Source organism: Eretmochelys imbricata, chromosome 14 (assembly GCF_965152235.1).
Source record: "Eretmochelys imbricata isolate rEreImb1 chromosome 14, rEreImb1.hap1, whole genome shotgun sequence".
Classification (NCBI taxonomy): Eukaryota; Metazoa; Chordata; order Testudines; family Cheloniidae; genus Eretmochelys; species Eretmochelys imbricata.
In genome coordinates, this window is record NC_135585.1 from 35,725,349 (window position 1) to 35,797,437 (window position 72,089).

The window sequence follows — 72,089 nt, forward strand, 5'->3', positions numbered from 1 at the left end:
ATCTAACAGGGTGGCTTGGCCTATGGCTGCCTAGGCTGGCGCTAGGCCAAATTGATGACCAAGTGAGCCCCACCTGAGAGGAAACAAGGGAAAACAGCATCAAAAGTCCAGAAGCAGAGCGAGCTGTTCAGTAGATGGCCTTGGGCCAAACCCTGGAGTCCAGGGTAGGACTGGCTTCTCTCACCGTCCCTAAGGAAGGGGACACAGAAGACCATAGAAACCCAAGAAGGGCAGGCCGAGCCGAAATCAGGCGGAGGAAGAACTCCCCACGAGGGTGGAAGGCCTTGTTTCTGTTCAAGACATTTTTGGACTTTGTTTGGAAGGAGAACGACCCAGGAAGGAGTGGAGTAAAGGCCAGTCACCTGGTTGGAGGGCTGAGTTCTCAGCCAACAAACTGCAAGAGTGAGTATCAGTGGGGTTGCTAGCCCAGCTAGAAAGCGGTGACACGAGGCCTGGCCAGCATCTAGCAGTGAGTGAACTCTGGTACGCACCTGCTTCCATTCTGGAAACAGCCTGGTATTGGAGAATGGGTGGGGAGAGCAGGGAGGTGGGAGCGGTTCCTGAGGCTGGGGTGGGGAGGAAGCTGTGGGGTGGGAGGGGAAGGACATGGCTCAGCTTGTGGGAGGGATCCTGCTGGCTGTGTTAGGAGCCCTGTGTAGCCTCTTCTGTGGGAAGTTCCCATGGATCAGTGGGGCCTGAATCTCTCCTGCTCGTTTGGTCTCTTTGGGCTTCACAGGAGATGTCTGGTGAACTGCCCTTGGACTCTGAGCCCAGCACCACTCAGAAATTATTCGCTACCTTTAGAGAGACAGGGCACAGCTCAGCCTGTTGGGTAAGCTGGAGACTCACACTTCACTCGAACACACAACGCTGAGGTGCTTTGGGAAGCACAGTAACAAAGAAGAGATTTAAGTGAAACTAAGCAAGAGAAAGAGACAAATTTCAAACAGACAAAGAAAACAAAACACACTTTGTAGTGACGTAAACTGAACCTTAACAAGTCACAATCTTTGCCTTAGCAGTTTCCAGACTAACATCTCAGCTTTCCGAACAGACCTTCTTTGATGTCCCTGTAGGGTGCAAAACCTCTCTGTCGAATCCGCGGATTTGATTGCTTCGTCTTGTGGTTTCAGACCCTCTGTTCTCCTTCTGGGCTGCCTGGACCCTGACTGTAACATCTCTCTGGCCCAGCCTCTTACACAGACGTGTGCTGCAGCTAGCCCAGCACAGGGAGCAGTGGGGACAGATGATCTCATCCTGTCAGACCAAGAAACAGGGGTCCCAGTGAGACTTACATGGAAGATCCCAGGCATGTCCTGGAGGTAAGAACCATCCACTCTTCTGGGCACTTGGGGCTGTTGCAACAAAGAGGGGGCTCCTGTTCCATAGCCTATTTGTCTTCATGACTGTGTTTTTTTATTCTCAGAGGATGCGTCCGGGACCCTGGAGACTGTTTCATGCAGGAGGTTTGAGCGGGGAGAGATCAGTCACTGTCATGACCCATGGGTCATTAACCCGGGTGTGCAGGGTTCCTGGGAGCAGCCACCCTCCAGGACGCCACCTGGAAGTCTACGAAAACCCACTTACCTGCTTACCTAGGACTGACGAAGTCCAGACCCAGTTTGAGGCTCCTATTGGCAGAGTCCCAGAGCAGCTAATCGGCCCCCAGCACCTCCTTAAACCAGGAGCAGGAACAAGAAGCTGTCTGAACACCCGAGCTCCTCCCCGCCCCCTCTGGACCATGTGTTGGCTGTTCCTGCTCCCACTCCTCAGGCTTGATTTCCTGGCATCCTGACTCGGGGTGACTCATCTGACTTGAGGTGCTGAACACAATTTGGTCTTTTGCTTCTGCTCTTCCAGTGTCCTGACCCAGCTGACTCTCGACTCCTCTCTCGTGAGTGTGGACTCTGCCTCTGACCACTAGATCTGGCTGCCCATGACTCGGCCATGACACTGACTTTTCTACAATTCCTCCAGTGCCCTTTTCTGCTCTCCAGCTCTGCTCTCCCAGCAAGACACACCGATCCCTGGCTCCCAGAGTCCTGCTTGCCTGCTAGTCAAGGGCTCAGGGGGAGAGCTTGTCTTGCCCCCTCCCCCACCACAGCTGCTTTTCCTCTGGGACTCTCTCTAGCGCAGAGGAGAATCCGTCCTGGCAGGAATTCAGGAAGTCACGGAAGGGATGGTCTGCTCAGCTCCCTCTGCAATGCCACTGCCCGAGACCATTACGAGTGGGTGCCCAGTGACTGCGCCGGCAGCTCCTTGAGAGACTCCTGGGGCAAGGTAGTCATGTTTCAAGGTGACCGCAGGAAGCCATGCAAAGAGTGCGGCATTGAGGAGACTCTCCTGCTGTCCCAAAGGGTTTCTGTTCTCCGGCACGGTCAGACCGTGGGGCTGGGTGGCAGAATGGGGAAGAGCTGGTTGGTGATGAGTCGGAGGAATCACCATAGAGGTGGCAGCAGCTTCAGATCCTGGAGTCCCTGTGGTCGGGTTACCATGTGTCCAGATTTTCACGGACATGTCTGGCTTTTTGGGTTTTCAATTGCCCACTCTGGGGGCTGGGGGGGAGCTGCACGCTCTGCGGGGAGCACGGCACTGTGTCTTGCTCCGCACCCCAGACACACTGCTCTGAGCAGCAGGGTAAGAGGGCCGGGGGGCTGGAGAAGGGGCATGGGGTCCCAAGGGACAGTCAGGGGACAGGGAGCACGAGGGATTGGATGGGTCAGGGGTTCTGGGGGGAGCCTGTTAGGGGGTGGGCATATGGAGAGGTGTCAGGGGAGTCAAGGGACAGGGAGCAGAGGGGGTTGGATGGGGCGGAGGTTCAGGGGGGGAAGTCAGGGGCAGGGATCAGTGGGGGTTAGATGGGTTGGGGGTTCTCTGGGGGCAGTCAGGGGACAGGGAGTGGTTGGATAGGTGTGGGAGACCCAGGGGTCTGTCAGGGGGCGGGGGTGCGGATAGGGGGCAGGGCAGTCAGGGGACAGGTGGGGGGGGAGTTCTAGGGGGGCAGTTAGGGTGGGGGGGTCTAAGGAGGGGGTAGTTGGAGACAGGGAGAAGGAAGGCTTAGATAGAGGGCAGGGTCCTGGGAGGGGGTGATCACGGGACAAGGAGCAGAGGGGGTTGGATGGGTTGGCTGTTCTGGGGGGGGCAGTCAGGGGGCAGGAAGTGGGAGGGAGTAGATAGGGGGCAGGGCTACAATTCCCCCCCCCCCCAGAGTGTCCTCTTTTTTGAAAGTTCAAATATGGTAACCCTGCCCTATGGCCAAGCCTCCACTCCTGAGAGTTCAGGCGAACCTTCCCCTGTTCTCAGGGAGTCTTTGGCTTTCGCGGCTGGGCCTGGCTGCCGAGACAGAGGACTCAGTGTTTCCATCAGGCTGCTCAGCTGCAAATGCAGCCACCCAAAGGCGTGAAGAATGGAAGCGAAAGAGCAAAGCTGGACCCTCCGCTGAGCTCCTGCCATCAAGTGAGCACAGCCTGGGAGACGAGGGAAAGCTCCAAGGTGGCTGGTGGCTGCAGGAATCCAGGGGAGGAGAAATAAATAGTTCATGATGAATCCTACGGGCTTTGTCTTGTGTGGTGAAGGGTTTAAAATGGGTCTAGTTACTATCACATTAAACTTTACAATGGCTGTGTCTGATTGAAGGGCAGGTCTGGAAAGGTCAGAGGTCACTCTAGGAGCTTCATGTCTCCGATTCTGTCCCTATTGCCTGCTTTGACCAGCTGAGCTCACCCCAACACATCCCTCAGTTGGTCGCAGTGGTGAGCTCTTTCCCTCTTTTTCTGGATTAGCCGCCAGCATGGGGACGGGATACATGTGGCCAAGGAAATGGAGAGGCATGGGGGTCACTTGCAGAGGCATGCAGAGAACTTGCAGAGTTGCCTGTTAATGCAGCTCCTACAGGGGAGCACGGTAGGGTACCGTGCACTCAGGGGCACCATTTCCAATTTTGGTGGTGGCTGGGAGAATAATTTCACCATGATTCAAAGGGCTACTTAGGCTCCTGAAAACTAGTGTTTTGGCAGATAACTTAGCAAAGAGCTGACAGGACCACTTGCCAGACTGCTTTCCGGGGAAGACAGCTATCAGAATGGATCCAGGGAATGGTTCTGTATCTCTGAGCTGTTTGGACACTTTCAGGGAACATTCCAGGTGCAAGACAGAGATCCCCAAAATTATCCTGGGTAACCCTGAGAGACTTATGGAAAACGAGCAGATACCTCATCTCTGCTGTCACTTTGCACTGACAAACTTGGACTGTCCGAACCTGTTCATGTATTTTACCTGCTTTAACCTCTCAAGAACTTTCACATATAAAAGAAAGAAAATTAAATAAATGACGTAGTTACACCGATATAGGGCCGTAGCGTAAACCCGACCTCAGAGTTGTCCCACTGAAATGGAATTATCACAGCAGTCATTAAAGTGAAACATGCATGTAAGGGTTTCCAGGGCCGAGATTAAGGCCACAGCATAGGAGAGGAGCCGATGCAAGAAGAGAAGAGCTGTGCAAAAACTGAAATATCACTTGGAACCTGGCCCAAACAATGCATCATGACAAATAAACTCCTCTTGTTATACAGTAATAGAGCTGGTTCAAAATGGTTTTACACTCACAATGCAACCTTTTAATTAGAAATGCCACTTTGGATTACATTGATCATTTGAAAAAAGTTCCCTTTTAAAAAAAAGCATTTTGGATTTCTCTGCCCACTTGAGAGAGAACGTGGAGTTTTTCCCACCAAAACTAAACAGAAATTTGATCATTAAAAACATTTGCAAATAAGTTAGAAGAATATTGGGGTGGGGGGGGGGGAGTGGTTTCTTCTTCAATTTTCATGACCGTCTCCACCCCCGCTATTTTTGACCAGTTCTAATTATGAATAAATGTCTGTCTGTCCATGAAAGATAAATATGTCTGCTTCTGAAACATTTACAAACAATGGCTCTCATCAGGAGCCCTGAGGTCACATTACGCAGAGAAACACCCAGGCCTGCGGGGTTCACATTCACAAAGATGTAAACCGCCCCAGGATGGGAATGTCTCACACAACACAGCGTGAGTGGCCCGGGTTGGTGAGGTGCATGTTTTGCTGTTGCTGGCAAATTGTGCTTTTTTGAGGTGGGGGGCGGGGGGGAGTTATATTTGCAAGGAGTTCTTCATCCTCTCCCACTCTCAGCCAGGGGTGCTGGAACAGGGGAGACCAGGGCCCACCACTTTTTACCGGCCATAAGTGTGAGCAACTGGATGAGGGGGGACAGACGGGAGCCGGGGGGGGCGGTGTTTTGGGGTCAAGGTGGGGGCATGAAGTGGCAGCTCAGAGAGAAAGGCGGCATGAGGGGTGGCCTCGGAAAGGGGGCGGTTTGAGGGGGCCGGACCTCAAGGAGAAGGGGTGGCACAGGGGCTGGGCCACAGTTTGGGTGACAGCAGCCCCCCTCCCCCTTTTAGGAAGCTTTTGCCCATCTTGCCCTCATCTCAAATCAATTTGTTACAGTAAGAAAACTTTGAGCAACAAGGAGACTCAAAGACCCACAATATAACCGCTAAAATCCTCACCCACCCCTAGAGCTGGGCAAATAGAATTTTTTGGTCTCTGACAATTCCAAAAAAAAGAGATGGAAAAAAACTGGTTTCAGGTTGAACAAAAGTAACGTTTTTCCAAATTTTTGATGAACGAAAAAGCTTTAAAAAACAAAAACAAAAAGACCCAGGAACATTTCCAGGATGGTAACTTTTTGAAATTTTAAAAAAAACTAAAGGACATTTTTAAACAAAAAGTTGTTTCAAACTGAAAAATCAAAATGGTTTGTTTGGAAAGTGTCTAAACGAAATGCTTTGACTTTTTAACAACTGAGGGGAGGGGCTGGACGTGAACAATTTAGCAGAATGCATACGAATTCGCAAACTGCTGAACCTAAAATAGGTTTAGATGAAAGTTTTGCCCAGTTTAGTCCCCACCATTGAGGGGCATCGTAGGAGGGATCAGCTCTTCTAGGTGGTTTCCCAGTCCAAGTCTGTCTCCATTTAATGGGTCCCTCCCCCCGACTCCGGTTTAGGGTTGCCAATTTTAATTGGACCTATTCCTGAAGATTTTATCACGACATAATCTTTAATTAAAAATTAATCTTTAATTCCTGCAGACTCCCGGTCATCCTGGAGGATTGGCAATGCTACTCCAGTTTCCTGGGCCACACCCGTGTCCCCACCTAATGGATCCCTTCCTTTGGGTTCCTGGGTGAAGCGTCTGTCCACCATTAGCAGGTCTCCTTCCCCATTCTCCAGGGCTGGGTCTCGATTCCTGTTTCTAATTCCCTGGGCCTAGTCCCCGTCCCTGTCACACACTGCGGTGAGCTCAGATTCCTGTGAATCCTGCAGACTTCCAGGCTGCTGGGAGGGATGAGTCAGCAGCTTCCTGAAGACGAGTCGCGGGTAGGCAAACACTTTCCCTCTACCTTTCCAAAACCCACATAGGTACAGTGAGACCAGCACCCCCACCACCCCCACCACTCCACGCACCATGAGATGATTCCAGGACGCTGGCTCTGAAAAAAAAGAGAGAGAAAGGCCCCATGACTAAGGGAGTCCGTTAAATCATCCCACTGCTGCCATGAGGATCCCAGAAGATGAAGACATTCCTGGGATACAGTAAGAGCTGAGTTGGGTCATGTGCACATGGTCACCACTCAGAGCAGCGGGAATGAGATCTCCAGGCACATTATCCCCATCGGCCACCCTGACGGAGGGAGAAAGGTGAGCCCGGCAAAGCAGCCCCTGTTCCAGAGTCTGGGAACCGTGATTTTTAAGATGCTCCGGGATGGGGTCCCTCAGGTCTTAAGGTTAGAGGGGACGGTTAGGATCATCTACTCCAGCGTCTCCTGAAGCGTGGGGAAGGGCTAGCCATGGTGGGAAGAGTGGGGTTTGAAGACGAGTACATGAAAATGGCGGGGTGGGGTCGCTAACACATTGCTGGCGGGTGAGGGGCATGATCGGTTTCTTTGCCTTGAGGAGCGGGCTCAGCTTTTAAAAGTTTTGGGAAGAATAATTTAGTCTGAGCCCTGGCATAACCCAGGCCAGAGAACGTTGCCTACTGATTCCTGCACCCAGTCCAGTGATTTATGGCACTGACTTGGCATTGAGAGGGATTTTATCATACGCTGAAATCCAGCTGCAGAAGGGAAAGGGCATTAGAAGCTGAAAGACCCCAGAAGTGGCTCTGGTTTTCTACTCAAAATAACCACCCAGGGCTGATTTTCCCCGGCCCAGCGCCTTGCAGTCATGCACCCAGCGACTAGTGACTTCGGTGTGCAGGCAGGCTCCCAAATCCAGACAGTGGCACTTCACATCCACTTTGCTCTGGCGTCAGGGACTGCCCTGAGTGCCCATCCTGCAAACACGTATGCACCTGAGCCCTCCCACTGCGATCCAAGGCTACTCCTATGGATGGAGTTAAACATGTGGCTAAAGCGTTTGCAGAGGTTCCAAAGAGCTGAGGCTCTGTGCAAAAGGAACATTACTCCATTTATTCCAATTTTGGGTTGATGAGATGCTCCTGCCCGCCCCCCCACTTCACAGCTGAGTCTCCCACCCAGTGGAATTCTCCAAGGAACTTCCCACTCCAAGAGACAGAGGTGCCTGAAGTGGCCATTAGCCTCTTAAGTCCCTATGTGAATCCAGCCCTAACCGTTCATCGGGACAAGTCCTCAGCTCCCTGCAGCTGTCCCGTTACCCAGGTCGCACGGTGCAGGTTTCCTCTCACCCATGAGACTTCGTTTTTAAAGGAAAGCTGAGATGCAGGAGATCAAGGTGGTGCTTCCAATGAACAAGTACCAGGTCACCCACCCCATGGGATTCAGCCTCGTATGGTCCTTGCTCCAGACCCCCTAAGTCTGTGGTTCTCAAGCAGGGGTACAGGTATCCCTGGGGTACACAGAGCTCTTCCGAGGAGTAGGTCAACTCATCTAGATATTGGCCTCGTTTTACAACGGGCTACATAAAAAGCACTAGCGAAGTCAGTGCAAACTAAAATTTCAGACAGACACTGACTTGTTCATACTGTTCTATACGCCACACACGGACATGTAAGTACAATACTTATTTCCAAAGGGTTTATTTTATAATTGTATGGTACAAATGAGAGTCAGCAATTTTTCAGCAATAGTGGCTGTGGCAACATTTGTATTTTTAGGTCTGATTTTCGAAGCAAGTTGTTTTTAAGTCAGGAGAAACTTGGGGTACGCAAGAGAAATCAGACTCCTGAAAGGGGTGCAGTGGTCTGGAAAGGTTGAGAGCCACTGCCCTAAGTCATCTCACAGCCTGGGACGTCTTCTCGACTGACGCTCCGCAGGGAAGTTAGAGATGAAGGAGAACACCAGAGCCCAGCTTCCCATTACGGGGAGGGGGAGGAAAGACTCACCCCTGGGCCTTTCCTTGTTACAGGGACCCACAGTGACACGGACTCTCTCTCACTCTGCAGCTTCTCAGGCTCTGCTGCTGGGAACAGCTGCGGGTGGATAAAAGGCAGCCAGGTTCTGTCTGAGACGTGTGCCGCGGAGCTCAAATGGATCTGCCAGAAAGAAGCGGCCATGATATAAACAGTGCAACTGAGGATCCACATTTGTGTAGCTGTAATGTGAAGTACCCCCCTGTTCAGTCTCCCGGGTAGGGCCCTACCAAATTCACCCATCCAGTTTGGTAAATTTCATGGTCAGGAGATTTTTAAAAGTCTTTCCCGGGCTGGAGGGGAGGGGCCTTCTGTCCCCCCTCTCCCTTCCCCCCCTTTCCCGGGCTGGGGGGGCCCTCTGTCCCCCCTCTCCCTTCCCCCCCTTTCCCAGGCTGGGGGGGCCCTCTGTCAACCCTCTCCCTTCCCCCGCTTTCCCGGGCTGGGGAGGGGCCCTGTGTCCTCCCTCTCCCTTCCCCCTCTTTCCCATGCTGGGGGAGGCTCTGTGTCCCCCCTCTCCCTTCCCCCCCTTTTCAGGGCTGGGGGGGACCCTCTGTCCCCCCTCTGGTTTCTCCCTCTTTCCCATGCTGGGGGAGGCCCTGTGTCCCCCTTCTCCCTTTCCCCCCTTTTCGAGGCTGGGGAGGCCCTGTGTCCCCCTTCCCCCCCTTTCCCAGGCTGGGGGGCCCTGTGTCCCCGTTCACCCCCTTTCTCGGGCTTGGGGGGGCCCTGTTTCCCCCTTCCCCCCTTTTCCTGGCGGGGGGGGGCTGTGTCCCCCTTTCCCGGGATGTGGGGGCCCTGTCTCCTGTTGTTTCCACTCCTGTTTTTCAAACAAACATTTTTCCTGTTTAGTTGAAGCCCTTTTGCACAAACACTTCTAAATCATGCTTCCTCTTAGTCATTCCCCAAAGTAACACATCAAATCAAATTCTGCTCCCCATTATATGGGAGTGAATCCAAAATAACTCATTGATCGCTATCCAAATTTACACCAGTGTAAGTGAGAGCAGAATTTGGGCCTATATAGTACAAATTGAAAAATACTGCTGTATTGTCTTGGGAGACAGCGGCTGTTTCTCTTAGAAGAACTATGGTATTGTCTTATGAAAACCTTCACGTGCAGAAGTGGTGAGAAAAGATGAATGTGTGAAGCAATGTTTGAACCAAACATGCCAAACCCATGGAAAAATACACAGAAATTGGGCTTGTTTTTGGCTTAATTGGCTTGTGAGTTGCTTGTTGGCTAGGTTTTGGCTTGTAGCTTGTTGCCTGTTACTTCTTTTTTTTTTATCAGCTCCTGGCAATCAGCGGCAAGGAGGGGAAGAGAGTCGTGGACAGCGGGCCCACCACAGTCTCAGACTGCATGCTCGGGGGATCTAATCACATAGAGAGTTGGGGTTCTTAAAAAATGGCTTGTTTTGACCTTGTTTTAAAATGGGATTAGCTTGATTTTTGGCTTATTGTGACAGTTGGGGTGCTTATTTACTACATGAAAGTTGGCAACTGTGGTTTGAACTGATCCAAACAGCGATGACATTTACTCCACTCCCCTCTTCATTAGAAGCTCCAACTTTTCCTCAGTGTTTCCCCCTCCCCCATTTTCTTCCCTGTCATCAGCCATGAGAATGGAGAGTATGGCATGCCCACTTACGTACCTATTCTGCCACATGCCATAAGGCTTTGTATGAAGCAGCATCTCCCAAAAAAAACATATTAAACATGCACGGCCAAAATGCAGCAGAACCAGCCAATCTGTTGAAATACTTTATGCCTCTGACATCGCTCATGTCTTGTAGGTAAATGATAATGTTCCCTGCAAATCTGTTCATTCAGTGCTTTGGGACTTAAGCACAGGTAAAGTCGCCATTCTTTTATTATTATTATTTTGTCTTTACAGTCATAAGCAACAAGATTCACTTGGCAGGTTCTTCCACTTTCTGGATCATTTCTGTTTTCACCTGTCTAGTTCCAGTTATTTTTCTGGCAGCATGGCACCACTGCCTGGGCATTACAGTCCAGCTTTATTTTTGGTCCCTGGAGAACATCCCATTTCCTTAAAAGCCTCATGGAATTCTGCCACCAAATTCTCTGTGTTATCTGTTTGTATCATGAGGCTACCTGATGAACATTAGCAATCCACATGCACAAGTGGGTGACTATCTAGTACTATAGCAAAGAGCAGTTTACTCACTTTTAGAGCCCTGGGCGGGTATGCAAATGTGTATCCGCCTCCGAGCCGCGATCTGCAAAAATTATCTGCGGATATCCGGGGATTTTCAGGGCTGTACACCGGGGGCCGGACTCAGGCGCCGGGGCACACGCTCCCCTCTGGAGCCCGGTTAAGGAGAGACGCCCTGGCAGTTGTGGGGAGCCGCAGTGGATCCTGAGCAGCCCCCTGCCCAGTGTCCCAGCCCCCGACCCAGGGCAGGTGGAGGGACCCAGGCTCCCCTCAGCTGCCAGCGCTGCTCTCCCTGACCCAGTTCCGGCCCGGCCATGGTAAGAGCCAGGCGGACAGCTGTGTGGAGCTGCGGCAGACCCTCTACCTGCCCTGGGTGTGGGGCCCGAACAGTCGCTGGCCCCTGTCCCGGCTCCCCAGGCACCGCCCAGGGCAGCTCACAGCTGCCCGTCTGCTCTTACCGTCAAAGCCCTGCACGGATACAAAATTTGTATCCGCATCCATGCTCGTATCCGCAGAAATGGTCCATGGATAAAAAGCGGATACCCGCGGATTTGCAGGGCTCTACTCACTTTTTCTCCACTGCACTTTGATCAAGTCCATTCATGTTAAATCAGGCTTCCCTTTAGGGTATTATAACAGACGTCCCTGTCACCTTGGACAAGCCTGAACCTGACCCCATGTAAACACCATTGGATGGACATTTAGTAATGCGGGCAGTTGTAGCAACCATGCTACAAGCCTGAAGACCCTTGCTGTAGGTATTCCAATGGTTAGAGCCATGTGTCAGTCATGTCCATCTAACACTCAATGGACTGACCCAAAAATGACGCTCACAATCAGGGATCACAAATTTTAAGGCACCTTTATTCCCAATCTGGCTGAGACACAGCAAAAGATACAGGTTAGTTAGGATGCAGGGTACTTCAATTAAAGGGGTTACACTAAACAATATCAAACAGTGAATAACATGAGGGTATAACACAAGTCGTTCTAAGCCCTGTAGCCCCACATGTTCCGACTGATGACAGATATCTCTGGGTAACACCCAATATAATCCCCAGGAGGGTCAGAAATTAAGTTAATAAAAAGATCTATCTAGAATTTATTTAACCATCCTGTAGCATTTCATAGCTATTAAATTTCTATTAAATTATATTCAATTTCATAGGATGATTCAAACAAACCTGGAGAGAGGTAAAAATTTTCTATTCGATTTTATAGGAGTTCATAATGGGGAAGATGTTGACAAAGAAAAATTAAGGCAGAATATCAGGAAAAACTTGCTGATGGTGGGATACCAGCCTAAAGGATGAGGTGAAAGTCTTGGAACATTTAAAAATAAACCAGCCAAAATGTAAGCAAATGTACAATAGGGAACAATCCTGAAACAACAGTGAGATGGAGTAAATGAGAACTGCTGCATTAAGTCTTTTCCTTCTCGATCTTATCAGTTTATTTAAAGCTTTAGAATACACCCCATTCACAAGTTTGTTTGGGGAGTACATGGACTGCCCTGTATGTATGTCCTCAAGCAACTAAGGAGTACAAGTGTGATGCCTGGCAACTTGGCCAACACACTAGGAATTGAATCAGGAGCCTCTAGAGGTGGTTCTCGGGCTGCCAGCTGCTTGCAGCCCAATCAACACATGGCTGCAGCCCATGTGATATCCTCAGGGCCATACAGGTAATATATAGTGTGGATGCAGCCCACCTAACACAGAGAGAGTTGCATATGTGGCCCACAATGGTAAATACTTTGAGAACTACTGTGAGCTAAAAGCATGAGCAACTACAGCTTGAGCTAAAGAGCCAGATTTCTGTTACAGACTTCTATCTTCTGATTGGGCACACAAGGGCGACTGTGATACAGTACACAGTCACCAGTGGGTTACACGAGTTACATGAGTAAAACAAAACAAGCTCAAATTACAATCTGATCATTCATCCTTTTATTACTCTAATACATTTCTCTTAGACCCAGCAAGACAAGAACTGATATGGAACTATGTCCCCATTAATTCACATTAGGGTGAAGTAAACAAGTATGATAATGTGCATCACAGCAAAGGATGCACGTTATGATAAAGCAAGTTCTAAAATTAACAAAGCAGGACAGAGAAACATGGAACACTTTTCCATGGATACACAAAACCTCTCTTTTTTATCAAGAGATTAGCTTACAAAATGTCTGCTTATCAGCAACAGAGAATGAAACAGCTTCTTTATCTGTGGACTAGGTGATACTGGAAAACAAAACAACAATGGAATTCTTTTTTTAGCACTTTAACTGTCCAATTCATGCCTAACCTAAAACTTGATGACTAGGAGAGTGATTTATCATATTGATTTATTCAATGCTTTTAGGAAAACCGCCAGTCTGAACACCAACCTCACCTCATCTGAGCTTCCCTTAAATTTACAACACATTGTAAGAAAAAGGAAGGTCATGGACTAATGGACAACTTCCTGTCCAAATAAAAGACTATGCTGTGGATCTAGTGCAGGAGGACCTGTGAACTGTTACATCCAGACAGTATTAAAATGTACTAGAAATATATCTTTTAAAAAAGCATAGAAAAACAGTAGCTTGATTTTCAAATAGTCTCATTCCCAGTCCAATCAAACAGTTTCATGGAGGTACAGATGCTTTCATACTCTGATGCCATAACTTGGATCCCTCAAATGGATTTTGCTGTCAGCCTGAACAAAATTATGGAATAACTACTTTGTAATGAGCTGGCCATTCATGCATTTAGTGAAAGAAATTCTCCCTCTATGAATTGGCAATGGGGAAATAAGCTAGATGTTCACACTATTGCTATGGGAGAAAATTGGCTGCTTCCCAAACTACTTTGCTTTCAAACTAGACCACTTTAGCAGTCACAATGCACCAGAGAAATGTGCTTGAATACAGTGTGAGAGACTGTCATGTCACTAACCATACATTACTATTAAAAATGTAATACTTCTCTATGAATTATTTAAAATGTTAAAAAGCAAAACAGACTGTGGGCAGGGTGTACCAGGCCTTTGTGGCTCCCTTCTGGAGGCTCCTCTGCTCTGCTCCACCCAGCCTCCGGAGCAGTTCTCTGAGAGGAAAAGAGCAGCAAGTGTTAAACCTCCAGCCTTGCCTAAAGAGACATCCAGAGAGCAGCCATTTTAGGAACCATTGAGAGCTGGTCCTCCAGCAGCTAGAAAGGCTGGGGACCAGTTACAAACAATCAAGGCTCAGCAGGCCAAAATAAAAGGAGCTGCCTGGGTTTAGCAATATGGTTCCTGGCTGGAGCCAATGGAGCAAGGTGGGATGTTCCCTATGCCACAGCTAAAGGAACTGGGCCGGGCTGGGCCGGGCCGGGCCGGGCTGGGCCAAGCCAAGCCAAGCCAAGCCTGGATCTGTTTCTGGTCACCAATGAGAGTAGGAGTGTGGAAGGAACCCTGCTGAGTTAATTCCACAAAGGGAGTTAAGTCGCAGGTGGGTAAGAAGCCATTTTTGTTATAATTAATCCTGAAGGGCAAGGAACTCTTTCTATTGGAATTTGTTGTACCCTAGAAGGGGTTGGACAGTGTGAGCCAGCTAGAAGCCTGAGGCCACAGAGGCCAACTGATAGCTTATAGGAGACTGAGGGAGCTTAAGAAAACAGCAACACTCAAAAAGACCACCACACAGACATATGTCCATGTCTTTTTAATGGCAGTTTTCAGAAGTATTCTATATATGCTACATCAGTTGAGGTAATTGAGCTGGATTCTCTCCTGAAGCTGGAAGAAGGAGGAGGTACCAAGGAGATGGCTCAAGCTCTCTGAATCTCAAGGCCATCTGTAGCCCCAACAAGAGTTGGAGCCACTTCTAGGCAGCTCTTAGTTGCACCACTGATGCACCATCCTTAATGGACCCCATACCAGTGCAGGATTGCTTTGACATGGCCCTTTCTAATGAATCAGCAGGTGCAGGACCTGGATCCAACACATTTTCACTTACAGGCAATTCCCCTCCAACAGAGCCATTTTCCAGCCTCTTTGTAACTCCTGAGTGGTGAAAAGATGCCAGCCCTAAGTAGAGTTTGCAGCCCATTATGTTCAAATTGGATTATTCCAATTCTCTCTGTGTGCAGCGGCACTTGAAGACTGCTGCAAAATTCCAGTTGGTTTTGCTTCTGGAATCATAGACTATCAGGGTTGGAAGGGACCTCAGGAGGTCATCTAGTCCAACCCCCTGCTCGAAGCAGGACCAATCCCCAACTAAATCATCCCAGCCAGGGCTTTGTCAAGCCTGACCTTAAAAATCTCTCAGGAAGGAGATTCCACCACCTCCCTAGGTAACCCATTCCAGTGCTTCACCACGCTCCTAGTGAAAAAGGTTTTCCTCACATCCAACCTAAACCTCCCCCTCTGCAACTTGAGACCATTACTCCTTGTTCTGTCATCTACTACCACTGAGAACAGTCTAGATCCATCCTCTTTGGAACCCCCTTTCAGGTAGTTGAAAGTACCTGTCAAATCCCCCCTCATTCTTCTCTTCCACAGACTAAATAATCCCAGTTCCCTCAGCCTCGCCTCATAAGTCATGTGCTCCAGCCCCCTAATCATTTTTGTTGTCCTCTGCTGGACTCTTTCCAATTTTTCCACATCCTTTTAGTGTGGGGCCCAAAACTGGACACAATACTCCAGATGAGGCCTCAGCAATGCCAAATAGAGGGGAATGATCACGTCCCTCAATCTGCTGGCAATGCTCCCACTTATACAGACCAAAATGCCGTTAGCCTTCCTGGCAACAAGGGCACACTGTTGATTCTTATCCAGCTTCTCATCCACTGTAACCCCTAGATCCTTTTCTGCAGAACTGCTGCCTAGCCACTTGGTCCCTAGTCTGTAGCAGTGCATGGGATTCTTCCGTCCTAAGTGCAGGATTCTGCACTTGTCCTTGTTGATTCTCATCAGATTTCTTTTGGCCCAATCCTCTAATTTGTCTAGGTCCCTCTGTATCCTATCCCTACCCTCTAGAATATCTTTCATTCCTCCCAGTTTAGTGTCATCTGCAAACTTGCTGAGGGTACAACCATGCCATTCTCCAGATCATTAATGAAGATATTGAACAAAACCAGCCCCAGGATTGACCCTTGGGGCACTCCGCTTGATTCCGGCTACCAGCTAGACATGGAGCCATTGATCACTACCCATTGAGCCAAACGGTCTAGCCAGCTTTCTATCCACCTTACAGTCCATTCATCCAACCCATACTTCTTTAACTTGCTGGCAAGAATACTGGGAAGACCGTATCAAAAACTCAGGATATGCTTCTAGGGGCACAAAGCTCTAAAGATATAGAGCAGGTTGCACAGAGGAGCCAAGAGGCCAGTGAAGAAGCTTGGCAACATGTGACCTCCAGAAGAGGTAAGCGGAATGTCCGGGTTCCAGTAACACAGACACAGGTAACTAACTACTTTCATGTTCTCTCCACAGGTACTGTTGCGGAGAGTGGACCAGATGATATGTCTGGGGCGAGAAAGCAGAAGGAGACTCCGCTGGTTGGAAGGCATAAGATGCGATGTCCTGAGGTTGGGGGTTCCACGACCACCACTCCCAAGAGGAGAAGGCGGGTGGTGGTGGTCGGGGACTCTCTCCTCCGGGGGACTGAGTCATCTATCTGCCGCCCTGACCGGGAAAACCGAGAAGTCTGCTGCTTGCCAGGGGCTAGGATTCGCGATGTGACGAAGAGACTGCCGAGACTCATCAAGCCCTCAGATCGCTACCCCTTCCTGCTTCTCCACGTGGGCACCAATGATACTGCCAAGAATGACCTTGAGCGGATCACTGCGGACTACGTGGCTCTGGGAAGAAGGATAAAGGAGTTGGAGGTGCAAGTGGTGTTCTCGTCCATCCTTCCCGTGGAAGGAAAAGGCCTGGGTAGGGACCGTCGAATCGTCGAAGTCAACGAATGGCTACGCAGGTGGTGTCGGAGAGAAGGCTTTGGATTCTTTGACCATGGGATGGTGTTCCATGAAGGAGGAGTGCTGGGCAGAGACGGGCTCCATCTTACGAAGAGAGGGAAGAGCATCTTTGCCAGCAGGCTGGCTAACCTAGTGAGGAGGGCTTTAAACTAGGTTCACCGGGGGAAGGAGACCAAAGCCCTGAGGTAAGTGGGAAAGCGGGATACCGGGAGGAAGCACAGGCAGGAATGTCTGTGAGGGGAGGGCTCCTGCCTCATACTGGGAATGAGGGGCGATCAGCAGGTTATCTCAAGTGCTTATATACGAATGCACAAAGCCTTGGAAACAAGCAGGGAGAACTGGAGGTCCTGGTGATGTCAAGGAACTATGACGTGATTGGAATAACAGAGACTTGGTGGGATAACTCACATGACTGGAGTACTGTCATGGATGGTTATAAACTGTTCAGGAAGGACAGGCAGGGCAGAAAAGGTGGGTGAGTAGCACTGTATGTAAGGGAGCAGTATGACTGCTCAGAGCTCCGGTACGAAACTGCAGAAAAACCTGAGTGTCTCTGGATTAAGTTTAGAAGTGTGTGCAACAAGAGTGATGTAGTGGTGGGAGTCTGCTATAGACCACTGGACCAGGGGGATGAGGTAGATGAGGCTTTCTTCTGGCAGCTCACGGAAGCTACTAGATCGCATGCCCTGATTCTCATGGGTGACTTTAATTTTCCTGATATCTGCTGGGAGAGCAATACAGCGGTGCATAGACAATCCAGGAAGTTTTTGGAAAGCGTAGGGGACAATTTCCTGGCGCAAGTGCTAGAGGAGCCAACTGGGGGGGGGCGCTTTTCTTGACCTGCTGCTCACAAACCGGGTAGAATTAGTGGGGGAAGCAAAAGTGGATGGGAATCTGGGAGGCAGTGACCATGAGATGGTTGCGTTCAGGATCCTGACGCAGGGAAGAAAGGCAAGCAGCAGGATACGGACCCTGGACTTCAGGAAAGCAGACTTCGACTCCCTCAGGGAACGGATGGCCAGGATCCCCTGGGGGACTAACATGAAGGGGAAAGGAGTCCAGGAGAGCTGGCTGTATTTCAAGGAATCCCTGTTGAGGTTACAGGGACAAACCATCCCGATGAGTCGAAAGAATAGTAAATATGGCAGGCGACCAGCTTGGCTTAATGGTGAAATCCTAGCGGATCTTAAACATATAAAAGAAGCTTACAAGAAGTGGAAGGTTGGACATATGACCAGGGAAGAGTATAAAAATATTGCTCGGACATGTAGGAATGATATCAGGAGGGCCAAATCGCACGTGGAGCTGCAGGTAGCAAGAGATGTCAAGAGTAACAAGAAGGGTTTCTTCAGGTATGTTGGCAACAAGAAGAAAGCCGAGGAAAGTGTGGGCCCCTTACTGAATGAGGGAGGCAACCTAGTGACAGAGGATATGGAAAAAGCTAATGTACTCAATGCTTTTTTTGCCTCTGTCTTCACTAACAAGGTCAGCTCCCAGACTGCTGCGCTGGGCATCACAAAATGGGGAAGAGATGGCCAGCCCTCTGTGGAGATAGAGGTGGTTAGGGACTATTTAGAAAAGCTGGACGTGCACAAGTCCATGGGGCCGGACGAGTTGCATCTGAGAGTGCTGAAGGAATTGGCGGCTGTGATTGCAGAGCCATTGGCCATTATCTTTGAAAACTTGTGGCGAACCGGGGAAGTCCCGGATGACTGGAAAAAGGCTAATGTAGTGCCAATCTTTAAAAAAGGGAAGAAGGAGGATCCTGGGAACTACAGGCCAGTCAGTCTCACCTCAGTCCCTGGAAAAATCATGGAGCAGGTCCTCAAAGAATCAATCCTGAAGCACTTGCATGAGAGGAAAGTGATCAGGAACAGCCAGCATGGATTCACCAAGGGAAGGTCATGCCTGACTAATCTAATCGCCTTTTATGATGAGATTACTGGTTCTGTGGATGAAGGGAAAGCAGTGGATGTATTGTTTCTTGACTTTAGCAAAGCTTTTGGCACGGTCTCCCACAGTATTCTTGTCAGCAAGTTAAGGAAGTATGGGCTGGATGAATGCACTATAAGGTGGGTAGAAAGCTGGCTAGATTGTCGGGCTCAACGGGTAGTGATCAATGGCTCCATGTCTAGTTGGCAGCCGGTGTCAAGTGGAGTGCCCCAGGGGTCGGTCCTGGGGCCGGTTTTGTTCAATATCTTCATAAATGATCTGGAGGATGGTGTAGATTGCACTCTCAGTAAATTTGCGGATGATACTAAACTGGGAGGAGAGGTAGATACGCTGGAGGGGAGGGATAGGATACAGAAGGACCTAGACAAATTGGAGGCTTGGGCCAAAAGAAATCTGATGAGGTTAAATAAGGATAAGTGCAGGGTCCTGCACTTAGGACGGAAGAATCCAATGCACGCTACAGACTAGGGGCCGAATGGCTAGGCAGCAGTTCTGCGGAAAAGGACCTAGGGGTGACAGTGGATGAGAAGCTGGATATAAGTCAGCAGTGTGCCCTTGTTGCCAAGAAAGCCAATGGCATTTTGGGATGTATAAGTAGGGGCATAGCGAGCAGATCGAGGGACGTGATCGTTCCCCTCTATTCGACATTGGTGAGGCCTCATCTGGAGTACTGTGTCCAGTTTTGGGCCCCACACTACAAGAAGGATGTGGATAAATTGGAGAGAGTCCAGCGAAGGGCAACAAAAATGATTAGGGGTCTAGAACACATGACTTATGAGGAGAGGCTGAGGGAGCTGGGATTGTTTAGTCTGCAGAAGGGAAGAATGAGGGGGGATTTGATAGCTGCTTTCAACTACCTGAAAGGGGGTTCCAAAGAGGATGGCTCTCGACTGTTCTCAATGGTAGCAGATGACAGAACAAGGAGTAATGGTCTCAAGTTGCAGGGGGGGGAGGTTTAGATTGGATATTAGGAAAACTTTTTCACTATGAGGGTGGTGAAACACTGGGATGCGTTACCTAGGGAGGTGGTAGAATCTCCTTCCTTAGAGGTTTTTAAGGTCAGGCTTGACAAAGCCCTGGCTGGGATGATTTAACTGGGAATTGGTCCTGCTTCGAGCAGGGGGTTGGACTAGATGACCTTCTGGGGTCCCTTCCAAACCTGATATTCTATGATTCTATGATTCTTTGTTAAAGTCAAGGAATAACACGTTCCCTGCTGTCCCCTCATCCACAGAACCAGTTATCTCGTCATAGAAGGCAATTAGATTAGTCAGGCGTGACTTGCCCTTGGTGAATCCATGCTGACTGTTCCTGATCACTTTCCTTTCCTCTAAGTGCTTCAGAATTGATTCCTTGAGGACCTGCTCCATGATTTTTCCAGGGACTGAGGTGAGGCTGACTGGCCTGTGATTCCCCAGATCCTCCTTCTTCCCTTTTTTAAAGATGGGCACTACATTAGCCTTTTTCCAGCTATCTGGGACCTCCCACAATCACCATGAGTTTTTAAAGATAATGGCCAATTCTCTGCAATCACATCTGCCAACTCCTTTAGCACCCTCAGATGCAGTGCATCTGGCCCCAGGGACTTGTGCTCATCCAGCTTTTCTAAATAGTCCTGAACCTCTTCTTTCTCCTCAGAGGGCTTGTCACCTCCTCTCCATGCTGTGCTGCCCAGTGCAGTAATCTGGCTGCTGACCTTGTTCGTGAAGACAGAGGGAAAAAAGGCATTGAGTACATTAGCTTTTTCCACATCCTCTGTCACTAGGTTGCCTTCCTTATTCAGTAAGGGGCCCACACTTTCCTTGATCTTTTTCTTGTTGCTAACATACCTGAAGAAACCCTTCTTGTTACTCTTAACATCTCTTGCTAGCTGCAACTCCAAGTGTGATTTAGCCTTCCTGATTTCACTCCTGCATGCCCGAGCAATATTTTTATACTCCTCCCTGGTCATTTGTCCAATCTTCCACTTCTTGTAAGCTTCTTTTTTTGTGTTTAAGATCAGCAAGGATTTCACTGTTAAGCCAAGCTGATCACCTGCCGTATTTACTATTCTTTCTACACATCGGGGTGGTTTGTTCTTCAACCTCAAGAAGGATCCTTTAAAATACAGCCAGCTCTCCTAGACTCCTTTCCCCTTCATGTTATTCTCCCAGGGGATCCTGCCCATCAGTTCCCTGAGGGAATCAAAGTCTTCTTTTCTGAAGTCCAGGGTCCGTAGTCTGCTGCTCTCCTTTCTTCCTTGCGTCAGGATCCTGAACTCAACCATCTCATGGTCACTGCCTCCCAGGTTCCCATCCACTTGTGCTTCCCCTACTAATTCTTCCTGGTTTGTGAGCATAAGGTCAAGAAGAGCTGTGCCCCTAGTTGGTTCCTCCAGCACTTGCACCAGGAAATTGTCCCTTACGCTTTCCAAAAACTTCCTGGATTGTCTGTGCATGAGCCTTAGTGGTATCTCCCATAGCAAGTGCATTTGTAATAATGATCATGGTTATCTGCTGGAAGCTGTTGGGTTTAACCTATATATCTCTGATGGTTTTAATATTGGTGCATTGAGACTACCTCTCATTCTGTGTGACACAACCATAGGTGAGATCTGCTGAGGCCTTTGAAATAACAACACCACAGGTTTAGCACTGGGGTGCTGATGAAAGAGAATTTTCATTGGCAGGACCATCAGTGAAGGGACTCAATCTATTCCTTAGTCCAACAGAGCCTGAATGCATTGAGCTGTGGGGCATGGTGCAAAGCTTATCTCATATCCCAGGCTTCTCATAAATGGGATTATGGGCATAGTGGGGCAGCGGGGGGAGAACTGTTCTGATATGGGAACCAGGCCAGTTGTATTTTTGTACATTGTTTATATATGCACCCAGAGTTGTAAGCCTAACAGGCGATGTCTCTATGCAGGAGTGAGTGAATTAGAGTACATTTCCTGTTCTTTGTGGCCTCTCAGCATGGTTTTATGTGGCAATGAAGTAGTGGTCCTGGCTATGATTTTTATGTGGGTTTTGCAGGTTCGTGCTTCACCAGCTTATGTATAGAGCAGGCAGTTTTGCAAACAGTTATGTTGCTGGCGTGTGAAATTCAGGCAACCATTAATGATGCTCTAGGATTGAGTCCTGCTCCCACTGAAGTCAACAGCATAATCCCTAGAGGGTCAAATCCTGCCCTTTCCTCCATGGATGCAGAAGGGACACCTGGGAACAGAATCAATCAGCCCTGTTGAATAGGGGATAGGATATGGAGAGCCATGCCGGGTGTGTGCAGACCTTAGCTCTGCTCAGCAGTAGCTCCCTATGTGTGCTAAAAGGGAAAAGAAGCAATGGGCTAAGGGTGTGCCTGAGGATCCTCTTTTATGTGGATCCTTCTGTTCCCCACTGTCACACTCAGAGGGCGAACTATGCTTTAGATGCCTTTGCAGTATCTCTTGAGTACACCCCTTCAAGTGACAGATCTAGGCCTGTCTTTTTCTCAGGGTAGAATTCTGCAGTTCACTCTGCTATTAGACTGGGTTTCTTACTGCAGTCCCCTTGTTTCCCAACCATGATAATTCCACACATCCAGCTGTATTTTGAACCTTCAATAACTATCCCTTTGGGAGCTTGTCATCAGTGTCTGATTCAAGCTTCTTCCAAACAAACACATTTGTTCATTAATCCAAAGGTACATAGCAATGAGAGAACAGGGTTTAAAAATCACAAAAAGCCTATATGCATTTCACTTTACCTAACTTAGCCTTTCCTTGACGGTTTAAGTAGGTTCCACTTAACCCCGTCACTGGGCTGGGTGAGATGCGTTCCCCTGTAACTACTGCTCCTTGGACATCCCAGACAGCATCTCTCCCCTCTTAAGTCTCAGGTTGTCTTTTTAACCATTCTAAAGTCTCTTTGCTTCGTGTTTCTGACTAAAGATCTCCTGGGGTTTTGAGCAGGGCACCAAATTCACTTATGCACGTCTCCAGAGGGTACTGGAGGTGCTCTTCACAGAATGGATTGCTGGTATGGGCCCTCTGAACACCAGGAAATTGAATTCTATCTACTAGTGTTGTGTGTGGTTCCTTCAGGATTATCAACAAACTCACAGAGCTAGACAGAGATACAAAACATTCAAAAAATTAGTATATATAATGTCCATGTTCTTCACAGCCACCCTCAGAGGAATGAAGTGTTTTTGGACCACTGTGGCTAGTGCATTTTCAGAGCTGCAATAATAGAAAGGTCCAGCAGCTACTTCATAGCCTGAGTATGGAAAACTCTTTTGCCCCAGTCTCAGGGCCAGCTCCAGGCACCAGTGTTCCAAGCTGGTGCTTGGGGCGGCAGTTAGAAAGGTGCGGCAGAGTTTCCGCCGCGGCGGCTATTCGGCAACAGCTCCTCAGTCCCGCCGTCTGCAGTGGCAATTTGGCGACAGCTTCTTCCCTTTGCCATCTGTGGCAGCAGTTTTTTTCACTGCTTGCGGCAGCAAAAACTTTAGAGCCGGCCCTGCCCAGTCTGCCATGGAGCTAGCTAGCATCCAGCCCATCTACTGGGACGAAGGATTTGGGAACAAAGTCAGATGTGCCACTTACTGCTAGACTCTCAGAATCTGACCCCATGAGTTAAGTTCCTTTGAAAACTAAAATGAATATGGGATGTTCCCCTATCTCCTCCGAGGAAACCCTACCAAGCAGAATCACTTGGTTCAAAAACAAACATAAAAACTCTGATGTGCATGTTCACTATCACAACTGGACACAAACGCTTATACGAGTGCACATATTAAAACAAAAATTAAATTCAAGTACAAGTAATCTCTACTTTAGTTTCCTTGAGTTTGTATTTGAAAAGAGAATTTATAAACTCAAATTACTTGCAAATTTTGAGAGAACCCTTGTCAAGGGCATGCGTAATAGAAACATTGGCCTGCCACTGCCCAGGAATGACTGGCATTGAGCCTAACTCATTATTTTATCAAGGATCTGGCAGTCAATCAATAGGAAATTATCTGTTCTGTATTGACGTAAATCATAGTTGGTTTCCCTTGAATGCTATGCCAAATCCTTGACAGAGTGAGTTATTGGGTGTTCTATGCCGGTTTTCTTTCTATATCAGTTCAACTACAAATTCTTCTTTGAATGCAATCAAATAGCAGTAGAATCCAAAACAGAACTATCTCATGGGAACACAGAAATTGCTATATCTAGTGCATCACCCTGCTTCCAGCTGAGGCCAATACCCAGTGCACCAGAGGTCTAGGAATTGCAGGGAGAAATGCACCTTTTCAGTTATGCAATGTGATGCATAGGAAGGGGCAGAATTCATTGGACCTCCATATTTCACCCTGAAATAGAAGATTAATTATTATTTTTAACTCCTCTACAATTTGTCTGTAGCACCTGTAACCCCAGCATGTAAGTGCCTATCACCATAATATCTCATTTGGATCCACAAAGCATGATCCATGGGTGGTCTTCATAGTAATTATTACTCTTTGCTTCTCCACAGTTCTAGGGAAGCTCCCCTAAGTAGAGATTGCTTTGATTTAACCCCTTTCTCTCATGCTAGTGTTCACTGCATAGATGTAAAGGTTATTAAAGGTTATGAAATTATACAAGCCTCTTAAATGCTGTTAGTCCCACTCTGCTCTGCTCAGTTGATCAAGCTTCGAAGGAAATGTAGCTCAACACTAAGCCTGCTCTGCTTTGAAGCTCCGCTACACAATCAACGGAGGGATGGAATTTTCTCTGAAGCCAGGCTAATGCCAAGTGATGCCAGCAGATTTTCTTTCAAGCCCTGCTGTCGCTGTGCTGACCAGCACAGGATGGGGCCAGCACCAGCAGCCTGAGTTGCTTGTTCTGTGGAGCTCTGACTCTCCTCAGTTGAAAGGAGTGGGGTTGGCACTGGTGGCTATTCTGAAGTTCTCCTCAAGCCACTGCAGGATGAAAGAAGCAAGGAGGGAGAGAAAAATATGAGGGAGGAGACCACCAGAGAGAGGAGGAAGAGATGGGGGAAACGGAGAGGAGAGAAATGGGTGGGGAAGTATTTTTTAGAATTGTCATTTACAATTGCCTCACAAACATGAAGCATTTTCATGTGGTCCCTATCTGGTTACAGACAGTGGGCTAGATTCCCTAGATCGCTTGGCTGCTTTGCCTCACTGGAGCTGCTTGTTCAAGCTGAAGCATACCTGGCCCTATATAGTTATCCCTGAAAGTATAAACTAAATTCCTGAGTTACACCAGCTTTACACTGAAGTAACTCCACTGACTTCAATGGAGTCCTGCATAAAACTGAACTAACACAGCAGTGAATCACTCCCTGATTTTTATTTACACACTTTTGGTATGATGATATTTTACATACCATTTGATTGAGATTTTTGGTGGATTAACAATCCATAAATTCATTATCAACAGTCAGAAATCACTTGTATTCTTTTTGCAATAAAACATGCTATGAATGCAATGGCACATTCTGGAATGTACTTTTGTTCAACCAATATTAGCATACTTTGCATCTGTTGAGGCATGAGGCACACACCTAAAATTATATTATATTTACAAACTTACAAATACTTACATTATTAACCCACTAACAAACCCACACCCAGGGATAATTCCTTGCCATTCAAGGAGTATACATATTGAGATCCCAGCTGGATGGTTTATTGATTAAAAGCAAGTCAACTAAACCACTTGCAGATGTCTGTACTTTATGCGAAATAATTATTCAGATAGTTTCCCAGATTAAGTGGGGGGAAAACCAGCTCTTTTGCAAAATATTAATTTAGCAAAGAGGTTAAGATTACTACGTTATACACCCCATATTTGTAATATGTTTGTTGAGCTTCACAGATAGCAAAAACACAATGCTGCATAGTCCATTTTATCTTAAATGCTTGCTTCTCCTTGTCCTATTAGCTGGCAGCGTCAGTGCAGACCCACAGAGCATGTGTGATTGGCACAACTTTTACAAACTAGTGAGCCAGGCCTGAGGTTTTTTGAAATCAGTGTTCCTTCTCCTGGGTTCCCTGCCTGCCAGGGCTGACAAACCCCCGCTGCCAGATGGAAGCACAGAGGAGCGAAGTGACTTGCCCAAGGTCACCCCAGTGGCAGAGTCGAGAATCTTGAATCCCAATACTTCACACTCTTCACTGTACCATGCTGCCTTCTCTTGCCCCTCCCTATACACTCACATTTAATCTTAAATATCTTTCCTCGATGTTCATATTTCCCAAAGTTACTCTGGGGTTTAGGAATATGGTGATCACTGCTGCCTATTCTGAGCTCAAATAATGCTTTTAAAATCAGTCAGTTGAACTCTATTTTTCAATTTTTGCAAATTAAAAACAACATTGTTTTTTAACTTTCTAGAGAGCACAAAAAACTCATGCCAGGAAAGTATGCCAGTGTACAAACGAATCAGCTACATGTTCTCATCAAAGAAGTTACCAAGTGTTCGGACACAATAACACTAGAGTTTTGAGACTATATTAATCACAATGAAGTGTGATGATAACTACAGACAGTAGAATGAAAAGGACGAGTAAAAGCATGAAAAAGAACAGAAAAGGATTATGAAATACAAGAAAAATGAGATTCCTCACTACAAAATGTGGAACACATTTTCCCTTTCATTCTGCATGAGTAAAACTCCCAGGATAGAAGCTATTTAATTTTGAGAGGCTGGTTTATAATAATGACTGTTTAGGAGATGTAAAAGTTATTGTGAGGAAACCACAGAGCACAAGGAAGGAGTTGGAAGTGGGGTGAAGGGAGGGAGGGAGAAGGAAAGAGAAAAAAATATTAGATATTATAAAATCAGACTAAAGGAAACAGACACAACTCTGGAGGCAGGTTAGTGAGTGACGATCTGTTGAGGTGTGTATATATTCACAAAATAACAGTTACCAGTAATTTGTCTCTTGTCCAGAGACATCCTGCCAGAACAGATACCCAGTCTTGGGTACTAAAATATTCCAGAGAAGTCTTTGAAACAATAAAAATGCAACACTACAAGAGGTACTGTAAGCAGCAACAGGAGGTAATAGAATGTAAAAACACACCTTCCACATAGTGTCAATATCTCACTTTTATATGGAAAGAGATAATATGATTTTCAATGAGGTTTTAATGTCTTCACTGAAAGAAAGAGAGCCTCAAAAACAATACAAACACAGAGTAAAATAAAGCCATGTCCTATCCCCTATTGAAAATTACAGGAGAGGAAAAGTTGAATTACTCCTATTTCCTGAATCCTGCCATGAATGGATGGTTGTATGCTGACCAACGATTATCTGCTGAGTGTAAGCTGGTTAGAAAATAGATAAAACTTGCATTGGTTATGCAATTGGTTGGCATTGATATTCAAAAATCAAAGGTCAAGGGGGCAGAAAGAGAGAAGCAACAAGACAGGTACTAACAGGGGATGAAAGATAAAGTAAGCCCTGGCTACCGTCTTTTGCACCCTCCTGCTAAGTGTTAGTTGTTTTTTCCTGCCTCCTGCAGGGTGTAAATTATTCATTTTACACAACTCACGAAAGCCAGACCAGTGCAAGTTACATTCATTTATTATTTGCAATTGTTTTCTGACCAATTTACACCTTTATATCCAATGAATGCCACTATTTACACCACTGCATTGACCCCTCTCCTAAGGATGAGCCCAAGAAATGCTTTGTCAAGGTGTGCAGAGAACGCCAAATAGCTGTGTTATGAACCTCCTCGATAGGAACTGATCAGGGATTGGCCACAGAGGCCAACGTTCCTTGGATCACATGAGCCTTGAGATGGCCTTCAGGTTTCACATTTGGCAAGCTGTAGCAATGATAATGACTGTCTGATTTATTTTAGACATGGTTTGCTTAGAAACAGCAAAAACCTAATGTTTTGGGGTCAAACAAAACCAAAAGCTGGGTGGATTTTCTGAAGGAATCAGACTCACTATCCATATTGTGTTCCTGGCTCACACCTGGTAGCTCTGGCAAATATGTGCTGCCAAATCCACACCCGTCCAGTGGTACTCAGACATGCACCAATGCCGAGTGCAGGTGCGGGCAGTGTTGGGCCAAGGCCTATGCCAGCTAGGATTGCCAACTTCGTAATATTTACAAACTGGAAACTCAAGCAGGAGTGCTGGAACCCCCCCCCCGCCTCTTTCCTGCTGAGGCCCCGCCCCTGCCCTGCCCCCTGAGGCCCCTCCCCCCATTTGCTCCTCTTTCCCCCTCCCTCTGTCATTCCCTACGTAGGTTGGGAGGGACTCACCTGCAGAGTGGGGGCTGGGAGCTGCAGCTGCCCGATGCAGGTAGGAGGTGGCCCTGGCTGAGTAGGGGCTGGTGCAGGTGGTGACTTGGCATCTCCCCACCTCTCCCACCTGCAGTGACCGGACTTTGGGTTTCAGATCAGGTCCCCTTTTTGGCCGGACTTTCCAATCAAAAGCCAGGCACCTGACCACCCTAGTACCAGCAGCTTCACCTCTGATGCATCCATACCCCAGACACCCCTTTCTCCCATCCACACAGAAATCAGTCTGACTTGGGTCAGCAAGCATGCAGGTCCTAGTACTCTGCTAGGGGGTGCGGGTTAAAACCTGAATCTCACTCAGGTCCAAGCCCTGGCATTTTACGGTGTGGATGCCGGTCAAGCCACAGATCCAAATCAGAAGGGCTGCATAGTGCAGAATGGATTGCATTGAGACCTGGGTCTCATTGCAGTGAGACCTGGGTCCAGGAATTGTAAACCTGGGTTTGCAGTGCAGTGTGGACACTCAAGCAGGAGCTTGGAAACACTGAGTCCACATGCCCTGGTCCCAAAGACCTAAGCAGAGTGTGCAGTTTAGACATAGTCTCAGAACCAAGCTCCAATCAGTCTAAGACAGCAATTGTGTTTTTTAACTCAGCTAAGCAAAATGGTGGAAGGAGGATAGCTGGATGTACTGTACTTCCAGCTGTTTCTTGGACTTCATATTATGACTGAGTGGCACCGATGCATTTGGGGTCTGCACTGCTTACTCCCAGGTAACAAAGGAAGATAAGATGCTGTGTTTAGATTCAAGTGAGTTTTATTAATCCACTTGGAGGGATGATATTGGGGCCTCTGATGAGTTGGCATTAAGCACCCTCTGTTAGCATGTTGAAGCATGGAAGGCATTTTTGATTCATTGTGCTCCGTTCAACTTCTAACACAGCCCGCCAAGGAAAAGCAAGGAAATGCTTAAATATGCCAATCTGCTTATTCCCTACTTGCACTGCACATTCCTTCGTCATTTTCTGCACAACTTCTCAGTTCAGAAGTATAAAATAAACCCATCTGCCTGGTGGAATTCTTAACACTTACTTGAAAGAGACAGTGTTTCATGGAAAAAATACTTCATTTCAGAGATTGTCTGTATTCAGTAGATGCCCAAAATGTAGTAAGAGCACATAGCAGCTAGCTCCACCTCAGTAATCAGAGCCAGTCGGCATGGCAACACCATCCTAGTTTGTATCTTAGGGTCCTGTATAACCCACCCAACACCACACACAGCGGCAATACTGGAATATTCATATGAGCACAACCTATCGATTACTACACAATCCCAAATAGCATTTGCTGAATGGAGCTTAACAAGCTCTCCTGCAGTTCAACACAAAATGCAGTATGGAAAAGGCTTCCTTTTTAAGGCCGCCCACTGCACCATTATATGCAATGTAGAGCTCCCTGAAGTTTTTAAACATTGAGAGAAAAGCACAATTTGGCAGGAAATGTGTGGTAAACACTGTCTTCCCATAAACTAAATGAATAATTCATAGGAAATAGGTTGTAGAAAAGCAATTTAAAAAGGCATTTTTTCAGCACCCGAGTATTCTGACTTAAGTAATGAATTATTTTGTTTGTATTACTTTAAATTACAGTGTTTGAGGACTGATGGGTAAAATCAAATCTACTGCATCGAAATCAGTTTCCTTCGTGTGCATTTTTATGCTGAAATGAAGTATTTGCCAAAACAGGTTATTCTACCTCGTAACCTTCTTTTTATATTTTACTCACTCAAATGTTTCTCATTTTTAATATTATTTGTATGTTTTATCAAGCCTCCATTTTAATATATCATCTTCTTAATGGCAAATGGAAACCTTCATTTTCGCTCAACACAGAAAAAAAAAAAGGCCAGTGTAGGAGTTTAAGCAATTAGAAAAAAATAGATTAGACCCTAGACCTCTTATCACCTAAACTAAGCATTTATCCAAACTGTCTTATACTATCTAGAAACACCAGACTAATTTTGGAAGGTTATATATGGTAAAGAAAATTAAAATAGGATCTAGCCCCTTTTTACTTCACTTCCCCTTTCCCTACTCTTCTTTTATGGGCTCTTCTGTTTTGGTATGGTCGCACTACTGCTAGCAGAAGTGTAAGGCTGCTTCCAGTGACCTGTGTTGAACTACATCCTATAGAGGCCTACTGCTCAGAGCAACTGGAAGTAAGGCGATCTGAGATTTAGTTTCAGCCCTGCCACTGACTTGCTGTGTGACCTTCAGCAAATCATTTACCATCTCTGTACTTCAGTGTCGCTCCTCCATGAAATGGAGACAATAGTTACCTCTCTCAGAGGAAAAGTTGGGAGGGTTAGTTGTTTTGGTGAGGAAACCAAAAATGAAAAAAATCTAATGTCTTTAAAAGTCAGCCTAATCTAATCTGGAACTACAAACACTATTATGTACTGATTATAACTGTACGGTAGTTCCATAGCATCACTATAGGCAGAGAGGCAGAGTTAAGGTTACTGAGTGCCTTAACTGTGCATTTTCATACCTTGGATATCTTTTAAGTTTTACCTTAAATCTGAATTGCTAGGTTTCTAAAGCTTGATATTTGAGATAATTACAATGTTCCTGTAATGTTTTTGTTCTTAAATTACCAAGAAATACTCACCCTTAACTCTGGTTTTAGGTATTTTTCATCTGGGGAATTATTTCATATAGCATTCAATAGTGCTAGGTGTCTCCCAACACACAAGTCACGGTCCATGCCCCAGGAATCTTACAAACTAACATCACAAATGATATTAACAAGAGAGTGAGGTTGCGGTTGAGGAAGGAAGGCCAAGGGTTACATCATTAAGAGAATATATTTACTCAGCAAGGGCACAACATAGTGGAGTGATTTCTTGGTAAAAGAAATAAGAAGTCTTAGCTGGCTAACTTTCTGTTGGAGTTGCAGCAGAAGCCAGGTTTAGGAGGAACTTGAAAGAGAAGGGGTCATAGCTTTGAGGACCAGCTCAGGAAGGGAGTGCTGAAAACAAAGCGATAGTTGAGGGACAAGTAGACAAATAGGGTAACATCTTTAGCAGAGGTGAGAGAAAGACAAGTGCAGTTAAGGGGCAAAGTTATGCAGGGCCTTGAAGGTGACAAGAAGAAACTGGATGTTGATGCAGTGAAACTGGGGGAGCCAACGGAAGCAGTCAAAGAAATGATTAGATTGATGCAGCAGGAAAATTACTTTAGCAACGATGTTGTGTATGGAAGACCAGAGAGGAGGAGGTTATCGTAACTGAGATAGGGGAAGTATTTCAGCTGTCTTGTCAGGAAAGAAAGGTCAGATCTTAGATACCAGGAAGGAAGAAATTATAGGGCTTGGAGGTGGCTGAGATGTGATGGACTAGGGAGAGGAAGGAGCCTCCCTGCTTCCCAGGTTACAGTCATGAATCACCGCAGGAGGGTGGATGGTATCACTGACCAAGAATGGAGAGAGAGGAGGTTCTGGGGAAAGGATCAGCAATTTGGTTTTTGCCATGTTAAATGGCTAATGAGATATCCGAGAGGAGACATCAGAGAGTCAGGCTGAGGTGAATCATGCTCAGAAAGCTCTTTGAGTTCATCACATATGTAAGCAGAGTCAGGATGAGCTCCACCCTGACATCTGGTGGTGAGGTGTGGCAAGTTGTGGAAAAGAACTTCAGGGGCCGATCTCATTTGCATAGGCACACCCACCCCGCCTAGAATGAGACCATAGCTGCCCAAATGGTCACTTTGGCTGCTGTGGGATCCCCAGTGTCTCTGTTATTGGGGCAGGAAGAATAAATTGTTATTACCCTGATTATGGGAACTGTGCTTGGAACTGTACGTGGCCTTTTGTTATGATGGAGGGATTCACCATCAACTAAGTAGCACTCGCTAGGCAAGGGTCATGGGTTCCAAAACTGTGTGAATGGAGAGAGGTTGGGGACAAGTATTAATACTTGGTGCTATGGGTCCCTTGGTGAGGGCCTTACATGCTAATTGCACTTCCTCCTCTCTGCACTGTGAAATATCAGAGCTAATTTTGATTTCATTAGAAGTCTAGTTATACGCTGCTGAGCTCACTTTGGGCTGACAGTGCACCAGCACTGGGGCTCGCCTACTACAAGCTGAATTCACCTAAGAGCTGAAATCACTGAGTGTTGTGTTAAGTAGTGGGGGAGCCTGAAGATATATTGTGGAGCAGTTTGCGGGACGGCTGGTGAAGCAGTTCGATGCGGAGCAGTGTGTGGATGGCAGGAGCTACTTGTGGGTCATGGAGCTGAGCGAAGGAGTTTGTGGGGCGGCTGGCGGAGCGGAGTGCAGCGGAGCGAAGGAGTTTGTGGGGTGGCTGGCGGAGCGGAGCGCCGCTATGGGGCGGTCAGCTTCAGATCATGTAAGGTGCCTCTTACCCCCGTCCCATTTCCACCCAGGTTGGGAGGTAAAGCTCCGCAGATAAACTTTCGAACTCTGGGGCTGCCCTGACCAGGGACAGAGACTTTTGGGGCATTGGACTTTTGGGACTTTGGGTGATTTGGGGTTGCTGGACTCAAGAACCAAAGGGAAAAGGGCATGCCCCAATTTGCCTGGGGTGGGTTTTTTTTGCTCATGGGTTGTGTTATGAATCCTGTTGGTGGTGTTTCCCCAACATAATGCCACATTGTTTCTCTCTGTTATTAAAAGGCTTTTGCTACACTCAGACTATGTGCTTGCGAGAGGGGAAGTATTGCCTCTTGGAGGCGCCCAGCGGGGGTGGTATATATTTGTCCCAGGTCACTGGGTGGGGGCTCGAGCCGGTTTGCATTGTGTTATTGGAATGGAACCCCTAGATATTGAACCCGGCCCTTGTTGCTGCCAACTCTGACGGGCAGAAGGGTTATACATAAAAGACATTATAGTAGTGCAATGTTGTACTACAATGTGATGTACCCTTACTACCTCCTTCTGCACTATGCTTTTACAAACAGCAGAATACCTCACTGACCACAAAGTGGGAAAAGAATAATTAAATTTACTTAGATTTTTCAAATGTGCCTCTGCAGAGTGGAATGGAATTGTACACAGCCAAAAGAGCTTGGATTTTAACTTTAATTGGATTGGCTTTTCATTGCTTATACTGATAGGCAAGATCATGCTTAAGGCCTGGATATTTAAAAATACACACAATTTGTGCCAACAATTATGACAATTCATGTTACCCATGCTGGGAAGGTAGACATCTAACCAGCTTTCTGCTCCTGTATGTATCATGTGTACCCAGGATCACAATAATTATGCACATTATGCATGTGCATATTAAAAAAAATTATATATTCTAACATATAAATATAACAAAGATTAATCTTAACATCTGGACCTACAATTTGCTGTATACTTTTTGACATAGGTGACCACAACTTGAATATAGGTAAGACACAACTTAGGTAAGATCAGACCAATAATGTATGAAATACCATTATAATATTTCTATTCTATTTCATATCACTTCCACATCCTAGTACATTGTTTTTCCATCATCCAGGGAGACACCTTAACAACAAATCCAGAAGACACTGTCCAAAATGCCAAACATCCCCCACAACCACAACTTCATTGGTGTGAAGATATATCAATACAACAGGTTGGATGAACACTTCATGGCAAGTCTGAACCTGTTTGTGGAGCAAATCAGATACCTCCAAGTGAGCTGGAATCAACAGTACATTAAAAAGACAGACCTCTTCCCAGGATGAGAGTGAATATAAGGATGCCAGAACTGTATACAACAACCTGTATAATCTACAATGCTACATACACATTGATCCCTCAGTTGTTAACAATTGTTTATGTGGAAGCCAGGCCTTTTAAACCTTCTGTACATCCAGATACTTTTTTTTCATCTGGATTTTATCTAAGGTCAGGGGAAGTATATCTTTGATTTTCCATAGATGAATACATATCTTCCAGTCTAAACACTTTAAAAAGGCCACTGCACACTTCATCTGGCTTTATACTTGCAAATAGAAACTCCTTACATTCCTCATCTGTACCTGAATTCTATATAACGCCAAAAAAAAATCTAGCATCTCTATTGTAAAAAGCCAGAGAAGAAGGATCGTCTTGCGGTCAAGTGATTAGATGAGCACTCGGGAGACTTGAATTCAATTCCCAGCTCTGTCATCGATTCCATATGTGATTTTGGGCAAGTCACTTTGTCTGTGCCTCAGTTCTCCATCTGTATAATTACATTAGATAGCATTTGAAATAACCAAATAGATGGGATAGCGTAGTGCTAAGACATGGTTCTTTGTACTTGCTGATTTCTTTTCATTAAAGACTACAGGCATGACTGAAAAATAGATCAGATTGCTCAAATGAGTCAAATGGCTGAGGGGCAGCCAGGTGATTATATTCTGCAGCAATTTCTATTCACAGTATATGCACAGTCCAGAGAGTCTTCCAGAGCCATAAAAATTTCTTACAACCAAATCTGAGCCACTGACTTGGCTGCTTTCTCTTGTGAGCATCTTCTGGGTTTACTGTGCAGTGTATACAATACCCACTGAAGGGTTAACTTAAATTTCCTGGAACAAGTGTGTCACGATCAGGGCATGGACAGACATGCCTAATGGAGATAGCAGGAGTCATGCCTGTTGGTCAGAGCTGGAGTCAGCAGCTAAGAAAATGGGTGCTAGTCAGAGCCAAGAGTCAGACCTGAAACCCAGAGCGAAGGGTCAAGGACCAGCCAGGAGAGCAGGTCAGGAACAAGGCAGGAACAGGAGCAATCACAGTGCAGGGATAAGCACTGAGCAGCTGGCGACCTGCTGCTGAGCTTAAATGCAGGCCTGCTGGTTCCCTTCAGGCTATAAAACAATCCTACCACAATCCAGCTAAACTCATTAATCTGCCTGGAGGGTGGGCCTGCTAGTCTTCAAACTCAGGTGAAGATGCTCAATCCTGACAGTGTCCTAACATCAGAGTGTGACTAGCCAATCAATAATTGATACTTTCCTGAAGAACTGAGGTGGGGCTGGTGTTCTGTGGAACCAGACAGAACTGGAATTCTCCCGGTCTCTGGATTGCTTGTGCAGATTCAATTATTTTCTCCTGTTCAGTTAAACCCGCATGTTTAAAAAAGCAATTGTTATCTTTCTAACTTCACTCTGGAGTCTTCCTTACTTTCACTCCAAGCACAACTGTTTAGTGATGGATGGCATTTTAGAAAAGAGAGGAGAACGTAGAAAGTCTGGGGAAAATAAAAAAAGAAAAACAGAAACAAAATGTTAATATTAATCATTATGAGAATGCCTGTGGGCCGCACATGAGAGTGGGGTTCTATTGTGCTAGGACCCATAGAGACCTATAGCAAGAAACAGTCCCAGCACTGAATTGCTTGCAGCCTAACCTGACAAGACAGACAAAGGGTTGGAGAAAGGAAGTATTATCATCCCCATTATACAGATGGAGAGCTGACAAAAAATGACTTGCCCCAAATCACACATGGAATCTATGACAGAAGTAGGAATTGAATTCAGGATAGAACTGCCCGGAGGGGCTGGGTGGGGAAGAGGGGAAGAGGCAGTTAGCCCCTGGCCTCCCTTTTGAAAGGGCCCTCAAATGGAGAGGTAGTGCAACCTGGCAATGGGGTCACAATGCCGCTCATTGGAATCTGGCCCAGCAGCTCCTCCATCATGACAGAGAAGCCATCAGGCCATACCTGAGTGGTCACAACACCTGAAGTGGGGAGCTGGGCCCAGCCCCATTGGACAGAAGCCACTGTTGCAGAGTGAGTTCAAGGTGGGCTCGTTCTCCAATTGACCCTTTCAGCCTTGCCTCAGCGCTAATTTTTTTGAGCCTGTTTCATATTTTGCTCTGGGCCACAGAAAACCTCCATGTCGCTCTGAAACTAACAAGCAATATCTGCAAGATTAACTCTTTCAGTATTACTTAAAACAATCTATAAATAGTGGTGAAGTGATAACATTTTCCACTCGGTGGCAGATATTGCTTTTTAAAAATAAACATCTAACTTGAGGCTTGAAAGAAGCAGCTTTCATAGATAAAGGGTTCAGTTATTCCTGTTAGGCACAGCCCTGCCTCATGGGCTCAGCCAAGCCACACAGTTCCAGGGAAAGCATCAAGAGGTACAATGCCTCAGGGAGGCACATATTCAGAGGCAGCAGGCCCACAGCTGTACCTCTTCAGTGGAAGCAGGTTACTGCTCCCTCCTGCCTGAGGCCAACCAGCTCTGTGAGTGGAGGGAGGACAGATACATGGTCTCCCCTCATAATGGCTTTTGCTCCTTCTTTTAACAGTATTAGGCACCCTGGAGAAGCCGGAAGCAAGCAGGCCCTGAGTACAGGGATTTCAACTGTGGCTGGTCTTTATGTGGGTAATGGAGGGAGACAGTTCTTTGCACCCTCCCCTTCACCACCAACCCTACATAAATGCCAGGCCCATTCTGGCCCCAAATGGGCATTTCTGATAATGGAACCATCTCCCTGTTGTCTTTTGACATTGTGCCACTGAGGAGGAGCCTTGTGTGATAATGTTTATAATATTTAAGGTAGAATGTATGCTTTCATTTTCTTCTTAGACTCTACCTTGGAAGAAAAGCAATAAATGAGCTGTATCCTAATAACCAGTAATGAAAATCTCAGGATCTCTTGAACCATTACTGGTAGGTAGAACTAGTTATGCATCTGGAAGATTACTGAATAGAAATAGATGTATTGCCCAAACCAGCAGACAGTCAATTAATTTAATACTATGAATGCTCAGTCTTAAGTGCAAAATATTTCGAATAAAAATGTAAACCATTCAGAATCTGCCTCCTTGGTGTCCACAGAGGGTTTTTTTCTTTCTTTCTTTTTTTGGAGTAACAGCCGTGTTAGTCTGTATTCGCAAAAAGAAAAGGAGTACTTGTGGCACCTTAGAGACTAACCAATTTATTCGAGCATGAGCTTTCGTGAGCTACAGCTCACTTCATCAGATACATACCGTGGAAACTGCAGCAGACTTTATATATACACAGAGAATATGAAACAATACCTCCTCCCACCCCACTGTCCTGCTGGTAATAGCTTATCTAAAGTAATCGTCAGGTTAGGCCATTTCCAGCACAAATCCAGGTTTTCTCACCCTCCACCCCCCCACACAAATTCACTCTCCTGCTGGTGATAGCCCATCCAAAGTGACAACTCTTTACACAATGTGCATGATAATGAAGTTAGGCCATTTCCTGCACAAATCCAGGTTCTCTCACTCCCTCACCCCCCTCCAAAAACCCACCCCCATACACACACAGACTCACTCTCCTGCTGGTAATAGCTCGTCCAAACTGACCACTCTCCAAGTTTAAATCCAAGTTAAACCAGAACATCTAGGGGGGAGGAAAAAACAAGAGGAAATAGGCTACCTTGCATAATGACTTAGCCACTCCCAGTCTCTATTTAAGCCTAAATTAATAGTATCCAATTTGCAAATGAATTCCAATTCAGCAGTTTCTCGCGGGAGTCTGGATTTGAAGTTTTTTTGTTTTAAGATAGCGACCTTCATGTCTGTGATTGCGTGACCAGAGAGATTGAAGTGTTCTCCGACTGGTTTATGAATGTTATAATTCTTGAAATCAGATGTCAAGAATTATAACATTCATAAACCAGTCGGAGAACACTTCAATCTCTCTGGTCACGCAATCACAGACATGAAGGTCGCTATCTTAAAACAAAAAAACTTCAAATCCAGACTCCAGCGAGAAACTGCTGAATTGGAATTCATTTGCAAATTGGATACTATTAATTTAGGCTTAAATAGAGACTGGGAGTGGCTAAGTCATTATGCAAGGTAGCCTATTTCCTCTTGTTTTTTCCTCCTCCCCCCCTCCCCCCAGATGTTCTGGTTTAACTTGGATTTAAACTTGGAGAGTGGTCAGTTTGGACGAGCTATTACCAGCAGGAGAGTGAGTCTGTGTGTGTATGGGGGTGGGTTTTTGGAGGGGGGTGAGGGAGTGAGAGAACCTGGATTTGTGCAGGAAATGGCCTAACTTCATTATCATGCACATTGTGTAAAGAGTTGTCACTTTGGATGGGCTATCACCAGCAGGAGAGTGAATTTGTGTGGGGGGGGTGGAGGGTGAGAAAACCTGGATTTGTGCTGGAAATGGCCTAATCTGACGATTACTTTAGATAAGCTATTACCAGCAGGACAGTGGGGTGGGAGGAGGTATTGTTTCATATTCTCTGTGTATATATAAAGTCTGCTGCAGTTTCCACAGTATGTATCTGATGAAGTGAGCTGTAGCTCACGAAAGCTCATACTCAAATAAATTGGTTAGTCTCTAAGGTGCCACAAGTACTCCTTTTCTTTTTGCGAATACAGACTAACACGGCTGTTACTCTGAAACCTGTTGTTAATGTTAATTGTGTTAAGTATCTGGTCACAATTTACAATTTTTGTGAAGAATGACATAAAGTAAGTATTGAACACCTGGGTTTTTGTGATGTCATTTTTTATTAGTTCTTCTTCCTTCCTAAGTAGAGAACTTACATTTTCCTTTATCATTCTCTTGTTCCTAATGTATGCATTAAACTTCTTCTTATTGCCTTTTATTTCTCTCGCTAGGTGTATCTCATCTTGTGCCTTAACCTCTCTGATTTTGTCCCTACATGCTTGTCCTGTTCTTTTGCACTCATTCTTAGCCACGTGTCCATTTTCCTATTTTTGGAGGATTCCTTTTTGAGTTTCAGGTGATTAAGGACCTGGAGCCATACTGTCCGCTTACTATTCTTCCTGTCTTTCCTTCACATTGGGGTAGTTCTACTGTTGCACCTTTAATATTGTTTCTTTTGAGAAACTGCCAGCTCTCCTGAAGTCCTTTTCTCCTTAGATTTTCTTCCCATGGGACATTAACAAACTCAAGGGAGTGATAGGTAAGGTCACCTTTTGGAAGTCCATTGTCCTTATTCTTCTTTCACTCCTTCCCTTCCTTAGGATCATGATCATGAAATGAGATTTCACTTTCATCCCAATTGCCTTCAGCCTTCATCTTCAAAAGCCATTCATCCCTGTTGGTCAGAATCAAGTCTAAAAGAGCTGTCCCCCTGGTTACCTTCATCACCTTCTTAAACAAAAGGTTGTACCCAATATAACCCAAGAATATACTGGACATCTTGTTTTGCAAACTACTTTTCTAACAGATGTCTGAGTTAAAGTCCCCCATTATTACCGGGGTTTAATGTTTTTATATCAGTTGGGTCCTATTTAATCTTTAACTGTATTGTTCAAACCTGTTCTTGGCTTAGTACTTAAACACTTTCTGGACACAGCTATGGCTCTTGCAAGCCCTAGCCATGCTGGTGTTGGGCAGGAGGCAGTAGTAGACTTTAGACTTTTCTGGAGGTATTTTTGCTGGAATTTTCAAAGGGGTTTTGAAGGTCACAATGGCCTACTGAGTGATGCAAATCAGGCTCAGTGGAGGTTAATCCATTTAGTGCATTTTGTGAAGAAGTTGTTAGTCATGACCAAGAGCGGCCAGGAGTCCAGCGTTTTCAAAAGCATTCTGTGTTTCCTCTCCCTTCCCATCCTCAGCCCGATACTGCTGACCTAAAGCTTGCCAGGCGTATGACTCTATCAGAAGGTACAACCCACTCACTACCAGCCTGCTTGGCACAGAACACAACGAGGGAGCCAACTCTTAAAATAATAAAAAGAAAAGAAACACATAGGGAAATGGCATGTTTTCAGATGGATAAAGAAAGACAGAGCAATGGCCTCATAGACTTATTCAGTAATATAGGGGAGAAGACTGAGCCTTGTGATTTGTCACAAATGCGGGCTTTGGAGGTGGAGGAACAGTTGCCCATAACATCCCGCTAGGTGTGGTTTGACAGGCAGGACATCAGTCATTTCCCTGCATTTCTCATTCGCCGTGTACTTTATTGATGTTGGAACAGAACTAGTTACTGATTGAATGTACCTATAGGGAGGAGTGCTGGCAGAATGAGTATGGAAGTGCTTCCCGTGTCTGAGGGAATGAGGAGGCCATTGAAATTTGACTCAGTGAAATCCAGGAATCAGCAGCTAACAGTTGGCATTAGAGAATGTCATCTGTCATTCACCTGCCTTTGTTAGGTCCCTCTGAAATACCTCACAATCCTTTCTAGTCTCACCTAAACCTAAATAAATGTTGTGTCATCTACAAATGTTGCCACCTCACTGGTCATACCCTTTTTATTTTAATTTTTAGGGGCAGTTTGTTAGCACAGGATTTGTGCTAAGACAAGAAAGATTTGGCATTATGCACGACTGGCAGCTAAGCTCAGTAGAGTCTAGCCAGTACAACTCCCTCTTGTAGGGAATCTTTTTGATAATTTCTATACCTTTCTTTTACCCAAGGCAATTGGGTCCATATGTGGTGGGGGGGGGAATTAATTTTGTGCCCATCAAAGAAGATATCCTTCTTGGATCTTACAATTTTTAGCAATCCACCTTTATACCTGAGGAAGACATAATAAAATTCCCATATTTGTGGATAGGAAATGACCACTTTTATTTACGGTGGATGTGTCTTTGTCTTTCTCTCCATAAACAAGCTGCAGGAGAATACTCAGGACAAAGGCAATCAGATCCATGCCTTTTTGTCTGCAAAAACCTCAACTGGATATTTTGGGATTTCACTTGATTCTGCAGAACTTCTCTACCACTCTCTATCTCTCTATCTCTGCAGGGATCTGATCATAGCAAATGAATAATTTTCAATGTCACATATAACTTCTCATTGACCTCACCTGGATTCAGCTTGAGCTGTGCTTTCCTCTACTCTTGCTATCCAGGCGATCAGATTATATGTTTGAGACACCATGTTTCTGATATTGTTTCCACCAAAGTTATGGCAATTGCCACACATGGCCAGAATTTGATGCCATTATTTACGCTGTGGTTTCTTTGACTTCAGTAGGCCCATTGATAAAGTAAGCTACTACTTAACATAGGAGTAAAGGTGTCAGAATGTGGCCTACAAACACGTTCATCATACAGACTTTCATTATATGAGCTCCTGTTAGTGAGCAACTACTCATGCATTTGCAGTGGGACAACATGGGTGAGCCACTATTCATCAAAGAACTGTATCCTTATCTGGCAGTATAACAACTTTGATAAATTAGACTGATTTGGCGAGACTGAAGGCTGGGCTGCCCACAACACTGAGCTTCGGGGAAGTTTTAAAAATATCTCCTTTATTTTTGCCCAGGAGGCTTTTCACCAGAAAAATCAAGGTCTCCACTTTCAGCTGGTTCTCCTGCTGTGTTGCTCATGATCTTACTGTGTTTTTAATAGCAGGAACTCAATGTAGTTGAGCCCAGGTTATGGATCTTCTCTCATGCATATTCTTTCATTCCCTTGCCAGATTCTTTGCCCTCTGTGAAAGAAGGATTGTACTTCTTCCTTAATCTTTCCTTGAGTTTGGATATTTCAATGGTTAGATGGTACTAATTATTCCTGTAAAAAACAGCAAAATCTCAAGGGTTTTCATTCCCCTAAAAGCTGGCAAGTGCTGTATAAATTGTCTGTACTTTTTTTGTTTATTTTATTAAATGTCTTGTTTTGGATTGTTCTCCCACTTTCCAGCACAATACCAAAATCTACAGGTTCCCTCCTAAACTACCCTGTGCCAAATTTTCCAGGAAGTATTGTGTGGTAATGAGTCCCTTAAGATATCTGCTGTTCCCAAAGCAAACATCTGCATTGAGAACAGCCACATAAGGAGAGATGATTAAGAACTGTGTAGATCTAATGTGCTTCACATCTTTTGGTTATAACTTATTTAATTACCAAATTTCATAGCTTCTGCTTGGATTTTTAATTTAATCAAGAACCAGGTGTTTGCTACATCTAGGAATCATTTACTCTACAAGTGCACAGAAATCATTTCCCTGAGTAATAAGCTGAAGCCTGGCTTAATACTACAGGTTGACATTGTACCTCAGGTTGCAGTGCATTCAGGTTTCAGAGTAACAGCCGTGTTAGTCTGTATTCGCAAAAAGAAAAGGAGTACTTGTGGCACCTTAGAGACTAACCAATTTATTTGAGCATGAGCTTTCGTGAGCCACAGCTCACTTCATCAGATGAAGTGAGCTGTGGCTCACGAAAGCTCATGCTCAAATAAATTGGTTAGTCTCTAAGGTACCACAAGTACTCCTTTTCTTAGTGCATTCAGGGTAATTTATTGTTCAATGTCTAACCCTAAACTATACTCCTTTGTTAGGTCTTTAAGACAAACTGCAGATTGTTTTTAAAAACTTTACCTTGCAGGTAATGAAAGTCTATAGCTGTGACTTCCTGTAAGATACATTGTTAAATACGTATTTTAGCATAAATATGTTAATTAAATGAAATGATTTTGGATTTTCTGCCCAAGAGCTGCTGGAAAGTCTTATGTTAAAAAAAAATCACAAAAATTCAGGATAGAACAAACTTAATTTCAAAGGTTATTAGTAAAAAAGAAGGCATTGTTTAGCCTTAAAGGAATCCTTCTCCCAGGATGACACACACATCTATAAAACATCATGATTTCATTTGAGTTGTAAAAAATCATCAACTCTATTTTTCCCTGATGCAAAAGAAAAGAGATTAGTTATTCTAACTGTATTAGGTAATTCAACAATGGCCAGATTGTCTCTGGCCATTGCGTGGGTGTGCAGGGCAGTGAGGAGACAAAAGACCATTATCCTCATGCAAAAGTTAAGGACAAACAAAGTCCCTGTGCTCCCTACATCTCCAGAGATACAATGTAACCCATATGGGGCAGGCAAGAGATAGGGCTATGGCCTCACCTATGCCAGCCTACACAGAAAGAACAATCATGCTAAACAGTGGTGCAGTGTGTAAATTGCCCCTTGTGCCCGGAGCATTGAGAGATGCATTGTATTTCCTGAACACAATACCTCCTAGTGCTTTTCCTGAGATACTGCAGCTCTGAACCATTTGCACTGCCCCAAATGCAGGCCAACCATTAAAAGCCACAATGTGGTCCAAATAGTATGAATTTAACTGGTTCTCTAGGATGGCTCTCTCATGTAACTTCAATTATATCCCGTAATTTCCCAGTAATAAACTGGAACTACATCATACAAACTCAACCCACAGTGGCGAACAGTCTCAAAAGCCAATGGGTCAATTCCTGTGAGTGAGTGTGCAGTAGTGTGAGTGAAGGTTGCACAATCTAGCCGTTGGTGACTCTATGGAACAGGAGCTTTTCCCAACCTGACAGCATGCTACAGAGCCTGTGGAAAAACTCTCACTGAACTCAATGAGTCAAATCCTTAAGTTCTTATTCAGTTGTTACTCAGTCCTAACTTGGGTAAAATCCTCAATTAAGGGCTGGGCTTGTTGACTTGTGTACTAATTGAGCTTCATTTTTAATTTGCCACAAACACTTCCTACTATCCCAGAAAGGAGGAACAGAAGCTGAAGACCTCCCTTACAATCCCTCCACTCTAAACTTCTGTCTTCAGACTCAGAAACCTATTGATTAATCACTGAGTTACTGAATTAGTGAGTTGTCTTAGACAATGAGTGCAGTGTTGGAATAGATACTAGGATGCTGTACCATACAGTGCTAGAGACTGAGAAGCAGAGAGTTGCTACCTAGGAAATGTCACAGATTTGAGATGGGCCAATTTGACATTAAGCTAAACCCATTAATGATTCTTGGTGTGATGATGAGAATCGGAATGTGGTTGTAATGCAAATTATCTCCCAAGTAAGTTTAACCCTCTCGTTTGTTGTTGTTGTTGTTTTTTTCTTCAAGGTTCTTTTTTTCCTTTTTTTTTACTATTATTGAAATTAACAAACAGCCCTTAAAAAATCTCCCACAGCATAAAACAGTAAATAATGGAGTTTGTGCTCCAGCTATAATAACTTGAATATGAGCTGAAAACTAAACTAAATAAGGTCCAACAAGCATAATTAGATTTCTTCTCTTCACGGCTCCTTGCATACTCAGGGCATTTACTGTTGTGAAATATGCAAACCAATTTTCATATATAAAGCTGAATATTTTCTTTCTTTTAAATAGTTTTTAACCACAGTTTGATAAATGGTTCTTAAATAACTGATAATAAACACTGACAGCTCTGTTTTTTCTAGGCATAGGACTTCTTTTGGGACAGTGCAAAGATGGCATTCTGGAAGGCATCGAACCTCCAGAAGACACATTGCCTCAGGAAGCTTCCCAGCTTGTAGGAGGAGCATAGTTGCTATTACATCTCCGCTGCTTCTCAGCTTGGCTGGCCCATATGAGAAATGGACAGAGCTGTAGTCCCACCTTTCCCTCACCATTCTCGGTCATCTTTTGGAGCTAGCTCCATTAGCCCTCAGTATTCCTTGTATTAACGTAGGTAGAGAGACTACAACTGTGCCCAGCACTTGCATAGGAGCTCCCTGCAGCCTCCTCCCCTTACTCATCTGTATGGGGGAGGAAACACAATTGAACTCAACTTCTTCTAGGACTGAGATTGTGCTCTTTTGCATCACCCCAAGCAAGGGTCAATGTCTAAACTGAACCTCGCCCAAAACAGAGCTGGGAGGCAATGTGCCTCAGGGACTTCCCCCCCACACACTTTCATTATTGCCGGGGGTTCAAAATGGACCCATTTTCATTCACCTTTCCATTACAGTGTTCACCAAAAGTTGCAGCCAAATGCTAATGGTAATAATTTGGTGTGAAATATTTTGGAGGGTTGGGGCTTTTTTTGGGAGGGTGTAACATTTTTCAACAAAAAAAGTGAAAAGTGGTGACCCACTGTAAAATATGCATCAAAAAATATCTTCAGAACTAAAAATAGAAAAACAAGTAAAGCTGATGGAAAGTCTTATACTGAAAATAATAACAGGCTGCGCTGCTTTCAATTAAAATTGTTTTCTGGTGACTGGACTGAGGGGTGGTCGAGGATAGTGGATTTATTTATTTTGAAAAATACTTTTAAACAATGTGAATTCAGACACTGTTCACTCAGATTCTTAGAAAAGTGCTGGAAAGGTTGTTGCAAATGCAAGCTTCCTTTCTATTTCTGTATCTACTTAATTCAAGTTAAAGTGTCAAACGTGTTTGGTGGTACTGGGTTAGGAAATTATCAGCAAGCACTTTTGAAAAGTTGCAGGGAAACAGCATGTCATAATTTCTCAGTACTGTTACAGCAGAATGTCCTGCTTCATCAAGACATATGCTACGCTGGGCATCACAAAATGGGGAAGAGATGGCCAGCCCTCTGTGGAGATAGAGGTGGTTAGGGACTATTTAGAAAAGCTGGACGTGCACAAGTCCATGGGGCCGGACGAGTTGCATCCGAGAGTGCTGAAGGAATTGCCGGCTGTGATTGCAGAGCCATTGGCCATTATCTTTGAAAACTCGTGGCGAACCGGGGAAGTCCCGGATGACTGGAAAAAGGCTAATGTAGTGCCAATCTTTAAAAAAGGGAAGAAGGAGGATCCTGGGAACTACAGGCCAGTCAGCCTCACCTCAGTCCCTGGAAAAATCATGGAGCAGGTCCTCAAAGAATCAATCTTGAAATACTTGCATGAGAGGAAAGTGATCAGGAAGAGCCAGCATGGATTCACCAAGGGAAGGTCATGCCTGACTAATCTAATCGCCTTTTATCATGAGATTACTGGTTCTGTGTATGAAGGGAAAGCAGTGGATGTATTGTTTCTTGACTTTAGCAAAGCTTTTGACACGGTCTCCCACAGTATTCTTGTCAGCAAGTTAAGGAAGTATGGGCTGGATGAATGCACTATAGGGTGGGTAGAAAGCTGGCTAGATTGTCGGGCTCAACGGGTAGTGATCAATGGCTCCATGTCTAGTTGGCAGCCGGTGTCAAGTGGAGTGCCCCAGGGGTCGGTCCTGGGGCCGGTTTTGTTCAATATCTTCATAAATGATCTGGAGGATGGTGTGGATTGCACTCTCAGCAAATTTGCGGACGATACTAAACTGGGAGGAGTGGTAGATACGCTGGAGGGGAGGGATAGGATACAGAAGGACCTAGACAAATTGGAGGATTGGGCCAAAAGAAATCTGATGAGGTTCAATAAAGATAAGTGCAGGGTCCTGCACTTAGGACGGAAGAATCCAATGCACCGCTACAGACTAGGGACCGAATGGCTAGGCAGCAGTTCTGCGGAAAAGGACCTAGGGGTGACAGTGGACGACAAGCTGGATATGAGTCAGCAGTGTGCCCTTGTTGCCAAGAAGGCCAATGGCATTTTGGGATGTATACGTAGGGGCATAGCGAGCAGATCGAGGGACGTGATCGTCCCCCTCTATTCGACATTGGTGAGGCCTCATCTGGAGTACTGTGTCCAGTTTTGGGCCCCACACTACAAGAAGGATGTGGATAAATTGGAGAGAGTCCAGCGAAGGGCAACAAAAATGATTAGGGGTCTGGAACACATGACTTATGAGGAGAGGCTGAGGGAGCTGGGATTGTTTAGCCTGCAGAAGAGAAGAATGAGGGGGGATTTGATAGCTGCTTTCAACTACCTGAAAGGGGGTTCCAAAGAGGATGGCTCTAGACTGTTCTCAATGGTAGCAGATGACAGAACGAGGAGTAATGGCCTCAAGTTGCAGTGGGGGAGGTTTAGATTAGATATTAGGAAAAACTTTTTCACTAAGAGGGTGGTGAAACACTGGAATGCGTTGCCTAGGGAGGTGGTGGAATCTCCTTCCTTGGAAGTTTTTAAGGTCAGGCTTGACAAAGCCCTGGCTGGGATGATTTAACTGGGAATTGGTCCTGCTTCGAGCAGGGGGTTGGACTAGATGACCTTCAGGGGTCCCTTCCAACCCTGATATTCTATGATTCTATGATTCTATGATTCTATATCTTTCAAAGCTGATGTAAAATGTATGGGTTATACAAATGGAGTACCTACATGTCATGTTAAATTTTCTTGTAGTAGACCCAAGAGGTTTTAGCATACAGCTGCATCCATCTTATCTCCTTTCAGATCTCCCCAGTTCTCTTCACTCCTGCAATGGTGCCTGTCTTGAACCCCCATATGTCCATTTCTCCCACCAATGACTCAGTGCTTTTTCCCCAGCACCCCTTGTGTATGAACTCCCTGAACTAATTCATAAGGCTACCACCCTCTCCTTCAAATCTCTCCTCACTCCTCATTTTTGCTGTGATGTCGCCCATAAGTCAATCATCTAATGATGACTGGACTGAGGGGTGGTCGGGGATAGTTGATTTATTTATTTTGAAAAATACGTTTAAACAATGTGGAGCCGTCAGGCTGTGCCTATATTTAGCCTATGTAAACGTGTGATGATCCTGTTACTGTTGCCCTATTCTCTTTCCACCCCCTTCCTCTTGTTACTTGTTTGTTGTGTCTTGTACTTTAACAAAGCAAAGAAACTATATAAAACCTCCCAAGCCATGAGTAAGTTTTGGAGAAGGCAAAGGAGAAAAGCCAGGTGAACTGCAAAGTGGAAAAGAGGATGCAGACTGGTGGTTTCCAATGACTTAGACCAAATAAAGCACCGTAGTCCTGGAAACCCATGTACTCGCAATTGCTTTTGAGATCAGGTAACATCCACTAAGAAATCCACTTCTATTAGGGAAAAAATCCAATGTAAAGCTATGGGTAAAGAAAACAAGAAACTGAATGGGCCAATCCCACAAACTCTAACTCATACAAAAGTAGTCCTCACTGAGGTGAATAGTCTCATTGAAGTCAATGGGCTAGATTCTGGCCAGCCTCTGCATGAGTGTTCAAGTAGGGCCAGGGCACAAGAAGCTTCCCACTTTGCCCAGCTCCTACCTTTAGTCCCTCTCCACATGTGATGGCCGGAATCCTGTTATGATTCTGTCTGCAGCACTAAAGCTTTGATTTTCAGAAGTGATGAGGATCTACTCTTCCCACTAACTTCAGCTGACAATTCAGGTGGTCAGTACCACTGAAAATGAGACACTAGCTCTCTGGACTTGTGTATATACATAGGGGTCCTGACCTAATCCTTTGCTAGCCAGCAAAGATGTCTCAGCACTAAGCAGGAAACATAATGCACCATCTCTCAGGGTGACAGAGAGCTACTGTTCTAGTAGATGCACCCTGGAAGTTTGAGGCATTTTGATTGAAGTCAGCCAGATCTTCCTTGCAATGTGGCCCCTCTGTAACTTGCTCTAGCGCATCCTCAGCGTTCAGGACAGAATCTTGCACAGTGGCACTGCTGACTTAAGCGAAGACCACACACGTCTGAAAAGTCATTCAATCACTACAGAGCAGGTGAAAAGGAGGAGAGATGGGATATAGGGAAGAATTCAATTGTGGCACATGGACAATAAGTTACTAAATCACAGAAATGTAAACAGGGCTGGAGTTAGGAGGTAGCAAGCAGGGCAATTGTCCAGGGCCGCATACCACAGGGGGCCCCGTGCCACAGGGGGTCCCATGAAGCAAAGTTACGGGCACATGGTTCAGGCTTCAGCCATGGGCAGCAGAGCTCAGACTTTGGCTTCCGCTGCATTGCCTGGGGCTGAAGCCCAAGCCCTGCCACGCGGAGCTGAAGCCGAAGCCTGAGGGGGGCTGAAGTTGAAGCTGAAGAAGTCGCCCATCTGTTAGTCATGGAATCCATGACCTCCATGACTAAATCACATCCTTAGATATAGATGAAGAAAAAGAGGAAATGCAATAAGGGACATTACAAGATTGCACTGCCAAAGAACGGGTGATCTAGACCACCATGCCATAGCCTTGAGGTCACTCCAGCTATCAAAGGGCATGTCAAATATTCCAGCTCACATCAGCCCTACTACAGCCAGTAACAGAAAAGTGCAAAGGGGACATCAGAAGAACTCACTTTAAACTTTTCTTGTTTTTCAGTTGTCAGGTGAGCCACGATCCAGAGATGAATCAGAAATGACACTTCTAAACTGGGTAGGATCCTTCTGATAGAGGGGATCGCGTAAAAGACATTTTTCTTGGATATTTGTTCTATTGCTCACATCTATAATTTTAAATTTTAATTTGAGTGAGTCTTTGCATTTAGGGCCTGATCTAAAGCCTATTGGAGTCAATTGGGAATCTTTTCATTGGCTTCAGTGGTCTTTGAATCAGGACCCTGTCACCTAAAAGAAAGAATTGTCTGGAGGAAAATTATTTGTTTTGCCTTACTAACTGTGGGCACATTAATTCTGTAACTGAAAAAAAATGTTTTAACCAGCTGCAGGGTAGATGACAGTTATGAATTATGATATGCTTACGTACATTCGGAAGGCAATTTTCATACAATAATTCTACATTGTATTTTTGTGACCATTATTTTGGTGGGAGGAGAATGAATAGTGTTTAAAGAGCCTGAAATTGAGATAATAATTCAGTAATAAGGTTGGTAAGTATAGCGTTCCTTCACATACATCCTCAAATTTCTATTTCCTACACATTTCACTCAAAAGAGCTTTATTTTGCAGTTGTAGTGTAATAATACATACTGGCGTGGAATCCTGGCCCTCTTGAACTCAATAGAAGTTTGCCATTGACTTCAATAGGGCTAGGACTTCACCCTGATGTATGCTTATCACCTTATCAATAGAGCTGGTTATGCATCATTTATAATGACAGAAGGAAAATGGACTGATAAAAGATGCCTGACAGCATGTGCATAATTTTGCACCTGGGCTACTTATTTTTGTACAAGTTTCTGAAAACCATTGGGAAGCCAACAGGTTGAGAGAACAAGACCTGAAAAGGAAACTATTATCGGTCAGTAACATTATCTCCTAAATGAAACCTAAAATGCAGGGATGGATTAAGGCCTAGGCACTACGGCCCTGCACTAAGGGTCTAATTCTTACAGTCACATAATGAGATTTAAAGAAAATTATGCTCATGTGAGTGCAAAGAAGAGCTTGAAAACATAAACCAAGTGTAGGTGATCCCTGCATGAATCTGCAGACAGCCTGAAACAGTAGCTCCAACATGTGTTAACTGCTCCATCCATCCTAACTCCAAAACCTGCTATCACCTGAAGGTGAGGCAGAGTCACTGTTCGGGAGTGGGACCATGGTTTGAGGCTGAGCCGAGGCCCCAGGTTGTCCTAATTCAGTCCTGCTAAAATGTAAATAAAAGAAAAAAACCCATAATACTTACCACACTCTTAAAGCAAAGGTACATTTAAGAAAGAAGCCGAATTAAATGACTCATGCTAAATACAAATATCTGTTTCAAGTTCAGGGCATACTCCTGCAACCAGAGCTGCTTAAATAGTGTAGTAAAAACTGATTTTCAATTTTTTTTTCAGATAAAAGCACAGACTTCATTTCACCATGATTTGTGAGCTCATATTATTCAATATTCACAAGTATTCAGATGACTGCCATGTATTTATGAAAATATTTGCAACCCCTAAAACTTAGCAAATATTACTTAACTAAAAATCCATATCAGGAGTTCATTATTGTCCTGTTTAAATAGTTTAGATCATGCATCCAGGATGCAGAATCAATACTATGTGTCTTATGTCACTAATTGCCCAGTAGAATAACAAATTGGAAAAATTTACCCTTAGGATCCTAAGTTCCATTGACTTTCAGTGAAACTTAGGATTCTGAGTCCCATTGTCAAAAGCGACCTAGGTACATAGAAGCCTAAGTATCTTAGGTGCTTTGAAAATTTCTTCCTTATGTACTTAGGATCCTAAGTCTTATTTAAAGTCACTTTTTAAAATGGAACTTAAGCCCCTAACTCACTTTGGAGGGCTTTTGAAAAATGTACCCAAAGTGAATACTTTGCAAACAATTGACAATCTAAACATTATTTGACAACTAGTTGGAAATAAAAACTACACTTGCAGAAATCATGATCAGCCTGTCCAAGACACAAGTTCACAAATTGTTGGTCAGGTTTATAAAAAGAAAACTCATACAATATTCTTTGCTTAATTTTTTTTAAATCCTATAACAATGGGCACCCAGCCCTGGCCACCTAAAATAACAAATAGGCATTCAGCTAAGCTATTTCTAAAATTCTGGCCATTCTTCTTTACCTATACATTATATAAAATATCAGCCATTCTTCTATGCTACAATGTTATATATGAGAACAACATATATATATATATAGGAGGAGGAAATGCGTTTGACCTACATGAAGTAGTAAAGCATATGGGTCTTGGTTATTCCCAAATATTTACTGGAGAACAGATATCAGATTTCAAAGTTGCTTTTGACCAATTAGAGCAGGTGTTGTAAATGAATCAAGTTTTAAAAGGCTGTTTTCAAACCAGGTTTTCATGATCCCTCACTGCAAAGAATTAATCAATTCAACATGTGAGTGGGCAGATGGTCACTGCTGAGACCGCAAAACTTATACATAAAAATAAGGTTGGTTGTTTTTGTTTCAAAGAACAAAACTTTGTTGTCTTATTAACAAGTGCAATTCATAATTCTTCCCAAACGGGAAAAAAAACCTGTGTTCTTAGTATGTATTTGTTTTTCTTGGGTGGTAAGCTATGAACAACAAAGCCTATAAATGCATCGTGATCCTTCTAAAACCTGCCTTTAAAAGTGTAAAGCTTTAGCCAGCAATCAGTGTTGTCAATAATTAAGTTTTATAATGTCATGGTTACACTGGAAGTATTCCAGCTAAGCCAGTTGACTAGAATGACTAATTGCTACAGCAAAACATTATGACTATTAACAAATTGTATGTCAGTGTAATGAATTATGCCCATTTATTATAGCTAATTATTAATGCTTGTTTTGGGGAGGTGAAATTGATCATTTTGATTACTCATTATAATTTTCTAATTGTTGGCAATCAAACATTTTTCCATTTCCCAAATAACAGCTAATGGGTTAAAATGTGTCTGAGCAGATCTCCTACGTGCTTTTACATAATTTGAAGTGTGGCGATCAGATCATATTACCAAAGCAATTACTGGGTGTAGAACATTCAGTTCTGTTTCATGCTGCAATCATACATTTAGTTGAATGCTTTTCTACGTGTCTTTTCTCCTTCATTCCCCACAGGAGCTGCTCATCCACGTAGCCTTACAGGGATTTTTCTTCTAGGAAGGAAGAACAGGAAGAAAGTGTGAGTTTGTTTTAGCCAGTGTTAATCACCAGCTGCTCCAGATAAGTATAGTAGTTTTGGGAATACACTGAATTCTTCTGCAAGTTTTAAAAAATACAATATTATGATTACACAAGAAAAGTTGCGTGGAGAGGACTTACCCAGCTTTCCCATTTTCTACCTTTGTTGATGGTGAGGACAACTATTATCCCAACAGTATAAGGCCATCAGCATTACACAGCTTCTACTACAGGAATAGTGACTCCCCAGGACAGGTAACATCCTCTGTGATTGCCTGGGAGCCCGGGAGAGATGGATTTGAGCTGGACAGAGCCTTAATTAAGGAGCAAAATCAATAAATTATAGAGATTAAAAGAGATGCACTTGCTGAAGAGAAAGGTTAAAGGAGTTCAAAGGCCAGCTCCAGCACACAATGAGGAGGCTACTTTGTAGGATTTGCTAGAAGTGTCCTTGGAGCAGTAGCTGAGTCCCAAGTAGTGTTTCCCACTGGCTTTCTGTGGTGAGACCCACTGTGTGGGTTTTTTTCCCCCTTTTTCCCTGTACAGTCTGATTCCTGGTATTCAGACCCCAAGTATGGTCAGGATCAGCCCCTATAATTCTTGCTCAGACATCATTGTGTAGGTTCTTAGTGCTGTAGCAATTGTCTGTGGCTCAGTGAGACTGGGACCTTCAGTATTGCAACTGACAGTTGCTCCTCCCATTAACAGTCACTGTACTTTGCCTCTTCTCTCAGGGAGAACACTCCCCACCTTACCCCACACCAGTGAACAAAGGGTCAACAGAAGTCTAAACTCAGTTCACCCACTTTGCTGCACCTGAAGGGTGTGTCAGCCTTGATGTATTATTAGACTATCTGGAGAGGAGATAAAAGAAGGCAGTGTAGGCTTGAGGGCACATGCAATGAGTCCAGGACAGAAGAGGTCGGGACTTCCTCGGAAAGAAAGACTGAAGAAGGCCATAGGGGTGGAATAATCTCTTTGGTGCATCCTGGAAAGGGGTGGCACACAGGGGTAATCCTGAAGCGAAGAAAGAAGGAGCTGGGAGGACCTACGGAACAGCTAGAGGCTTGGGAATTAGAGGAGAGGCTGTGTTATGTGCAGGTCAAAGCAGCACAAGGGTCTCAGAGGTAGAAAGTGGTCCAGGGAAACAGCAGTGCATCTGAAGAAGCAGACTTACTGGTTAATACAGGATCCCTGTGCAGAGCATGGGACTGGGTTCCCCTACTGTCTGTGAGGAAGGGATGTGTAAGCCTGATATAAAGACTATTGAGCCCAGGATAGGACTGAAGATAGTCTCAAGGATGGGGTGAGAAATGGCCCAAGGAAGGAACGAAAGGATCTCGTGTGTTGGGATGTGTTGGACTCTTAATTGTATACTTCTTACCCTAGAAGGGGTGGAACTTAATCATGGCCTGGCCAGAGGGCTGAGTCTTGAAGAGACATACGGCCATAGGCCTGCAGTGACTATCAGCAGAAGACACTACAGAGGAGAGAGCCTGCTATGTCAGACCCAGCCATGAGGAGGTGCTCCAGTGTGGAATCTACTCTTCCATGCTTACTTCATCATGTCCAGATTTTTTTTTTTTAACTATTTAGATTTTTGAAAAATTGGCTATTGCAAGACAAGGCACTGTAGTTTCCTTTGGGGCTAGCATTAGTCACTTCATTAATACTCCTTCAGATTTAACTATCATCTAGCAAAGCTTTTTGTGTTGGAATGTAATCACATTACAGTGCTAGTTATGTAAGGTAAAATTTTCAAAAGTGCTTAAGGGCCAAAGGTGTCTAGGTTCCTAAAGATGCAGATAGTGAGATTTTCAAAAGTGCCTAGGTGCCTAAGCATGTTAGACATTTAATTCCCCCCTTAAAAAAATTGTCCCCGAGTGATTTAGGAGCTTGAGTTTCATTGAAAGTTATTGGGACTTAAGCTCCTAAGTCACAATTGAAAATGGAACTTGAGCTTCTAAGTAATTTAGGCAGTTATGAAAGCCTTATTTTTAAAGGGGTAAGGGATTAAACATGCCTCAGTTTCCTGACTTTCAGATGTTTGGTCTCTTTAAACAGAACTACAGGGTTTGAAGAACATTGTTTAAATAAACTAATATTTGTTTATACCTTTTGTGCTAAATTAAAGCAACTTTACTCTGAGAACATTTACAAGAGTAAAATCTGCCCTTTAAGGGTTAAAAAAAGTAGAATAATATCACTAATATGTAATCTTAAAGACTTCCTACCTTCTAAGGGGTATGTTTTATTATTACTATGGTAACCCCTGTATCAGCTAATTTACTCTATTGTACCTGCTCAACATACCCGTGTAGTTTACGGAGCTGTAATCATTGAGGAACTGATGCAGGTAGCACTTAAGTACACAAATAACTTTACATATGCAAATAATCCCACAGACAAGTCCCATGAAACTAGTCAACACTTAAATGTTTGTAAGACTGGGGCCTTAGTTGGGTTCCTGCATTTAAAAATATATTGGTTCAATTTTAAAATAATTATACTTTAGCAATTATTGCCTATAGACCTCAAAGAGTTGAGGACAGTTTCATGGAATGTGAAAACAAGCCACTTGGTGCTCAAGAAATCAGTTCATAACCTTTGCAAACATAGCACAAATGCATCTCAGTGGAAGATGATTCAAGTGGTGTTTTTCAGACAGATAATCTGTTTGTACAGGAGACAGTTTGTGTTTCTCGGGTGTACTACTATATCAAAGAACACTAAAAATCCAACAGTCCTGCTAAAAAAATTTGAATTAAAAAAATGGAAAGTTGGACAAATGTTGCAAACTTTGAAGAGAACCAGGAGGACAATAAGTAAAAAGGTATGAGTTAATCATGGCCAGAGAAATGCTTGGGAACTGTATGATATAACCTGCAGTCTCTCTCTAGTCAGGTTCATAGAATATCAGGGTTGGAAGGGACCTCAGGTGGTCATCTAGTCCAACCCCCTGCTCAAAGCAGGACAAGGTTGAGCAGAAAGCAGTCATCCACCATGAAATCAAGGTGTCTGTGAGTGTGTGTATTGATAATACATATCCTAGAGAATCAGAAAAAGTTCTCTGAACTCAGAGACTTTGACTCAAATGAAGGCTTTGACATAACAGATAACAGTAACTGTATGGCTGTCCTTCATATCCAACAATATCACAGTATCTTGTGTGTTTGTGGCTGTATAGTCCAATCTGTGAGGAGCAATGTCACAAGGAGATGTCACATAAGAAGGTGCAGGCTCCCAGTGAAGACTTGGTATGACACTTGGCCCTTTTATCAATCAGTCTTTCAAATCTGTTTTAGTGTTTACAGCCTTAACTGATAGTTGGTCTCCATTCAAGTCTCCCCTTAGCTGTGTTTTCAGTTATCGATATTTGTGTCATACAAGTTGAGAAATTGCTTAAGGGTATCTTTGAAGCATGAACTATGACTGCCTTCCTGTGCTTTCTGACTCTGAGCTCACCATAAAGGACTCTTTTCAGGAGTCTATCACCACCCATTCTGATAACATGACCTGTCCATCTAAGCTGAACTTTAATTATCATTGCCTCATTGCTGGTTTGTTTTGCTTTTTTTTTTTTTTTTTTCAAGGATGCTAATGTTTGACACTTTAGAGTAGAGTGAAGACAGCACGAGAAACTTTTTAAGTTGCTTGGTGTGTCTGGTAAACTGTCCACGTTTCACACACACATAAAAAGAATGCTATCCACTGTTGCTTTGTATATCCTCAGTTTTGTTTGCCAGTTTGATGGTAGGCTGGTTGAGTATCTTATAGTGACGTCTTCCTGGCTTGCCTTGATAGAGAGCAACCCAAACCAGAAGGAAAAGAGTCATAACCTACCTCTTGTTTTCCTTGCCCCCATACTATTTAACCTAGATCATGATGACCATCTGCCACCATCTTCACGCTGCACTCACACACTTGCATATCTAGTAACTGACTGGGTTACTACAACTAAGTTTTAAGCCAACTAGCACTCAGAGTAAAACAGAGCTTCTAACAGGAAGTTCCTGAAGTCCACGTGGAGTCTGAAAGCATGTAGGTGGTGGTGTTTGTTTGTTTATTACTATGCCTCATAGAACCAGAAAGGTACCATGGGACTTTGAAGTTTTGCATTCATCTTATCTGATCATGCCAAAAATCTAGCCACTAGCTTTCCATAAATAATCAAAGGGGATACAGGCCTTTCCAAGGCCAACAGATTAATATGAAATTAAAGTTCTAGGACATGTCCTTTTTGAGATAGTAAGACACAAAAACATTAGGAAACTTTTTAGGAAGCTCAAACATCACTTTTATTTTTAACTTTCATAACTTCAAAATGCCTTGTCTAATTTGCCTCAATGTTTTCACCAAAAAAGTACCCTGACATAAGACTACATATATGAAACTTCAAGATGAGTTGAGTTATTTTTGGTGAAATTATATCAAGCTTGTAATGGAAAGGTAACTTCAACCTTGTCTATGAAGGCACTATCTGGATGCCATCATGTGCCAGCAATGCCCCTCTGCCATTTACATTGGTCAAACTGGACAGTCTCTACGTAAAAGAATAAATGGACACAAATCAGATGTCAAGAATTATAACATTCATAAACCAGTCGGAGAACACTTCAATCTCTCTGGTCACGCAATCACAGACATGAAGGTCGCTATCTTAAAACAAAAAAACTTCAAATCCAGACTCCAGCGAGAAACTGCTGAATTGGAATTCATTTGCAAATTGGTTACTATTAATTTAGGCTTAAATAGAGACTGGGAGTGGCTAAGTCATTATGCAAGGTAGCCTATTTCCCCTTGTTTTTTCTTACCCCCCCCCCCAGATGTTCTGGTTTAACTTGGATTTAAACTTGGAGAGTGGTCAGTTTGGATGAGCTATTACCAGCAGGAGAGTGAGTTTGTGTGTGTATGGGGGTGGGGGGGGTGAGAAAACCTGGATTTGTGCTGGAAATGGCCCACCTTGATTATCATGCACATTGTAGGGACAGTGGTCACTTTGGATGAGCTATTACCAGCAGGATAGTGAGTTTGTGTGTGTGATTTTTGGGAGGGGGGTGAGGGGGGAGAGAACCTGGATTTGTGCAGGAAATGGCCCAACTTGATTATCATGCACATTGTGTAGAGAGTTGTCACTTTGGATGGGCTATCACCAGCAGGAGAGTGAATTTGTGTGGGGGGGGTGGAGGGTGAGAAAACCTGGATTTGTGCTGGAAATGGCCCACCTTGATTATCATGCACATTGTAGGGACAGTGGTCACTTTGGATGAGCTATTACCAGCAGGATAGTGAGTTTGTGTGTGTGATTTTTGGGAGGGGGGTGAGGGGGGAGAGAACCTGGATTTGTGCAGGAAATGGCCCAACTTGATTATCATGCACATTGTGTAGAGAGTTGTCACTTTGGATGGGCTATCACCAGCAGGAGAGTGAATTTGTGTGGGGGGGGTGGAGGGTGAGAAAACCTGGATTTGTGCTGGAAATGGCCCAACTTGATGATCACTTTAGATAAGCTATTACAAGCAGGACAGTGGGATGGGAGGAGGTATTGTTTCATATTCTCTGTGTGTATATAAAGTCTGCTGCAGTTTCCACGGTATGCATCCGATGAAGTGAGCTGTAGCTCACGAAAGCTCATGCTCAAATAAATTGGTTAGTCTCTAAGGTGCCACAAGTACTCCTTTTCTTTTTGTCTGGAAAAGTGAGTCAAATCTGTGCAAATGGAGTGATTTGGTTCCCTTTGTCCCTCTTGTGACTTCACACAGAGTGTACAAACCCAGAAACTTGGTTTTGAAAGAGTTACACTGAGAATCTGTGTTAAAATTTGAGTGTGGGTCAAATGGAGAGGGCTGATTGGCCAGGACCTATTTGGGGTAAAACTAAGGAAATATATTGCTTGCTCTATCCCTGAAGTGCAGTGTAATCTGATAAATCAATCTAGGTAGAAGCTTGCTCTAGTCCCAAGGCAATGTAGATTGTAAGCTCTGAGGCCGAACCCTGCTCCAGCATGAGGGTTTTACTCCATGTGGAAGATGTCGTTTCGTTTAGGACTTTACTCAAATTTTAAGAAATTTATTCTACTCTGGGTAGCTGGGAGACTTTGGCAAGGTTGCAGTTGGGTGTCTTTATTCCCTCCTGAGGGGAATGTATAAAAGAGAATTCCCTATTAAATTTACTGGAGTTATTGCAATTTGAATGATCTTCCTACTTATTGGATCCTAAAATAAGTCATATATTCTACTATATTTTAGTGAATGTGTTTGGGGTTTTTTGTGTCTTGCTTTTTTCTCTCTTATTTTCCCTTCCTTCTTTCACCACTGCAAAAGGGTGGAGAAAGAATGAAGGAGAGGGCTTAAAAACAAAAGTATACATGTTACGGTTTAGACTTTGTTGGAAAAAACAAAACATTCATGGAATGTGGGGTTGTTGTTGTTTTTTAATTCTGTGGGAAATTTTAAAAAATCAACTCTTTTCTGGACCAGTTTTGCTGTTAAAAGATCCAGTGAGAGCTTGGTTAAGGCAAGCTGGCCTTAGTATTTTACTTCTATTTAAGTTTAGGCTGGACAAAGCCATTTTATGTTTGGCTTTTTTTTTTTACATGAATGTTAATCTGAAGGAAGTCTGATTATTGATATATGGGCACCAACTATATCAGTCAGCCATTCCACGCACTTCACCCCAAACATCTTCTGTTTCAATTATTCTGTTTCAATTCAATTATTTCCATGCTGCACCATTTGTAGGACTTCCTGCATAATTCTGAATTGCAGAAATAAACAGGAAAGCTGAAAACACCTTGAGGACTAAGCTTGTATGCAGCTTGATTCCCCCTCCCCCCCCCTTGCAAATTGCATCGTTTTATGAACAAGACTACATATTTTCAAGTGCAGATGGGGAAAAAATGACCAATTCAGCTTTTATTCAATAATTAGAATAAGAAGAATAACCAATATGCCATTTTGAATTGTCTCATTGTTATATATAAGTGCCATAACTACCTAAGTCTAGCGCTATGTGCTAAACATATAAAGATGTGCTACTGCTTGGAAATTTTATGATAAATCAAAGAAACAGTGTTTTCAAAATGCAAAATATCTTATTTATTAGCTAAAATTCCTAGTAATGTGTTGCAGGCAGAGCTATTTAGCAGGAATTTTAATAACTGCATTTCATCTTCAATTACTTAAAAATATGAATTAAATTCACAATTTTGTCTGCATAATTGTGTTTACCCCTTCAAAGTATAGAGCACTATATTGAAAAGTTCCTTTGTAGCACTATGGGATTGAACTTTTTGCATATTAATGAGTTGAAAGGGCATCACTAAGGACAGAATTTGGCCCACTAACTCTGAATTGTTTGTGTCATCTTCAATATTAAGATAATTTAGGGTAGATTAGGACATGGTTTACATAATTGCTGTCCTTCCCTCACCCCCCTAGGGCAGATAAGTGGGGAGAGCTAACAACTTGGTTCTCGCCATCCCCTACCTGATGTGAGGTCAGCATAGATGAGCTGGTGAAGGGGATATCCTAACTTGCTGTTGACATAAGCCAACAACTATAAGCCAAGGTAGAAGCAGGGAGGAAACTCTTTCTTGTAGTTGTGGGTCTGAGTTGCAGTGCTGCTCCTGAGGTGAAGCCGTTTGTGCTCCACCCCTTACCCAGAGCCCCAAAGCACGGTTGAGTGCATAATGTACAGCAGTGGTTTTCAACCTTTTTTCATTTGCAGACCCCTAAAAATTTTCAAATTGAGGTGTGAACCCCTTGGGAATCTTAGACACAGTCTGCAGAGGTCTAGGGGTCCGCGGACCACAGGTTGAAAATCACTGATGTATAGTAAACTATGTGAGTGAACTACTGTCTTCCAAAGGAGTGTTCGGCAGGGGAACTAGTGACAGAGATAAAGGGAAGCTGTTTTAGCACCACTGAGCTGCTTCAGCTGAATTCTTGCCTGGACTTGACAAGACATTGTTGCCAGGATGGTTAACAGTGCTGCAAATCTGACTCTAGAATCTGCCATGTTCCATTTTAGTCAAATAGGAAAAAAGCAGGTTTAGGGAGAAGCAATAGACAGGAGTTGTAGCCAGTGTTAGTTAATACTGAAAGAATGTGCTGTACTCTGTTAGGAATGGGCAAAAATGTTCTAATAAATAAGAACTTCCATGAACTCTCACCCATTTCTTGACCCAACACAGTTTTGTGCCATTTATCAGCTTCTGTACTTACATGGTTAAAATATCACTGGGAGGATCCTCAGCAGGTATAAATTGTCATAGCTTCAGTGACTTGAAAGGAGCTATGAGATTTATGCCACCTGGGGATCTGCATTATCATGAAAGAAACTGTTTTGATAGGGCCAGATTCCATAACTCTTACTAACATTCAGCAGTACCATGCTCCGTGGGTTGAAATCAATGGGGCTAACTCATAGAGTAAGGTACTATATAGCATGAGTAAAGGACGCAGAATCTACCCTGTAACACTTGTGATAAATCTGGAACCATGAAGAGATGGGAAATCGTCTGGGGAAAGCCTGTTCTCATGAGATTCCCAGAGTGATTTTTTTTTTTCCCGGTGTCCACTTCCCTCCCAGGAAGGAAAGAAGGGAAGATGTGTCCTACGTGATGTGAATGAATACAACTGAGAAAAAATTGAAAAAGAAAGGAAAGTTTAAAAAAAGAAACAGAACATGCCGCTGCCTCATAGAACACACGAAGAGTTGTCTCAAGAGTATGGGCGTTCACAGTGGAAACCCACCCTTCCCTGCACCAGTCCTGAGTAACTGGGCTAGGGGTAAAGATATAGGCGGGTGTCCTTCATCTCCCCACAGCTGGGCCACAGCTGCTGTTTCAGGTTTTGAGCCTCCCCATGCAGCCCATGTTTGAGCTTTTGGATCCACATAGTGAAAGATCCTGAAGCCTTTCCCCCAACTGCTCCTCACCTCCTCCATTGAGCAGCAAGCCTAATCAGAGAAGACTTGGATCCTCCTCTTTAGTACTCAAGATCCAGATAGTCCCTGTGTACCTTCCCTTCTGTCCCCCCACCCCACTTCCACCCACACACAACTCAATTTCATTAATAGTGGAAATGCCCTGAACAGCTAGGTAAGTGACATTTACCTGAAAATCACCTGGTTTTGATCCTATTTTCCTCCTCTCTGAATTTTTCATCATCACACGTTGAGGTCTCTCTTTGCTGGGAGTCTAAAGACAGTGACTTTTCTGCTTTTTTTTCTCTGAAGGAAGCTATTTATTTGAATTATGTTGGCATCTTTAGGCCCAAACTGAGACTAGGCCCCCATTGTGTTAAGTGCTGTATGCATGCATATTTAAAGTTCCTGACCCTAAAAGCTTACAGACTAAGTAGAGGAGACATATTGTCCCCATTTTACAGATGGGGGAACTGAGACACAGAGATTAAGTAACTTTCCCAAAATAAGTTTGTGGCAGAGCCAGGAACTGGAAACCAGATCTCCTGAGGCCTGGCCCAACAATCCTTCTAGTCCAATATACAACCTTTGACAGTAAGCAGTAGATGTTTCAGAGGAAGAGACAAGAAATTCCTGAAATGAGCAATTATGGAATAACTTCCCCAAAACAGAAGTTCCTTCCTAACTCCCATCAGTTCATGTTGCCTTATGCTCTGAAACTTGGGGGTTTATATCCCTTTGAAACCTTATATTATCCAGCTAATGTAATTGTGGATGATCACATTATCCATATACAACTCTATTCCTATGTGCAAGTACTAATATGACCGAGTGAAGAGGCCAAATCAATTCAAAGAGATGATCCTTTTAAGCTTCCCATGGTAAACTGAAAACTTCTATTCTCATTCTTGACCTGTTTTCCAGAACAATAACTTTTTGCATTTATTGAAATTTCTGAGAATTTTGTGAAGCCTTGTGAAAGTTAGCTGAATCTTCCCCTCCCATATGGATAGCCTGCCTTTTGCTTCATTCACCTGCACATTACATTTTTGTAAACTATTATCGATCGTGGCTATATCCCTGAACAGCTTTTAAAGCATGGTTAAAGTTTTATTTTGTTGTTTGCTTATTTGTTGGCAAGAAGAGGACATTTCTGTCCCTTAATGCATCTTTGTCTCAGGAGGCAGTGACAGTAATGTTACTTTCTGACCCACATCTTGGCTTCATCAAGAAGAATCAATAAGGAGAGGACTTCCATGGAGGATATCATCCATGCAGCTGCATAGAAACATCATAGCTAAACAGATATGTTAGTAACACAGGCCCAGTTTGTACTGGCTTTTCTCAGGTTGAGTGGTACCTTGTCCTGTGACCAGCCCTACTGATTGTGCTCTCTGAGGCTGTTCAAGGGGAAAATATAATGCAATGTTAATGAGGATGTTGCAACTGGGACCATTCAGTTTTTGTCCCTTTATTTATTTTTAGTTAGAAAGCTAAATTGGGACCAATATTCTATGGACGAGATGCGGATTGCTACATTTGGGGCGGGGGAAGAAGAGAAGAAGCCGATAGATGGGAAACAACATCTCAGCTTTAACTAGAGCATTCACCACCAGCATTCCCTCAATTATGTCCAGACTGAGCTTCATTCAATTCATTCTCAGACAAGTACAAGGAAATCAGAGACACTGTCACTCATGTTTAATGTAAGAAGAGAGAGTTGTGTACTAAACGTTCTGATGGTATTACTATCCAAGCTGTAGTTTCCCCCCAGCAGACAATAAGATGGGGACAGAAGAGGCCCCCTACAGAACTCCACACACAAGTGCCGTTTGGACTGATGAATAATTCCATCTTCTGGGACCTGTCTGAAAGGGAAAAGTGGAACCCCCTTAAAACTGAACCTATCTGCCCCTAATAGGGAATGTAGCTGATTCAACTAAACCTTGAGGTCAAAGGTGGCTGACAGATCTAAAAATTAACATAAAGATTTTACTTTTGTCCCACCATAGGTGCAGAACAACAGTTGTCCTGGAGACACCCATGCTTCCTGTGGTTCAAAGCCCTATAGCTGGGGAAATTACAATTGAATATGTAACATGCTGCTGACATATTCAAATAGACAATTTTTGATTGGAGGGTACAGGCACAAGTGGACTTGCAGGGCGTAGAAATGGACAGCAGGACAGATACCTTAAACAGGATATTGACCTACACTGAAAAGTGTAGCTGTCTGACAGTGCGAGTGTATGGGCTTGGTTCTCTCCCATGGCTGAGCAATATTTCAGTATGAGAGAGGTGGGTGTCAGGGACCCAGTTCCTGCTTGTCGGGGCTCTGGCTGCAAAGTCACTTAGAGCTGTTTCCAGGCACTGCTAACTTATGCCACTGATACAGGTTCCTTAATGGGCTCATCCGCTCCCAGCTTCTAACAAGCTCCCTAGGCCAGCAGAGGAAGGGATGGAGGCTCAGGGCCTGTCTATTGTGCCTATGTGCCAGAATGGAGTACCCCTATGCAGAGCATTTTCAGATAGGCCAGGTTTTATAGGTTAGGTTATAGCTCCTTGGCATCAAGCTGGTGGTTCAAGAGGCTGTAATCTAACACCTCTAGGACTAACACAGTTTAATACTCTGTATGATCATGATGCCTATTTCAAATTATCATAACTTTGATCATTCATTTTTTCCCCAAACCTACCAAAAAGCCACATTAATGCCATGCTTCAGGTTTCAAAGTATTTGTTGTAGTCCATTTTCTTTAAATGAGGATGGTGTATTTGTTTTCCTCCTCACCTAATTTAAAAAGACAATGAAAGGATTTTGCTGAGACTTTCCAGAAAATATAGTGTTTGGACAGAGACCAAGTATGAAAAGTACATTCTGAATAGGTAAATTATTTTAATAACTTACCAGTTTGTGAAAACAGGGGCATATAATTGAAACCATTATGCAGCTTAGCACTAGCTGCTACCTACGCTCTGACAGGTTTCAGAGTAACAGCCGTGTTAGTCTGTATTCGCAAAAATAAAAGGAGTACTTGTGGCACCTTAGAGACTAACCAATTTATTTGAGCATAAGCTTTCGTGAGCTACAGCAAACTTCATCGGATCCGATGAAGTTTGCTGTAGCTCACGAAAGCTTATGCTCAAATAAATTGGTTAGTCTCTAAGGTGCCACAAGGACTCCTTTTCTTTTTACCTACATTCTGTATATATACACACATTATAAATAAATAAACCATACTTAATGCTACTAAAGTAATTAATTATAGCAATAATACACACACACAGCCACTTTATACCAATGTTAATCTTGTAGAAGCATTTGGGAAATACATTTGGGAAATACATATTTTTTAAAAACAAGTTTGAAATACCTCTATTTCTGAGCCTCCAGTGAATCTTCCTGTCTTAATTTTGTGCTCTGGATAAACTGGTAGAACATTTTTATTTTTGCATTTATGTTCATAATGTGTCTGTCACTGATCAGCGAGGGAATGCATTAATCTTAATTTTTAATGATCAAAGTAAGACAAAGCAGCTTTTATTTCAATTGGAATTGTGCTATACTGAAAGCTGCAGCTGCCTGATACCTTACCACTCTGCCCCATTGGAAGCTGAACAGTTTTCACAACAACACACAATGGAGTTTACTTTTGAAGAAAGTCATAGGCAGTTCAAGTATATAATCTGCCTCAGAACAATAGCTGTGCTGTTTATTTTAACTCCTGGGGAGAGCTTTTCAATTGCCATCTTCAGGTGCCTTTCTTTGAACCCTTGAAGAAGAAAAATAAATAGGATTATGTGTTCCAAAATCTCTTAGGTTACATTCTGTGTGTATTTTGTAATAATAATTTCCTATAAAGCCACGTTTACGTCCTACTTTTTTTTTTCTAAAGGTCTGTTTTATCTCACTCTTAAATATAACTACCCTGTTGGGCACCATTATTAAGTGTCCTAGGTTCTTTCAGCATTACTATTAAGAAATGCCTTTTTGAGGTTTTTTTTTTTTTTTATAATGCTGCCATTTTTATTCACATCAGGCCAAAAGTTGGCAAGCAGGTTCCCACACTAGAAGTGAATTGGCTGTGCATAATAAAATTGATTGGACTGTTTCTTAGACTGCAGCCCAAAAAAATGAGGTTCTGTGCTCCATTCCCACCACATGAAGGGAGCCATCTCATAGTTGGAGGATGGCTTACAGTTATTTAAACCTCAGGTTGGAAACACCTGGTGCCATTGGCTTAAATCCCACCTTATGATAAACTCTAGCCTTAGAACTTAAGAACGGCCATACTGGGTCAGACCAATGGTCCATCAAACCCAGTATCCTGTCTTCCGACAGTGGCCAATGTCAGATGCTTGAGAGGGAATGAACAGAACAGGGCAATTATCTAGTGATCCTTCCCCTGTTGTCCAGTCCCAGCATCTGGCAATTAGAGCCTTAGGGACATCCAGAGCATGGTGTTGCATCCCTGACCATCTTTGCTAATTGCCATTCATGGACCTATCCTCCATGAACTTATTTAACACTTTTTTTTTTTTAGCCCAATTATACTTTTGGCCTTCACAACATCCCCAGGTAATAACTTCTGCAGGTTCACTGTGTGAAGAAGTACTTCTTTTGTTTGTTTTAAACCTGTAGCCTATTAATTTCCTTGGGCGATTCCTAGTTCTTGTATTACGTGAAGGTGTAAATAACACTGCCTTATTCACTTTCTCCACATCGCTGGTGATTAGTTGTTTCTTTTCCAAGCTGAACAATCCCAGTCTTTTTAATCTACCCTTATAGGGAAGCTGTTACATACCCCTCATTAATTTTGTTGCCCTTCATTCTTCCTGCTGAAGGAGATTAACTGAGTTCTATGTGACTTATTCTTGAAGGGGAAATGCATCCCCCTATGCCCCAGTAAAAGTCCAATCTGCTCTGAGTAGCCATCAAAGGGCCTAATTCTCATTTATACTAGTGTACACTTACACCCACTTTATATATCTCCTTTACAGTATAAAGAACCTTTAGTGCAAATGATAATCAGACCCAAAGATTCCATGGTAATTGATAAGAGCCAGTTTTGCTATTGTCTTTGGTCAAAACTCTCGTCTTCCTGCACCACTGTGTTGCCTGTCTCCCTCCTTACGCAGGTGCTGTAGATATTTTGCAAAGAACTTTTAAAATACACACTTATTTCCGTAAGTCATCCTGAAGTGTCACCAGCACCCCTGAGTTGGTTGTCAGGAGCTGGGATCAAACATAGGACCACTGGATCTTAATACATGAATCTCTTCTGCTTGAGCTAAAAGACCCACTTGTGTTGGTCCAGGCTGTAGCAGACTCCTTAATCTCTGGTTGGTTTAGCCTCCCTGCCTGGGGCCAGATCATCCCACTGAGTAGGCATAGTTTATATATATTATTTCTCTAAAATCAGACCTCATTTTAAATGCCTCCCACTAAGTTATTTCATGATCAGCCCTCTCCCTGACAGAGTTTGGACTACCCCCTCTTTCAGGGATCAAACAGGAAATGTAGCCCTCGCTTTCCAAACCCCAGAAACACATTAAGTTACCAAAACTTCCAAATGACCATCATTTCCCCCTCCTATAGAGCCCCAGTGGGAACTGGAGTGGGATGAGAGTCTTGGAGTGTCCTCAAATGACAGCCTGTTGGAGTGTCAGGTCAGCTGAACACTGGTGCAAGAATAATAAAACATAGATTTATCAGCCTAGAATGGTTCCATATGAAATCCAGGCTAGATTTCTTGCAGGAAAGTTTCCAACAGGGGCCCTCTTATATAGTGTAAGGAGGTGCGACAGTGATTAGGTGAAACATGGCCATTTGGCTTACTATGTATCCTGTTGTTCAACTCTTTAAATGTCCGTGATATTTTGGTACAGAACAAGGATGAAGTTACAACGAAATGTCACGGTGACCCAGCCAAATATAATCAAAATAAACCAAGAAAATCCCTGTCAAATATTAAGATTGATAGTTCTTTTCATTGTAATAAGTAGATAAAGAAGTTTTATAATTTAGGGTGTAATGTGGAATCTTATATTTGGTCACAGAGCATCCATTATTATGTAACAAGTCAGAAGCAAGGGGTGTTGATAAAAGTCTGGTAGTATCTTGGGTATAAAAGAGCATACTGAGACTTGTCTTTGCCTTTGCTGCATATATCCTTGTCTGTAAATACTTGGTCAGCTCACTGGCTGGTCACCCTCAGCTGATCACTGTGGTTTGGGACTTTATGCCTATGCTGAAATAAATCTGTTCTTTGGCTCTGGTTCTGGAGTTAGCCATTGTTTTGCCTGCTACAGCAAGCAGTCTGCTTTGCTAGGTTTGTAAGGTAACCCGTGGTCCTGAAAACATGCTTACATATGGAAATGTAACTGTGCTTGTCTCTGGATAATGGAGTCTAGAATGATTAACTGTATTTAAATAACTTCTCTTGGTTCTGTGCAAAGCATTCCTCTTCCTCCTGAATACATCGGTATCTTGTTCAGGACCTAAAAGTTTTTACATTTGTCCTGCACAATGATTGGCATTGTACAGCCTTCTCCTCTGAGTGCAAGGCTCTTCTTATGTCCAAGTTCACATCAACAGTCCTTCTCTGCAGGACAGACATGTGCAAGTGCTACCCCACAAATATCTGGGTTAGTGAATTTCCCCATGAAAAATACGGAATCTTTCCATTTTCAATTCCTGGAGAGTTGATCCAGGAATGGGCTTTTTTTTTTTTTTTGCAGGGGGGGTGGGGGGGGGCAGGGCACAGGGCGGGTATTGATCATGCTCATTTCAATTTCTTGGAATTTGTCTCAGGTGTCCACTCTGGTTCTTCCTTTTGTAATTCATTCTTTGTATACTTATCCAAAGTTTTTATCACTTCCCTTATACAAATGTTCTCATACTTACAGACAAAAGTATTTGCCACATCAGGTTGAATTTTTTTACAGATTGACAGAAAATGTCTTTTTTTTTTCTTTTAAAAAAATCCATTTTTAGTTAAAAAATTCACTTTCGTAGAAAGCTTTTGGGATTTTCATTAAAAATCCCCAAATCAAAATATTTTCATCAACTAAAAATTTAGTCTTCAGGTTGTCAATGACAACCCAAAAAATCTCAGAACATTTAAAAAAACCCAAACAACCCCAGAAAAGTGTTTTCACTGATTTTTTGTTTTCGTTGGGAGGGGTAAGGGGGTATAATTTCCCAGCCACCTGTTTTTGACAAAGTGACACCAGCTATGCAAACATACAGCTTTTGACACTCAATTTGTAAGAATTAGCCCATGAGATTTCACTTATGCCTGTTGGGTCACAATCTCTATTTGCATATCGCTTCTTCTTCTTGCTTATCACTCATACAATTTGCAATTACAAATACATTAAACCTTTTTTTCTGTTCTTATCCCATGTTGCAGAATGATTATCTTTTGTTCTTGTGCAAGTTGGAGGTACATGCTAGACTATTTGAGTGACGCAGATCTTCTCCTTCCCTCCCTAATTAATATAAAGCTCACCTGTCAAGCCTTAATGATCTTCAATCCAGTAGGCTAGTACCTCTTCTGTTTAAGTGGAGGCCATCTAATCTCGTTGTGAACAACAGAAAACACTCATTCTTATATCATTTAGTCTGAGTATCAGTCTTCCCCTTGTTTTTGCTTATAAGGTGATACTAGGAAGATCTCAGAAAAGGTTACCAGTGTTAATCTCACCTTCAGCATTTCTCAGAACCCTGAAAATGATTTTCCCCAATTCTTCTTTGTTTCGTCCCACATTAGATGCAATTCACTAGCATTCAGCAAGCAAATGTTGCACGGTGCCACATCAAATGCCTCACAGAACTCAAAATATATATTTCATCAACACCGTTAACTTTATCAGACAGACTTGTAGTACCATGAAAAGATAATATCAAGTTGGACAATCTATTTTCCATAAACTTAGTTTGGTTGGTGTTAGTTTCATAATCCTCCTTTTATTTCTTTATTTATCAAGTCCCATATCAGCTGCTCCATTATCTTGCTGAGGATCAACATCAGGCTGACGGGTCTGCAATTAACTGGGTCCTCCTCTTCACCTTTTAAAAATATTGGCACCGCATTTATCTGTCGTCTTTGTTCCAAGACTTACAAAAATCAAAATGTACAGTTCATTGAGCTCCTGGGCCAGCTTTAAAAAAAATAAATAATAATCTTGGATGCAAGTTACCTGGTCGGCTGGGAGCAGAAATAGAAAAATGCACTGGATTTTTCAATATCCTGGCCTATATTTTCTCTCCATACATAGTTTGGTTGGGTAGAGAGGCCATAATCTGTGTGTTCTATTTAATGGGTATCCTTACATATATTCTAAGATGTAAATCAAAACCTTTTTAGCAAAAGGGAGGTGCCCTTCTAAAATATTAGGGTAATTAGGGAGAACTGGTTGGATGTCTTACCTGTTTATTTCAAGACTATTTGAATTCATCTTATTAATATGTGGAGTTTTTGCAAAACTTGTCCTGTTGTTAATTACATGGACTCCAGGTTGCAGCTCGCTTTTCAGGTAGGTTACAGAAGTTTTGGAAGGGTGGGGGAAACACCATCATCCATGGAGCCCTGAATCAGATTCACACAGTATTGGTCCTGGTTTCCCTTTCCCCTAAAGAGACTCATCTAAACGATGGGCAAGATTCTGCCACCCTTGCTCACTTATTCAAAGAGTCACAGCAATGGGCCTGCTAAGGTGCTATTCACCGCGAGTAGGGCCAGTATCCATTCAGCCTTAACTGTGGAATCAGTCTCACAATGCTATAACCAGCGATCCTAGTTTTTCGTGATTTAAAAAAAAAACAAAATTCTCCAAATAAAAAACCAAAAAAATCCATGTTTTTCAGTGATTCAAATGTAACTCTGAACTTTAATTTCCCTAGCCACTATATATCTAATAAAATACTGTTTGATTATACATATGTATAATCAAACACAGTATTTTATTATATATTAGTATATTTATAAAATCAAACACAGTATTTTATTGATATATTTATAATTTTAAGTAAGTTCAAAGCCTACCATAGAATCATAGAATATCAGGGTTGGAAGGGACCTCAGGAGGTCATCTAGTCCAACCCCCTGCTCAAAAGCAGGACCCATCCCCAATTAAATCATCCCAGCCAGGGCTTTGTCAAGCCTGACCTTAAAAACTTCCAAGGAAGGAGATTCCACCACCTCCCTACCAGTGCCATCAATCATAATAAAATTAAATTAATAGTATTTCCCCTTGTTTTTTCCTATTCCCCCCCCCCCCCCCCGACGTTCTTGTTAAACCCTGGATTTGTGTTGGAAATGGCCCACCTTGATTATCATACACATTGTAAGGAGAGTGATCACTTTAGATAAGCTATTACCAGCAGGACAGTGGGGTGGGAGGAGGTATTTTTTCATGCTTTGTGTGTATATAAAAAGATCTTTCCACAGCATCCGATGAAGTGAGCTGTAGCTCACGAAAGCTTATGCTCAAATAAATTGGTTAGTCTCTAAGGTACCACAAGTCCTCCTTATTTTTTAAGATATTTTCATTTTAATTCAATCAATTCTGGTAGATCATTGTTTGATGCCTCTTAAACTAGGAATTAATGCTGACTTCTTTCTGTAACTGATTGCAATTTGTGTGCATTGAGGTTTCGTAAGGAAGAAAGTTATGGCCTCCGGACCTCAGTTATACAATGTTCTAGTACCTGTTCCCACTGTACTATTAAACAAATGTTCAGAGTTGTATTGTTTTTTTAAATCATGAGGCTGACTTCTGCTTTGACTGAAGCACTGAGATGGTTTTGCACACCATGTAGAAATTGAAATATTGCTGAATCGTGTCAGTGACGTTGTCTTTTTATTTGCTGTTGTTTATCAATAAAGTTTCAGGCATTCTCTAGGGTCCTGTTAGCCATGTTCACAAACGAAAGCAGCTCCAGACCTACACTTCTAACAATAAATTGTCTTGAACAACTAAGCTTGTATATTGCTCTATATTCAATTAAGTTGTTCTTTTGCTACCTTAATTGTAAGTGACACTGGCAGTTTTATTTTCCCAGTTGAGCAGTGTTAGCAGCCAGATAAAGTGTGTATGTCCGTTACGTATCCAGCTATGTCAAATTGAATGTCTTCTGTGAATTGGCATATTAAATCAATATTTTTTTTAAATGCACTCAATAGCTTACAATTATTCCTGCTATCTTAACGCTTTTAACATTTTGCTATTTGTACATAGGACTTTTCTTCCTCTATTTATATCACATTGTTTACTAGATTAAGTAAAGTGAATTACCTACTATTTTATTCCAGTTTGTGTGCATTTACATTGTTCCTTATGCCATTCAGTAAGTACTGAAAGCAGAAGGAAAAAAAACCTCTAGTAGAAATCTATATGCAATAACACCACTAGAATACTTAGGCTTGATATCTTCCAATTTGCAGCATACTAGACAAAGATATATCTTGAGGGCTTTGTATATCAAGGGCCTGATTCCACCATGTTTACTCCTTGCGTAGTACTTTGCTCCATGAATAGTCCGTATAAGTAAAAGTGGCAGAATTTGAGTTCCAAAATTTATGCTACAGATTCGAATTGTTCATTTCACCCAAAATAGCACAGAAAGTAGATATGGAAAATTCCAATTCGTTTATCTTGGCCACAACTGCGACAGTATAAGATTTTTCCCTACACTATGTGTGCAAGTTTTTTTGTCTCGTTTGATAATGACTGAAATATTGGGGGGCCTTCAACTCCCTGTAGAGACTGTCTAACAGACTAGTAGATCTCACTGTTAGAATGTATTTTCTAGATGCCCAGTTTAATTTTTTCTCTGCTCCACTCATACCATTACCTCTAGCCAATAAACCTTTGTGGGCCACCCAAAACACTGTTTGACTTTCACTTAGATCCATTGTGGCTTTACAAGGCACAGTATAATGTGTTTTGGGAATCGGGAAGTGCTCAAATGCAAAGTGTATTAGAACCAGTGTGGGCCCCTTACTGAATGAGGGAGGCAACCTAGTGACAGAGGATGTGGAAAAAGCTAATGTACTCAATGCTTTTTTTGCCTCTGTCTTCACGAACAAGGTCAGCTCCCAGACCGCTACACTGGGCAGCACAGCATGGGGAGGAGGTGACCAGCCCCCTGTGGAGAAAGAAGTGGTTGGGGACTATTTAGAAAAACTGGACGTGCACAAGTCCATGGGGCCGGATGCGCTGCATCCGAGAGTGCTAAAGGAGTGGCGGATGTGATTGCAGAGAATTGGCCATTATCTTTGAAAACTCGTGGCGATCGGGGGAGGTCCTGGACGACTGGAAAAAGGCTAATGTAGTGCCCGTGTTTAAAAAA